A 72,089-nucleotide genomic window follows, 5' to 3' on the forward strand; every position below is an offset into this window, starting at 1 on the left:
AAACCAAATAAATAACGCCTACATGTGTCTACATATGATACCATAACAGATCCAACTGTAATTATTTGCCACATTTATGTACAGATCTATAATAAGGCAATGACAGCTCTTTTGCATTTTCCAAGAAGAAATTTCCTGATATAAGAGTCAAGACTCAGGGACAGATGTTGCAGGGAATGGATAAGGGAATGATTAAAAACAGCTGGCTGGTGCTTTGGTAAATACAGCTGAAGGAACTGTAAGGCCTTGAATTGTATCAAGACGAAGACAACTGAAATAGGAGTCACTAAATGACACAAGTCTAATCCTTGCTATTCAGTCTCATGGTACTGAGCCATTTTGATCCACAGCTCCAAACACATTAATCTCATCTCTATGGTAATACCCAAGGGCAATCAGTCAGAACAGTCAAATCAAAATAAAGAGTAAAAATAAATGTAAACAGTGAAACAGCAATGAAACAGAAAATAGCAACAAGAATCGGTTAAGAAGGAAATAACAGTAAAAATCAATTATTTGTTCAGCAGTGTCTAAGCCCAATTCTCACTAGACTGATAGGGACTTGATGCCTGAAATCACCTAGAGATAGTGCCAGGTGAGTTTATATGAGCCACTGAGTTATGGAGTTACTGCTGAGATGCCTAATTCTGTATCCTACATCTAAGGCCACTGAGTATCGCCCTGCCCCTTACATTTTGGAGGGTTTTGTCTTCATGTTTTTATATAATGTATTAAAATTCCATGCTGTTTGTTGGGACATTCTGAGATTGCCTGAAACAGTTTAATGTCTGTGAGTTCAACAATTCCTTGCTCAATGGTGCAAGGAATTTCTGATGTTTCAAAACAGTCACAATTGTTTAGGCTCTTGTAATCTATCTTCTCTTCCCTTTCCTCCTTCTTCATCCTGATTTAAATCATACATTGGTCTAGCCATTGTATGCATTGATGAAGTAAGGCACAGTTCACAAAAGTGAATCTCTTTTAATAAAACAAGTTCTACCAATTCTGAACTTTTTCCTACCATGTCCATAACACTGCTTTCCAAACTTGGCAATTTAAAATATGTGGACTTTAACTCCCAGAATTTTCCAGGCAGAATGTTTTGTTGCCACGTTTGCCAAGTACGAATAACATTGATCTATAGCATTTAACAATACAATCATATTACGTAGAATGGCCACTAGCACCTTTGGGTGAACTTGGAAAAAGCTGCTTTGAACTATAAATATTTTTCTTGGCTTCCTCTGTCTGCTGTTCTCTTGCAATTCTTCTGTATTATACCTTCAGCACACAATTTCCCTTCAAAATCTATTGAATCATATGATATGACTGTCATGTATGCTGCATAATGCAGGTATTGAGTAGAACTGCGCACATTTGTCTCCTTGTTTATGAATCCTCAATATCTCTTTTTCAAATGAAGAAAAAGAGGGGGAAGAAAAACGTTGTCATCATGCATGATATTAAGGCATCATTTCTCCAGTTGCGATTGTCATTTTCTAACTGAAGCATATCAGCAGAATGCACAACCCAGATGTCTAGAGAAATCTCTTGTCCCCAAAATGTCTACATTTGACAAAAATCTAAAAAGAAGAAAGGAAAATCGATGACAGTGAAGGTCATGTTGTCTGCTTTACCATCTTTTCCCCTATGATACACTGAAGATTAAACTTGGAATGCTAACAACTGCTTTCTTTCCTTAGCTAAATTATCTTGTCCTTGTCTCTTTAGTGTGACTTTGGAGAACTCTTAATTGCATGTCTAAGTTCAAGCATTCCTCTCTTGATTCAGTTGCCATACCTAATCAAAGCATTTCTAGTGTAGTCACAGCAAAACCTTAAACTTGTAAGCCTTCCAAAACAAAAACAAAAAAGCATACTCAATAATTGTTAATTTTCAGATTGAGGTAAAACAGTGATAAAAATGTGTTATTGTGCCAGTGATCACTGCCAATTCTTTTTCTGTTGCCCTCACTAATCCCAACACTAACCCCAGTTTAGTCTTTTGGCAACCATTTTGATTTACTTTCATATGCTTCATAAATAATTTCCTTTTCAGAGCACCTCCCTAACCCTCAGGTTGGTTCAGCTTTATTTATAGGTATCCATAACACATGGGAGAGTGCACCCTTTATGTGGCTGCTTGTAAAACAAAAACCCTTTCCAACATTTTTAAGCATGAATAACAAAATGTGTTATTGCTTCCAATGAAATTAGCATTAATTACTTTTATTAGAAGCCATCTCAGATGCTGGCATGGACCATGACACTTTACTGAAATCCATGATTTAAAAAAACTAATTATGAACTGTGCATTTTTTTTAAATGAAGCCCCTGTTGACAAATACCTTGCTTCATTTGCCTGAACATTGGCAAGCTTCATCCAAGCTACTGTCTCTGAAAGTAGAAAAAGCACCAATGATGTGATTGTCAATTGGCCAGAACCTGATCATCCATTGCTTCTTCAGAAGATTAGAGACATTTCAATGGATGTCAAAATCTGACCAATAGAAGCAGATTGAGACCACTGGTTGCTTGAACAGTGTTGGTGAAACAGAGCCGAGTTTGATGTGACTGGAACTTGATATTCAGGCATATAAAATGTATCATTCATTTGTCTCTTTCCAAACCAGCCTTCTGCCAACAAATTCCTGTAGTAACATTCTTCATCTTACCATCCATGCAGCAAACACATTTTGGCTCACTACAAATCTCACTCATTGTGAATTTCTTTCCTAATGACTTCCTATTTCATGCTGAAGCAGCCAGTTGTGAAGCCAATTTTCATAGCTTCAGTGCATCTTGTTGCCCTAAATTGCACTTGTAAAGCTGTGAAATATTTTTAATTGAATCAAGCTCATGAATTATAATATCTACAAAAGGGTGGGAATAAGAGGTTGTTTTCTTTTATAGAAAGAGCAAATTATCTTTCTTATGCGCTAGCCTTTTGAGACCTATTTGACAATGTTGTATGTTCTTTAGTGGGGCTTTTTAAAAATCCTTATAGAAAGTGTTCAATGTGTTATTGCTCAGAACATAAAAATATTGTAGACTTAAAAGCCTGCCTTTGTGAGTCCATTCCTTAGTGCTACAGATGCAAAAACAAGTCACTAGTCCTCACTACACTAAGTTCTCTGCATATGTTTAGATACCTATCCCCTCTTTTCTTTCTTGGTCTTTGTCTATGACTCTTTCTCTGTATAATTCCCTCTCCCTCTCTTTCTCACTCACTCACACATACATGCAGACATTAAAAAAACCAATTAAATCTAAAATCCAAAAGGCATTATCAAATTGGAAGTGGAAAAACAGCATAGATTTCAAAATAAAGAAACAATATTATTATGGTATTGGGAAATTTCCAAGGATTGAAGAATATACCACTTGTCTTTGTTCTCCATGCTCTTCCTTTGGAGCTTAAACAAATATAAGCATGCTTTATGTTTATGTACCTTATGGTTCTTGACTCTTCACGAATGTATCTTTTCTTTTATGTACACTGAGAGCATTTGCACCAAGATAAATTCCTTGTGTGTCCAATCATACTTGGCCAATAAAGAATTCTATCTATCTATCTATCTCTATCTATCTATCTATCTATCTATCTATCTATCTATCTATCTATCTATCTATCTATCTATCTTATCGAATGCTGAATTTTGAGTAAGAACAAACAGAAGATCAATGAAATGTAAAACTATGCAAGAAGATATAGTTTGAATCTGAATGGGGTATTCCTTACAGGGCCACTTTGTTACTAATCACATCTGTTTGTTAATTGGATTTATAAACTACCCTATTTCAGAGAACTCTGGGTGCCTTTACAAAATTAAAGCAACAATGAATATAGTTCCAGCAATAAAACAGCATCCAATGTTTCCTCTATTCTTCATTGTCCTCTTATTGCTGAAACTTTATACCTCAACCCATAATAATGGAATTGTATTATAGATGCATTTTCCACTATTGCCTTTGAATAAGAGTAGCTGTCATAAATCAGCTAGCTGGCTATCACTAGCTGATCTTGGATGATCTTGAAAAGCTAAGTAGAGTCAGACCAGATAAGTACTTGACTGGGAAACAACCAGGAAATGCCAGGGCTGTAGTCTAGACAAAGAAATTGAAATGGCCATCCGCTTTTATATTCTGACTAAGAAAAGTACATAGATGTGATCACGAATTCCCCAGGATTTAAACTTGTCTCAAAAGAGTCTTTACCATCCATCATAATCTCCAAAGTCTATCTTTAAAGATCAAGTGAGAAAGTAGTTTCTGAAAAGAGACTATTGATTTTTAGTTAACTATTCATCCCAATGATTGGAAAAAGATAACCTATTTGACCTTTCAGTTTATGAACTCTTTAAATAGAATTTTAGTTTAATCTAGCCAAGATCAGATTCTTAATCCTTCTTCTTTTTTATAAAATAAGTTTTATTGGTTTTAAAGACAAACAAAACATAAGACATCAAAGTATAAAACCTCCTTTCTCAAAAATTACTTATAAGTTTTAACAAGGCAAATAAAGCATTATTTTTTAAGGCATAGTTCCACATTATCACATTTCCATTTAAACACGTATATATCTTTTCCAAATTTCTCATTGTTTCTCCCTTCACTTTTATTCAATTATATTTCTTTCTATCAAGGTTTTGTTAATTCTCAATCAAGCATAAACACACAAAATACAAAACATAAAACAAGACATAAAAAGATAAAACCTCCTTAATTATCATTTATACATGTCTTTTCCAAATTTCTCTCCCTTTAGTTTTATTCTTCCAAGGTTTTATTAATTCACAATCAAAACATAGTTAACCAAAACACAAAACATAAAACTTCTTTTGAAAAGTGGCTTGGCCCCGGGTTACATCTTTTTTTACAGACCTAAATCAAGTTCATGCTCACTTTATATACCATTCATATCTTATTAACCATTCTATATTTTCTATATAATTTCTCCCTTCTTTTCACTCTCTTGATTATATTTTGTTTATTTCATCTTATTTCAAAATCATTATGTTTGTATCTTTTGTCCGTTCTTTTCCAATCATCTATTTATCTCTTCTCTTTAGCAAAGAATTTCCCCTGTAATCACTTTAAAGGTGTGATGCCTTTCCCTAAAGTTACACTTAAAATAATACATAATTTCTATCCTGATTCTGCTTAGTACATTCTACATATTGCATTTTGAAAAAAAAGAATAATAAACTTATAATATAGTTAAGTATATAATTTCCATTCTAATTCTAATTAATAGTATAACTAAGCATTAATCATTTTACACATTCTCTTTGATATTTTATTAAATATATGAAATCTATCATTATAAAACATTTTAATATTTTAATATTTTGTTAAATCTTATAATATTCCAATAGACTATTTCAAATGCAAATACTACAATACTATCTTATGTACTCTTGCAGAATCTTTCTTAAATTATACACTGTCCTTTATCCTTTATCTCTAAAAAAAGATATCTTGTTTCAGACCGTGGCTTTTTTCCCTTTTTCCCTCCCTTTCTTCTCCAGACTGATCTTTTTGCCACCCCCAACCTCCACTTTTTAGCTTCCCCTCTCTGTTGTAATTCTCTTTTCAATTGCTTTTTAACATTATACCTTTTTTTCACCTTATTTTTCTTTTTCTTGGTTGTTTTATTGAATCTTAAATTCTCATTTTTCCTTCCTCTCTTCCTATTTTCTTTCTTAATCGAACTTTTTTGTCCATTAAAAATGGCTTCCTTTTCTTCTTCTTCTTCTCCTTCTCCTTCTTCCTCAAGTATTTGCTGGTACATAGAAACTGCCATTTCTAAAAAGTGGAAGACAGCTCCCAATGAATTCTTGCAATTTTGTTCTCTTTCTTTTAATTTTTCATATTCCATTTTTAGTTGATCCACAGATGGTGCCATTGTAAATTTTTAAGAACAACCCAGATGTTTTTAATCTTAAAGTAATTTGCAAATGTCAAAGTTATCAAACAATCCAAACAGACAGAAATTATTTCCTCTTCTTCTCTTTGCAACTTTTCCTCCTGGGGCAAAATCCCAAATATATTTTAAAGCCGTATTACAATTAGTTGTTGGTCTTATAATCTTCAAAGCGTCTCCTCCAACAAGTTTTTAAAGATTTTTTTTTTAGTCCTCTCCTTCCCACTTATAACAAAGAGCTTGTTTTTACCTCAAAGCAGCAGGTTTTTCTGTGCTCATTTGCTTTCTCCGTAAGGAAGGGGAGTGAACTTTCCTTCAGCACTTTCGCCGCCCGTAACAAACTTCTTTTGGAAACAAATGTATCAATCTGAAAGTCAGGCTTCCAGGGTGTTTTAAAAGTAACTTAATGTCCCGGTTCAGCCAAGAAAACTTCTCCTTCTGTCTTCCTCCTGCACAGTCTTATCCGGTTGAAGATTCCTTTGTGGCTGCCATTTCTGACAGCCGCTCCACCGCCTCAGGAAAAAGGAGTCTAGCCAGCTGGGGAAAGGGGGTGCGATATCCCCAGACCCCTGCCCGGATCTCCTCTGTCTTCCGCTGCCTCTTCGGGGCAGCGACAACCCCCAAATCCAGTTGGATCGGGGGTACCTCAGCGGCGAGCGCAGCAGGGACCCGCAGAGAAGCGGATTCCTGCCGCCACCGAAGCCTTGCAACCGGAAGTTCCCTTAATCCTTCTTCTTTTGTTGCAGTGCATAACAATTTTGCACAAAGAAGCAGACATATATGAAACAAATTATAATATTTTAGCATACACTACATCATAGTGTAAAACGTGCCTTGCTTATAAATTCTCATATTGATTTTGTGTGATTGGGATCTTGGAAGGACCTTGCAGTTCATCTGGTTCAACTTTCAGAGTATATAATATAAATTTAAATACTGTTGTTTTTATATTTTCTTATTTTTTTAGTGTTCAACAAAATTTCATGAGGTATATTTTCTTCTGATCCTGATGAGGAACGATGCAGTTGGTTTCATGCAGGTATCAAACTGCCTATAGATTTTTCTATGAACTATTCAAGTAACATTTAAAATAAAAAACTTCATTGTTCTACAGCCATCACTTCTAAATTTCATGAGGTATATTTTCTTCTGATCCTGAAGAGGAACGATGCAGTTGGTTTCATGCAGGTATCAAACTGTCTATAGATTTTTCTATGAACTATTCAAGTAACATTTAAAATAAAAAACTTCATTGTTCTACAGCCATCACTTCTGAAATTTATCCAGAATTTGTAATTATTTTCCTTTATAAGAAATAAAATCATATGGCATTTAAACAGTGTAAAACATATTTTCAGAGAATAGAAAACATTTTTTGTTTGTCTTATATATATACACATAAAACTGACAAGCCATGGATATATCTGTATTGATTTCCCTATCAAAACTGCTTGATGTATACTAGGAATATGGTTCTTCCTCATACATTTGTGGCTGCTTTAATACTTATTGTCAAGTTCATATACACAAAGAAGTATTTGTGTAATTAATTTACAATTTGTCTTGGACAGCTCACAATTAAATGTCTATAGCATACTACATGATATGTTCTCGCAAAGGCTGTAAAAATCTTTTCTTCAAGTTTAAATATGAACATATCTAATGCCATTATACATATATACATGCACACAACATTACAAGACCAACAGCTAGCTCATCACCACTGTAAGATGTTGTATCAGTGAGCCAAGGGTCATGTTTCAAAAGAAATTAATGTGTGGGAATCTTAAAAGAATTAAAAAAGAATTTTTTAAAAAACAATCTCTTGGGGCCTGTGCCAGACATCGCATGTTTTAGTATTCTGCATATGAGACATAATTGACCTTTGCAGAAGGCTCAACAGATGCCTCTCTTAGCCCCCATGTGAATCAATCCAGAAGTCATTCAAACTGGAAGTTTTAGAATCCATTAGTTTCATCAGCTCAAAGTTGTGTTTACATTCAAGAACAAACCAGTTCAATCTGAACAATTCCGAGAATCAGTTACTGTATTACAAACGGTTTCATCTTTGGGCTGCATTGAAGAAGCATTAAAATTTTCTCCTCCTCAATAGAATCTGATGAAAATTCTCATGTATTTCATGAAAAGAATGATATATATTGGGGAGGGTGTTTGTGTACATCTTTAAAACATTAGTCCTTCATTACCTTTAAGACAAAGACAGGGGGACAAGAGAGGCTGCCAAACACAAAACATTTTTTTAGCCTAGAAAACCTACTTATATATAGATGAATGGCTTTCAGCTTGAAAACTTATAGAAAATGTAGAAGAATGGCTTTCAACTTGACAACCAGCAGGCGAGCTTATATAACCTAATCCATATAGGTGGGTTATCTTGCAAACTCCTTTTTTGTAACATAAGCCTGATGCTGATTTGTGTGCACCACAAACAAGTTGAATTTCATTGCCAATTTGTATCTTTTAAGTGTTTCTCAAGAAATGAACTGTAAACAAGTTATAGAACTGATGCATGAATTTAATAGCTTACGTTTAAAAAATGTGATTACTTGAGAAACAATTGCCACTTTGATAAATAAGCTGAAATAGTTCACAGTTTTTCCTGCTCTTGACTGACATTCATCTTGAATAGCCTTGACAATACAAAGCTACTCTTAATGATTAACACTGCACTCTATTTGTGTGTCCACTCTGAAGTAAGATTTTGAAGTCAGGTGGGAACTACTTCCATAGAATGATGCAGAAAAGCAGGAATATAAGTTTACCATGTTTCAGATTTGTCAGTAGGAGACTGCTTCATTACACACACACACACAGACACACACAGACAGACAGACAGACAGACACACACACACACTTTCTTCCTAGAGGAAGACCATTTTTCTGTTGACATCTCCCTCTGGATTTAAAAAAGTTAACTTTTGAAACTATTGAATATATGATATTGTTTTAAAATTGACTGCAGATGGTGTTCAAAACAGTTAAGATAACAGTCATGGCTCTACAATAAAAACCCATCTTCATTGGTAATGGATACAACATCAACACACATGTAAAAGGAGTATGATTTTGATAATGCTGATGCAGTGTCCATCTTGATTTTTTAAAAAAGATCATTCCTGCAGACACTGCTAGTTGCCTTGAAGGTATTTGGAAAAGAATAAAACAAATATTTTACCTAATTTTTTTTTACAAGGAGTGTTATCAATTCTCCCTATATCTATTTCACAATGCATCACAACTGATTACTTTGATGAAGGAGAGATACTGGACAAAACTTCCTTTTTGTCTATTGTTATTTTTACAGCTTGTCTATGAACTAACTACAGTAAAGAAAATGAGATCCATGGAGGTTAAGCAAAAGGCATGGAATTTTTCTCTTCTTGAACAACAAGAAGACGTTTAGGAAGGGGGGGCTCAGCACATGTTTTAAGGGTACTCTTTTAAAACATGGGTTTCATTTATGAGTCAACCTTGAATTAAAGGCTTGAATTGTAAACAACATGGATAGTAAGCTTACAAATATGTCTGTTTATGCATAAATTTGCAATATTTCCACATTGCTACTGTTTTTGCTTCTTAAACACTCAGAAATATTTTTAACTCACCAACAATTGCCCCATGTCCATTAGCTCATCTTGCTGACCAATAAGAACTTGTACCATGAGCCTTCCGCTAGTATTCCATCCTGTTCACAGCCATAATTTATTTCATGTCCGTTTGTTCAACACCTGAATGTCCCTTGTGATAGAGTGAGCCATTGCTCAATTAGAAAAAATTGACAATAGGATCTCATGATACTCAGGAGGCTTCCCATCTGCAGTCAAGAGGGAGAGCCCTGCATATCTTGGCTGATGTGAATATTCCTAGTGATATAAAATCTGCCCATTAGCACATTCCTTAGTGCTCCAGTATTCCTCATGTGCTATACATTAGCTGGAATAAATGACATAGCTGAACCATGAAGATGCTAATGTGGTATCATAACGCAGGGACATTTATCTAGAAATGGCATGAATATTACATGTGAGAGATGTTTACACTTGTTTAAATTAAATATATATCATAGAGCATCTGCAATTTTTCAAATTAAGACTGAGAATAAGGGAGGAAGGGCTTGAGAATAAGGGAGGATGTGATGACCCAGGGTGGGATACAAAATAAACACAGTCATAAAAACAGGTAAAGCCCATTTTATTCCTTCACTTTGCTTCCAATCTCCAAATATCCTTGACTGGAGACAAAAACCTCCCATACGAGCAGTTATAAGAAAGGAAATGCCGTTTAAACTAAAAATGCCTATAAATTATAAAGAGTAAAAAACAACACAAACCAGGCAAGATAAGGGCTTGAAGACATCCACAGATATCAGAATACACACTGAGAAGGACGCCAAACTGAGAGAGGAACAATAAACTAGAGATATTTCCAAGCTTTGTTTCCAGCACTGGCCCATACGCATGTCCGTCCTCTTATCCAGTTGTCACAGCTGCAGCCCATGAAGAGGATCAAGGCCCTCTCCTCCCCAGTAGACCATGTCTCTCCCTTATCCTCTCCTCCCTGCGTGCCCCAGGATGGAGAGAGAATGGGCCTGGGTCCTCCTCTGACTGCCCATCTGGCCTCTGCCCTTCTCTAGCCTCTTCCACAACCTTCAGAGCCACACTTCCACTCCCTGTTGGGTGTTCCTCCTCTCCCACAGAGACAGTCTCTACCAGGAGCATGACAGAGGAAGTGATTTTTTTTAAAGAAGAGGAACCTTATTGGACAGTTCCTAAAGCTATATATTTCAGAAATAAACATATTTACAGTGTGTCTGAAGAAGGTGGATAAATGTATGTATATATTTATAAATAACAAGAAAGTGGCATTTACCATATGCCTATTTTTCTTTCCTCTCTACTGTCCTGTTTTACTTCCATTATTCATCCCATTGCATGATAATGCAATAGCAATAGAACTGGTTGAAATATTATCCAGAGTTTTAACGTTTTGTTCAGCATGGACTTTGTTGGGCTGAACAGTATGCTCACCTCCATTCATCCTTCTGGTTGATCAATGGTAAGATCAGGCATCCTTCATGAATATCTCCCTGTCCTGTATGAAGTTAGTTGGACCTGTGGGTTTTCACTCCCCAAATGGTTCACCCCAATCCACTGAAATGGCCTCCAGAAGTAATTCTACTTTTGTATAGTTGCAAGTGAATTCAGAGGTTGCTTAACTTTCCAGGCTCTATCAAGACTCTTAGGATGATTCCTGGCAACAGTTATTCCCTGTTGGCATGGACCAGAAAGCTCTCTCTCTCTCTCTCTCTCTCTCTCTCTCCCCTCTCTCTCTCTCCTCTCCCCTCTGTGTGTGTGTGTGTGTGTGTGTGTGTGTGTGTGTGTGTGTGTGTAAATGCAAATTGTCCTATTATCCTAACAATAGGACATATATTTACATAGTAGCAAGTACAACATCCTTCTCCACCCAGAAATGATTATTCACATTTCAGTGGACAAAGATAAACAGAAAGCTTTAAACCTAGTTATGTGAATGCTAGAATAATTCTGAAGGGATGCATATTCAGTTGGGGAAATTGCAGGTGAAAATCTTAGGCATTTGCTTCTTCCTTTAAACCAGGAGCTTTAAGACTTATGGACTTCAACTCCCAGAATTCCTCCTCCAGTCATGTTAGCTCAGGAATTCTGGGAGTTGAAGTCCACAAGTCTTAAAGTTGCCAAGTTTGAAGACCATTGCTTTAAGGTTTAAAGTTTAAACCATGTTCTGGAAGACTGCTAAACAACATCTGAAGAATGAAATGTATATGCCATTTTATTTCCAAGAGTTAATCGAATCTTGGCAATGTATTATTTTTATGTATTCCAGTTGTTTTAATTCCAATTTTAGTTCTTTTAGCATCAATGATTTTGATCAGTCATTTAGTCTCTAAATCACCTTACAAACTGGACTATTGTAATGCACTCTACATGGGGCTAGCCTTGAAGAACATTTGGAAGTTACAAATAATGCAGAGTATAGCAGCGTGAATAATTTTAAGATCCCCAAGTATGGCCCCTGTGACACCATTGCACCAATGGTGGATTCAATTTTTTTCTACCGGTTCTGTGGGCATGGCTTGATGGGCATGGCAGGGGAAGGATACTTTAAAATCTCCAGTCAGAGGTGGTATTTGCTGGTTCTCCATACTACTCAAAATTTCCGCTACCGGTTCTCCAGAACTGGTCAGAACCTGTTGAATACCACCTCTGTACTGCATCACTGGTCACCAGCCTGATTCCAGGTGCAATTTCAGGGTGTGGGTGATCATCTTTAAAGCTCTTCATGGCATGGATCCAGGTAATTTGAGGCACCATGAATCTCTCCCCAATGGGATTGGACCCTACCACTTGTGCCAGCAGAAGAGGCATGCTGTGGGTCCCGTCAGCTTGAGTATTCCAGCTGGCAGAGTCCCAGAGGAGGGCCTTTTCTGCTGTTGCTTCTGCCCTCTGGAACAACTTGCACCCTGAATTGAGGTTGGGTCCAACCCTCCTATAGTTTCATAAGGGCCTAAAGGCATGGTTGTGCCTGTTGGTTTGAGGCTCCAGTGGGGGAACAGCCTAATGGAGGTGGTTGATTGAGTAATAACAGATCCTACCTGCCCTCCCCATATGTCTTTGATTGTAAGATTTGATTTTAATATTTTATGCTTAAATTAAGATGTAGCTGTAAGCCACCCAGAGTTACCCTATGTTAAGATGGGCGGCCAATAAATTGTATAAATAAACAAATCAGTTCTTCAGAAAAGTACACCTCTGCATGAACCTGTAAAAAGGACTTTCTGCTTTGAAGAACCAGTTAATTAAAATGGAAAGTCCTTGATGCAACTTTTAAAGCAACACATCTTTTAATGGGTCATGTAGAAATCAGAAAGAAAAATGTATGTTTTAATTAATGCAGAAAAATGTTGTGCTTGTGCAAGATTCGAACAGCTTCTAATCATTACTAAAGTGGGCCCAGCCCATAACACTGTTATGTAATTAGAAGTGGAAACAGAGAGAAACTTCTTTTCTCTCATCCTTTCCTGCCTGTAAAATAACAATACTTGAACGGAATCTTATGTGGTCTGTTGGCTGAGCTAATCACCAAGCAGCACTGGTGCAGATGGTGAGCTTCACCTCAGAGCTAAGAATCAGGCCTCTCTATTGTCAGAAATAATTACCTGAATATGTTTCAGGTTGCTCGGTGAAACAGGCAACCAGTCAGGCTTCTTCCTCTAAATTAATGTTGTTGCCCATCCTTGAACTGTGCATTTCACAAGTCAAGTGAAAAGGGATTTTTTTTTTAACTAAGTAAGGGGTGGGCCACCAATTCCTACTCCAAAAAGCAGACTTGAAGATTGATGATCATGTCATGAATATGCCCACAATTGCCAATGTGTGCCAATCACCAGCAAAGCTGCCTGTGGAGACAATCATAAAACAAGATATGATGTTCTCTCTGCCATCATCTATGATAGCTTCTGCTCTCTCCTGATGCTCTCTAACATCTAAGGTAATATTTCTCTTTTAAGCCAGTTTGTTTATCTTCAAACAATACTGAGATGTAGACATCTATTGGGTTTTCTTATAAACGATGAAAGCAGATGTTTCTTTCTTCTGTAGCTTGCAAACTCCTCTTTTAATACTTTTCTTTTATTATTTTAAAATATATACAATGAAACCAGGTGTGGCAAGGAAGCTAGCATTCACTGAATACACTATAATGATACTAACCCTTAGCCTAGTGTTCCCTCACCTCAACCATTTTAAGATTAAGATTTGTGGACTTCAACTCACAGAAGTCCTTAGGAAGCATGCTGGCAGGGGAATTCTGGGAGTTGAAGTCCACGCATACTAAAGTTGCTGAGATTGAGAACACTGCCTTGGGCTGTTCTTTCAGTTGTTTCAAACACAGAGCAACATTATAGTATTCATGCCATTATGTGTGACTAGATTCTTCTTTCCCACATTTTTTCCCCTTAAAACTTAGGCTGCATTCGCAGAGTATCCCCATCCTACTTTTATTTCCACAAAGGCAAATATTTGAAGCAAGATGAGCTAGAGAAAGTGACTGATTCAAGTCATCATTTCCACCCCCCCTTTTACCACCCTTAAATCCCTTTATTTGGGGTGGAGTCAGGGTGACTGAATGGAGGCCACTACGCCACTCTGATTCAAGTCATAAATAAATATTCGTAAAGTCAAGGTCCTAAACTTGGGTTTCCCCAGTCAGGATATCAGCCTTATTGTAAAAGTATGCAAATATTATTAGCTCACAAGTATCATTTGGGTCCAAAAGTGGTCCCAAAGGGCTACACTTATATACCCATCCCTCCTTATGTGTGTGTGTGTGTGTGTGTGTACCATCCACAGACTGAGAAAAGGAAAAATGTGAAAATTTCTTGTGTCTTCTCCCTTGAAGCCTCTATTTATTATTAGGAAATCAGAAAGAATTAATTACATTGCTTTTCAGTTTCTTAGAAACAGTAGAGACTATCTTAGCTCTTCTGAGGATGAAGATGGCTGGGCAAATATTGATGGAATACCATTTTGAATATAATAAACGGGCAATGTTGATATATTTGAACATTAATTCCTGGCAAATCTCTAGAGATTTATATTCAGTGAAAGATTACTAGGGTTTTATTTATTTATACTCCATTGCACCTGAAGAAATGCCTGCTTCTTTTATGTTAAGTTAAAGCAAGATAATACTGTAGTGCTTGAAGTTTTCAGTCAAAGCTACCAAGCTGTGAGTCAGATATTAAGCTTTGTGCTGCTACAGTGGAATTCCTAGCAGGACGATGCAAATTAGACTCAATGTCTGGGTGCCACTTGTCACGCATGACCTGCATTAGGACAACTACTGATCACAGAATGGTAAAACCATCCATTTTGGACCAGATGAGAACACTGCAAAAGAGCAATAAACTCAGATCAGTTTCAATCACAGCAAACAAAGGTCAGTCGCCAATGAGTCAGGAATCTTTTGAATAAGTTTATCACAGCCTTTTTTTTTTAAAACCAGAGAGCTGAGTGAACTGTTTTTTCTAATACTCAGGACTGGGTTTAAGGATGAAAGCACATCATTTGATACCCTTGGCTAGGAGACCTTTGGTCAAAATGTTTAGAAAAGCCACAATTCAGGTGAGTTAAAATAAAACAATGGATAACTTCACTTAAATGTGAGAAAAATCTGTATGTATATGTACTCATGTAATGTAATTTAGTTGAAACTTAAACTTGATTATGGCCCAAGACTAACATAGAACAATGTTAAAAAATAAAAAAATCCAAGATTTTTCTTGGAATAATTTAAGATTGCTTAAGATTGCCAAGAAAAATACAAGACAGGGTTTTTTTGTGTACTCGAGACAAATACCAATTTTTTTAGGCTCTCTGAGACATGAAGTTCTCTCCACCTCACCCATATACTTCAAAAATGAAATGCAATTTACTTGTACCAATTGAGGGTGGCAATGTAAACAGAGTTTAAATGGAGCCTATGAAAAGCTGTCAGGTGGATGTTGTAATTTATTTTTTTTCTGCTGAAAGTGCAATTCAAAATGTATGGCTGCTGTTGCTTTGGTATTGCAGTATTACAGATTAAACTCAGGGAAAAATAACAGTTTATTAACTGGGAATGTTTAAAGCTATCTAAGCTCAAAACATTATTAGCCTAAAACAGCTACTGTACTTGGAATGTCCAAGCTCAGAATATAATACATTGTATGCAAAAGATTTGTCCTGATCTTGGGCCAAAACAGCTTTTTATTCCATGTTGTTTAGAGTGTTCTCACAGCCAGCGATTTGTTTAAAAGGAAAAAAAAAAACACCCAATGCCTGCAACCATGGAGACTTGGAGAGTGCATTAGCCAACAAAATGTTTTCAATGGAGCAATTTGTTGTGACCTTCGATCATCGGGTTTTTTTCATCCTCCCCATCATTATCCTGTTCTGTATCAAAGATAAAAATGGAATTATGTCCAGTTTCAGCAAATAACATTGTTAGGCAGTTCTGTTGTTGATAATCTGACAGGATGCATTTGCTTAGCAGATCTTTTAGTGGTATTTAAAGAACATCATGTGTTAACTTCTGCAGTATCACAGCCTATATTTTAGAATATAGAATGTTACATTCTAGAACATTGCAGCCATTTACAGTGAAGGCCACACAACTCAAGAACACTACCGCTACCTTTGCCCCTATACCTGATCTCAGTAGATTGTTAAAGATCCAGTGCTTAACCTTCTTGACAATTCTGTGGCATTGTTTTGATTTCTGCATAGGCTGTAGGATGGAAGTTCTCCTTGCTGGCCCACCCTGTTAGAATACTATATAGGAACTTTTTTGTCTCTTTTATTTTTAAAACACATTTTCAAGTTTCAAGATAGAAATATTTATGGCAAGCTGAAGTATCAGTTCTTCCTTCATACAAAGTTTCCACAGGCTATAAAAAGAATGAAAGAACAACCAGTTCCCCTGTGTTTGATTATTGTAGCATTGGATGGTATTGTACGGAGAATAAAGGGGAAAAAAGGTCTATTTTAATATCAAAGGTAATAGTGTGGAAAGGCATCCATGTGTGCAAACCTCTGAAAAAGTAAAAGAAGAGCATGAGGATTATTGAGGAGGGAACCAACTTTAAAAAGAAAAGAAAGGCAGTAGCTGAGGTTCCTGGAGATAAATCCAATTAAGACTAAATTACACTGACATTTGCTATATCTCTATATAAAATTATTCTTGTTTCCACCATATCCATACATAGCTTCATACCTTGGTTTTTTATCTCTATTTTGGGGGATCTCAACACCGCATCCAAATCACAGGCACCTCATGCTTCTTCATAGCATTTTCATTGCATTTATTCACCAGAATGCATTCATTATCTCTATTCTCTGTCTGTCTGTCCATCTGTCTGTTGGTTGGTCTGTCTTTCTGTGTGTATGTGTGTGTGTGTCAACACATACATAAATTTTTATTATTATAAACTTTTTACTAAGTAAATTTAATCATAGATTTGTTCATAGATAAGACACGTGTTATGGGAAGAAGAGATATCTATTTGTGTCTTTCTAGGGGACTATAAACCTGTTTATTTATATATATATATATATATATATATATATATATATATATATATATATATATATATATATATATATATATGTGGATCTTTGGTTATTCGGGTTCTCTCCGCGTAGATTCAAAGTATCTGAGCAGCGTTGGCGAGGTCCCACTCGCCATCTTCAGGCTGGTGCTTTCGGCTTAGTGCCAGTGCAAGCAGTGTGTGACGGAGCTGCCATCTCTCTATATACAAGTGGTGGGGATGGTGTGCTGGGCTGGTTGGCTGTGCTGCAGCCTCTTGATTGGTTGATGGAGTTGATGTTGGTATAATGGGCTGTGTAATGGCCTTTTGTTGTAGAGATATCCTGGATCTTGTGCTGTCATCTCCTGGGTCGTTAGCCTCTTGTGTTTTAACGGCTTGGGTAATGGGTTGTGTGATGGGCTTGTGAGTTCTTTTGTTGTGGTATCCTGGGTCTTGCGTTGTAATCTCCTGGGTCGTTTGTGTTTTGATCTCTTTTCGATTAGCCTCCTGTGTAGTAACAGCTTGGGTAATGGGTTGTGTGATGACCTTGTGAGATTTATTGCTGTGGTATCCTTGGTCTTGTGCTGTGATATCCTGGGTCATTTGCTGTGTTGTGACTTCTTGAGTTCTTGAGGTGTAGTTTCTTGAGTTTTCTGATGTGATGTCCTGAGCGGGTGGCTGTGATGTAGCATTTTGGGTTTTTAATATGGCTTTGAGTTTGGGGTCTGGGTCTGTGTTCGTTTGGCTTGAGTTCGTGGTGCGTGCCACATCTTCATGGTGGGGTCAGTTCGCTTCATGTATGGTTCAGAGGAGTTTGAAGTGGGTAGTGATGCAGCTGCAGTGCGGCTTCTGGTCTGTGGTCGTGTCTCATCTGTGTGGGTGTGAGTCTGATTTTTACGTGGAAGTGTACATCCACAAGATGCCACCACCACACTTCCACGTAAAAATCAGACTCACACCCACACAGATGAGACACGACCACAGACCAGAAGCCGCACTGCAGCTGCATCACTACCCACTTCAAACTCCTCTGAACCATACATGAAGCGAACTGACCCCACCATGAAGATGTGGCACGACCACGAACTCGAAGCCAAAACGAACACAGACCCAGACCCCAAACTCAAAGCCATATTAAAAACCCAAAATGCTACATCACAGCCACCCGCTCAGGACATCACATCAGAAAACTCAAGAAACTACACCTCAAGAACTCAAGAAGTCACAACACAGCAAATGACCCAGGATATCACAGCACAAGACCAAGGATACCACAGCAATAAATCTCACAAGGTCATCACACAACCCATTACCCAAGCTGTTACTACACAGGAGGCTAATCGAAAAGAGATCAAAACACAAACGACCAGGAGATTACAACGCAAGACCCAGGATACCACAACAAAAGAACTCACAAGCCCATCACACAACCCATACCCAAGCCGTTAAAACACAAGAGGCTAACGACCCGGAGATGACAGCACAAGATCCAGGATATCTCTACAACAAAAGGCCATTACACAGCCCATTATACCAACATCAACTCCATCAACCAATCAAGAGGCTGCAGCACAGCCAACCAGCCCAGCACACCATCCCCACCACTTGTATATAGAGATGGCAGCTCCGGTCACACACTGCTTGCACTGGCACTAAGCGAAAGCACCAGCCTGAAGATGGCGAGTGGGACCTCGCCAAACGCGTTCCTATACTTTGAATCTTACGGGAGAGAACCCGAATAACCAAAGATCCACATACAAATCCCGAGAACCTCAGAAAACATATATATATATATATATATATATATATATATATATATATATATATATATATATATATATATATATATATATATATATATATATATATATATATATATATATATATATATTCTTTTTTTCACTCTTTTCCTTTTGTCTTTTCTTATTCTTTATTAATTTTTCTTTTTTACTTTCCTTTCTCTCTCTGGTTTTTGGTTTGTATTAGTTTGTATTAGTTAATTCAAATCTTCAATAAAATATAAATATTGAGACTTACAAGTGGCTCATGTGAATGAGGCAGAGCAATTCTCCCTTACCTGCTACCTAAGGTTGGTAAGTTAGAAAGGTGTTTAAACCTGTTAACCTTTTTCAAGTTTTGTTCATAGACCACCAGCAACAGAATAGAGGCTTGATCTCTTCAGCAACACTTTGAACTTAGCTATTTTGAACTAACCTTGCTTTTACTTGCCTATGATGAGTAACAGACACAGAGAGAAGTAGAGAATACACACCTACAATGCTCAATTCATTTTTCCCACTGTGGTTTTTAAAAAGCACAGTGGTTTTATTCTATAATGTGAATTATCTACATAGTTTAAAGGTCAGGTGAATAAAGAAGTTCTATTACCGCTTGTAGTCTTGGATGAATTATGTATTTAATTCTTTTATCATCTTTCTAAACAGGTAGAGATAACTCCTTACAAATATTCACAAAATCCCACAGATAAGCTCCTCCACCTGTTTTTTCATAAGCATATGCACACTTTTTGGCTGTACAATTTGGTCATCGGGCAGTCTTATCTAATTGTTTTGATCTAAAGTTTGTAGTATTGTACTATGGATTTTAAGTGCCATCAGATAAATACACATCAATATTTGCAGAGAAAGAGAATCAACATAGTTATAACATGACTACTTTTATAATTGTGGCGCATGAGATGCGGATATTTAAACCCAGCGTGTTTGGTGACTGCATCTATTTACAAGCAACATCTCTCCACATAATGCACTATATTTCCCGCAAAGAAAAAAAAGAAAAAAAAAGAGCTGGATGAATCTAATTTAGTGTTTTTCATCCTTGGCAGGATGAAGATGTGTGGACTTCAAACTCACAGAATTGTTATGAATCTTTTCAGGAGAAAAGGAAATATTTATGACCTTAAAAACATTTTCTGGGTTGATTCCCATCCCTCAAATTACCCAGGATTGGTTTTTTTTTTTTTTTTCCCCTTTAAGCAATTTCAGTTTTCTTCATTGGTCACTTAATGCATTGTTTTTCAATAAAACAGAATATTTATGGTGATCAAATTGCAGAACTTTATGAAGGCTTTTAATATTTTAAGAGGTTCAACTCATGCAGTCTGATCTATTAAATGAGCAGAGGTTTATTTACATCACTTCTGTAGGTCTTGTGTTTCCTTCTGATTGAAGTCACAGACTGGGCTTAATGATGATAAGTATTATGATTTGGAACCACCATAAATTCTAGTTTCTTACAATCTCTCTGGAAGGATGCAGAAAGCAGTTGATACTGAGGATCATCAATTTGATCTACAATATTGTGTTCATTTAGATACCTACATGAAGCAGTAGAAGGATGTTTGTGGATATTTGATTTAAAGAGACATTAGCATGTGGACCTTCCTTCCTTCTTTTCTTCCTCCCTCCCTCTCTTTCTTCCTTTTCCCTCCTTTCCTCCCTCCCTTCCTTCTTCCCTCCCTCCCTTCATTCCCCTGCTTTCTTCCTTCCTCCTCCCTCATTACCTCTCTCCCTCCCTCTCCTAACTTCTTTCTTCCCTTCCCTCCTTCCCTCCCCTTCATTTTTCTCTTCTCCCTCATTTCCTCCCTCCCTCTTCTAACTCCTTTCTTCCTTTCCTTTCCTTCCCTCTCTCCTTCCCTTCTTTCACTTTCTTGTTGCTTAGGATAAACAAACTAAAACTTAAGTAAGAGGAAAGAGCCATTAAATGAGAACCATGCCAATTTGGATTAAAAATCCCAGCCTTCTTGAGATAGCCTATACTTTTCTTGAAAGGTCAAATGCATGGGCTAGGTCTCGATGCTATTTACAAAAGCTCATGAGCCATCTGTGCCAGTTATTATTTTGCCAGCTTATACTCTATTGCCAGCTGTTAATCTATATGTAGAGAATATACAGACTTGTCTAGTCATACATACTTCAATTATATTTAGGATTTTTAATGCTAGGCTGCCTACAAAGCTAAATCAGAAATAATACCTGGTACAAAATATAGTCTTCTAGAAGCTTGTCGTGGCAGTTAGTCAGCCCATTTAACATATATACAGTACTAGATGCATTGGCTGCCTATTTGTTCCTGGCCCAAGTTAAAATCTGACTGTGATATTTAAAGCAGTCTATACAGGTAGTCTTTGACTTATACTTGTCATTCAGTTACTGCTCAAAGTTACAATGGCACTAAAAAAGAGTGACTTATGACTATTTTCCACACTTACAACCATTGCAACATCCCCATGGTCATATGATCAAAAGTTGGATGCTTGGCAACGGATTCATATTTATCACCGTTGCTGTGTCCCGGGGTCAAGTGATCACCTGTTGTGACTCATGACAAGCAAAGTCTATGGGGAAACCAGATTCACTGAATAACCATGTTACTAACTTAACTGCAATGATTCACCTAACAATGGTGGCAAGAAAGGTTGTAAAATGGAACAAAATTCACTTAACAAATTTTTCCTTAGCAACAGAAAGTTTGGGCTCAGTGGGGGTGGTAAGTCGAGGATGGGACAAAGTCATTTGATCACTGTCAGCATCCTTTAACATTTTGGACTTTAAACATGGCCATAAAAGTCCTTCTCTGATGTCCCTTTTGGTGGCTGCTCTATACTTGTTTCTATCATTTCCCTGAAGATATGCATCTTGTTCACTTTATGATACCTTTCTTGATATAGAAAGTAGTATATTAGAATGGAATCGGAGTACAGCTGGAAGGGACTTTGGAAATCTTCTAGTCCAGTCCCTGCTCAAGCAAGGGATCCTAAACCATTTCAGACAAGCAACTGTCCAGTCTCTTCTTCTTCTTCTTCTTCTTCTTTTTTTTTTTTGTAAATTTTATTTGAGTTTTCACAAAAAGAAAAAAAAATACAAATAAAACATCTTTTTTGAAAGTAGCATAAATCCTGGGTTACATTTCTTCGTACAGACACAAATTCAGGTTCATGCTCATTTTTATATTCTATTCCATATCTTATTACTATTTTACATTTTCTACATAGCTTCTCCCCTCTTTTAATTTTCTCAATTTTATTTTAATTATCTCATCTCAATTCAAATCATTGTATTTATATTTTTTGTCTGTCCTGTTTCAATTATCTATTATCTTTTCTCATTAAACAAAATTTCTCCTGTAGTTACTGATTGGAGTATGATGCCTTTATATCTTTTCCCTAAAGTTGTAACATTCAATATAATACATAACTTCCATTCGGATTCTGCTTGGTACATTCTTAAAATACACACTGTATTCTTAAAAAAAGAAAAAATATATAAATATATATAATTAAAACAACATTCCATTCCAATTCAATTCTATCATTAATATTAATATTCATTAAAGTCTTAACATCTTTAACATTACTTTTCAATTAAATATCATACTTCTATGGGAACAATTATAAGCTTTCCATAGTTAATTCCCCCCTCCTTCACTTATATTTTATAAAACATTAACTAATTAAAATGTTCCCATTTCTTCCTAATTCAATTTTCTCATTTATTTTATTTCACTTATTTTATTCACAAACATTTCACTAAATTACACTAACTATTTTATCCCTCATTTTAATCATACGTTGTTTCCAATTTTCTAAAGTTATTTCTATTACTAATATAACAATACAATCTTATGTACCTTTACAGAATCCCCTTTTCAGTTAGATTTTCACCCATTATCTCTAAATAGGTTCTGTTTCTCTATATCTTGCCCCAGTCCTTTGTAACTTCTTTTCCTTTCCTTCTTCCCTCTCTTCTTCTCTCTCCCCTTTTTACCCCCTTGTCTCTCTACCTCTATTTCTCTCTTCTGTATTCCCCTTTTCTGTTGCTTTCCAGTATTATACTTATTTTTCAAATTATTTTTCTTTTCCCCCCTTTCCTTTTTCTTCCCCACATAGAATTACTTGTTCATTAAAGATGGCTTCTTCTTTGTCCCAGTCTTCTTGTTTTGCAGTCTTTTCTTGTTGTTTCTCATAGTTCCAAATCTCCATTTCTAAGAATTGAAAAACAAAGCCAAAAGAACCCTTCCTTTCTTGTGCATCTTCTTTGTACTTTTTAAGTCCCATTTTCAATTCATCCAGAAGTGGTGCCATTGTATAAATTTTTAAACAACCACCCGATTGATTTTAGTCATTCAAATATAATAACCAAAAATCCAAAGATCACCAAATAGTCCAAATACACGCAAGCTATTTCTTTTTTGCTCTTTTTTTCCCACTTTCTCTTCCTGGGGTTACTATTTAGTTGCAAAGTTTCAGTTAAAATGTATCTTTTAGAAGTCTTGTTGAAGTTTTACTTTAAATTCTTTTTAATTCCAGGCAGTCTCCTCCCTCTTCCAGATCCTGCCCTTATTCCTTTTCTCTCCCTTACTGCTTATGAAAAAGAAAGTTTTTAATGTCCAGAAATCTTTATTATCCCTTTGGCATTTTGTTTTATTTTCAGCTTAATTGCCAATTGATGTCAAAGCAGATTTTTCTGATTTCTTATTTAAGTCTCTTAGTTGTAAGTATAGGGAAGGAGAGAGAAGGGAAAAAAAGCCAAACCTTTCCCTTTTCACTTTCCTTCACTGCTTCCGACTTTGGGAGCAATGTTATTTTTTGTAAGTTTAAATTCCAGGGTACCTTAGTTGTTGCTTTTACAATTTAACCTGGTCAGCCAAAACTTTCACTTCTTATCTTCCTCCTTCACATTCTTTTCTGGTCAAATTCTTCTTTGTGGTGGCCATTTCTGACCACCGCTGCAACCGCCTTCGGGAAAGGGAGTAATGGCCAGCTGAGGAGGAGAGATGTGGCTCTCCTCGACCCTGCTGGCGGTCTCCCCCCTCTTCACCACCTCTACGGGGTGGCTTAGCCCCGAAACCAGCCGGCTCGGGGTGCTCCAGTGGTAGCCCAGACAGAAACCGCGCATGATCACGGATTTCTGTCTGTCGCCAAAGCCCTTCAAACTGGAAGTTTTTCTGTCCAGTCTCTTCTTAAAAACCTCTAGTGATGAAGTGTCCACAATGTCCAAAGGCAAGATTGGTTAATTCTCCTCACTGTTAGGAAGTTTCTGCTTAATTCCAGGTTGCTTTCCTCCTTGATTAGTTTCCAACCATTGTTTCTTATCCTGCCTTCTAGTGCTTTGGAAAATAAATTGATCTCCTCCTCTTTGTGGCAGTCTCTCAAACACTAGAATACTGCTATCATATCCCACCTAGTCCTTCTTTTCTCTAGAGTAAAAGGTAGAGGTAAAGGTTCCCCTCACACATATGTGCTAGTTGTTTCTGGCTCTAGGGTCATCTTTGTGACAAAGCCAAAGAGCCAGTGCTGTCCAAAGACATCTCTGTGGTCATGTGACCAGCATGACTAAACGCTGAAGCTGCATGGAACGCTGTTACCTTCCCATCAAAGTGGTCCCTATTTTCCCAGTTGCATTTTTTCATGCTTTCAAACTGCTAGGTTGGCAGAAGCTGGGACAAGTAATAGGAGCTCATTCCATTATGTGGTGCTAGGGATTCGAACCGTCAAACTGCCGACCTTTCTGATTGACAAGTGCAGTGTCTTATCCACTGAGCCGCCATGTCCCTGTTTCTCGAGACTACCCAAACCCAAATCCTGTAACCATTCTTCATATGTTTTAGTCTCAAGGCCTTTAATCATCTTAATTGCTTTTCTTTGTACTTTTTTCAAAACCTCAACATCTTTTTTGTAATGAGGTGATCAAAACTGGATGCAGTATTCCAGGTCTGTGGTCTTACAAATGACTTTAAGTTCTTTTCCATTTCAGTCTGCTTTTACATATTTTCAGTCAGCCATATTTCCACTGTTTCAATCATTATTTTAATTGTAAATAACATATTGTCTATATCTTTTCTATTAGAAGGCATTTGTTTTAAGAAAACATTGTAAATACTGGAATGAATAAACAAATGAGGTATATTTGCTGTTCTCTTCATCCTTTAGATTTTCTGCAACCACATTGATTATGTAAAATCTGCTGGAGAGGGATTGTTGCACACACATGCTCTCTTGTATCCATGTTATATAATCTTTTTTATTTTTCACTAACCTAAAAGGCATCCTCTATTAGAAAATATTCTTGGGATCATCCACATGCATTCTAAGCATGTGCAAAATGGTGATAGGCCAAATTAGTACTGCTATGGTTTTCAAAGCTCCATAAACACTAATTAAGAGAAAGCATTGTTTTGCTTCCATATGTACCCAGGAGCAAAAAGATTTAAATAAATGACTTTTCCTGAGATATCTGTGAAACTGTAAAACAAATTATTATTAAGTTATATTCTCATCTGGCAGGAATACAAATCCCAGGATCAGATAAAAATGGAGTGAGAAGATTTTGCAAGTAGGCTCATACATTTCTTTTTCTCATTACGTCTTATTAAATTTTTATCTAATATTATCTTAGCATGTAAAAAGCAGGTTAAACATAAGTCAGCCTCAGAATAATTGAGTATTTATCCAAAAGAGGATAATCCTGAATTTAAGATCCTGTGCTGTGCTCAATCCTACTCCTCCCTCACAAGAAAGACTACACACAGAAAACCATTACTTTCTTTACCATAGTCTCAAAACACTAGTCTTCATTACAGGTAAATATGATAAATGATTTTCTAAAGTTCACATAATACTGATAATCTGTAAAGTATTTGCATTGTAATTATCTTCATTTGTTTCATTATTTTGCAATTTTCCTACTTACATATTTTATGGAAATTCCACTTGTAATAAACGGTGTTCATTATTCACTGTTATGAGTAATAGTCATTAAATAAACAATACTTTGAATTAGGTCTTTGACAATAGCTTTGTTTTCAGTTATCTTCTTTCCTTAATTGATTAGCTCCCCAATTTATCATTCATATAATTTCTTCCCAAATATTTCTAATTCATCTATGGAGGCAGGCCAAAAATTACATTTTGAACAGAAAACATTTCATAGACTCAGGGGTTGAAGATCTTTTAGTCTAACCTGCTGCCCCTGGCAAAAAAACCTTATATGATTCCAGACAAATGGTTGCACAAGCATTTATTGCTAACTTCCACAGTTGGAGAACCCACAATTCCAGAAAGCAAAGTGTTCCATTGGTTAATTGCTCTCACTGTCAGGAAAGTTTCTCCTCAGTTCCAGATTGAATCTCTCTTTAGCAAGTTTCTGTCCATTGCTTCTTATCCTCAGAAGCTTTGGAGAATAAATCAACCCTCACCTCTTTGTGGCAGTCCCTCATATAGCAGATGACAACTAACATATTACCTCTAATCCCTAGTTTCCATAACAGTTCCTTTTAAGATTTATTCTGCAGGTTCCTTATCACCTTACTTCATCTTCTCTGAACGCTTTCTATGATTGCAGCTTCTTTTTATATCATGGTGACAAAAATTGGATACAATATTCCAAGGGTGACCTCACTAATGCCCTATGAAGCAGAACTATCACTTCTTGTGATCTTATTGCTATCACTCTGTTAATGCAGCCTATGACTGCATTGACTTTTTTGGCAGCTGCAGCACACTGCTGGCTCATATTTAAGTGCAAATCATAAGGATTTCCTTTTTGTTATTGTTGTTCTGGATGGAGACATTTGTTGCATTACCTTTAGCTATGCTATCCAAGGATATGCATATTACATGCATAAGATTTGTGAAACAAAAAGGCAAGCAACCTTGCCTTTTTGTTTTCTCAAAAATAAGACCATGTCTTATATATATATATTTTGCCACCAAAAAAGGCATAGGTCTTATTTTCAGGGGGGATGTCATCCACTGACTCATCTCATTTGCGCGTGTCTGCAGAGGACTTCAGGAAAGCCTTGCCGGCCTTGTTGGCTGCAGAAGAAATGGGCCAGTAAGGCAGGTGTCGGGGTGTGTGAGGCCTGGCTGCAACTGTCCAAAGGTGAGTAGTAGGGCAGCTCCACTCCCCCATTCCCACCCTAGCTTAATTTTTACCCTTGTACCATGGAGTGGGCAGGGACGAAATTAGGACTTATTTGGTGGGGGTAGGTGCATGTGTAAAAATAAAGCTAGGACTTACTTTTGCGGTAGGTCAGTATCAATTGTTCATAAACATTTAATTTACAACATGATGCTATTATGCCAGTTATATAACACGTGTCATAGAAAGACACCATATTTTGCAATCATCTCATAGTACTGCTGAAAAAGTCCACTGTTTTTGAAAAGTGAACAAAAATAAAGCTAAATCAGAAAATATACTTCCTGGATAACAAAGCAACACTACTTAAATGGAAAATTATCAGATTTTGCATATTACCAGGCTCTTTTAAAGTGACTTATGACTCCTAGAACTTTCAAATGGCCACAGTATAAATTTGTATGATTAATGTAAAATCTAAACCCTCTGAGATTATTTTATTTTCAACTCTGTATGTCTAAGGTAGGATTGAGATCTCAAAGATACATTGCTAAAATATAAGATTGCATATCATTTATTCATACAACTGTTCAGATTTCATTACTGGAGATCTTTGGAGCTATAAATAAAGTGAATGTATTTTGCATAGATTAGCAACACTTATATTTGGAAAACTAAATAAATAAAATGATGAATATATGATACTAACTCATTGACAGGCAGTGGGAGATGGAAGGCAAACTCTATCCCCGAGATCTGACATGACAAGTTATTTTTTAGAAGTAGTGATATCAGAGCTGATGGCCAGTAGCAGGAAAACGATAAACGGAGGGAACATTTGTTGTTTATTTTTTCTTTCTTTTTTCCCTGGGTCTCCACAGCCTAACTTAGGAGCTCTAATATACATCTATGATGACATAAAATCAATAACTATAACAAAAACACTTAAAAGCCTTTTTCCACTTTAATACTGCAATGATGAAATACGACATCACATCTACCTTCCCGATCAAACAGACAAATCTCTTTGCCTTTCCTCTTTTGAAATCTCAACTGGAATCCCTGGGGAGAACTTTATTTTTTTTAAAAAAAAGTGTTCAACTTATTCTTTATTCCCATTCCATGTAAATTAGCACAATAATGTTACAGAATCAGGATCTTTCATGTGTGCTGTCCTGAGAAGTGGACCGGAAGGAGAAAGAGAAGGACAAGACATGTTGTTGTTGTTTTCTTTTGACTTAAAGCATGTAATTCCTAATTCATAGTTTTCAAAACAATTTTCACTGTAAGAAAATCATTTGCTTTTATTTTTCTGCAAACAATATTTTCTCCTCCTATCTTTTTCTTCTTCTGAACTCTGGGAAATCTCTGGAAGCTTTTATTCTTTCCTGGATAGCAAAGACTTTGTTTGTGTTCATGGCTCTTAAAGCCAAACTCCCTATTCTAAATGGCATGTCAAGGTTGGTGTCCTTGTGTCCATTTTCCTTCTCTCTTTTGATTGAAGTTTCTAGGTCAGATATTCCTACACAAGAATTCAGCATGAATTTATTCTGGCAAAACACATAGCTGTGATTCACCTGATTTCTTATTCTTTGACCATTTAGTCAGTGACAATGCCTGAGTGGAATTCTGATGATTGCAGATTTTGGATTCTTTAAAATCAGTCTTAGGTTAACTTGAAACATTGGTTGACATGCTATCAATTTAATTCTTTTTCATGTTTTATTAGTGTTAGGAATCTCCTGGAGACTACAGCATCTAAAGTTTTTTACATTCTTCTGCTCTCACCACTGCTTTGTCCAAAAAAAGAGGTTATTTTAATTACATATTAATCAGATATTGAATGTGACAATGTTGATTTTTTCCAAACAAAGTCAATGCTGCTGTAACTGAACAAAGAGCTCCAAATCAACAATTTCTTGTAAGAACAACCAGGGAATCTACCAAACATTACAGTAGGAGACTTTGTAGAATGTCATATTCTATGACATTAAAACCTTTTCCCAACTGTTTTCAAGTATGAGAAACAGGAAAGAGTATTCTTATGACAAGATCTAGAGGCAATTAATTCAATTAATTATTGAAATGAAATATAAGCCTTTTTGTTTATGACTTCCTTGATTATTTTAGAAGTTAGTTACAATTAGATGTTCAGCCCTGATTCTAAGATTTCAGAAGAAGCATTCACAAAACAGTTTTGCATTTAAAGAGAAATAGAAATTTAATCAAATTGATTGATTTATCAAATTGATTGATTGATTGATTGATGATTCGGAGCAGGGAAACAAATGTTATATGTAAGTAAAGGGCTGGAGTGGGGAGAAGTGGACTGATCATTAGTAAAGTTATCTTAATACAGCTGAAACAGACAATTTATAAGAGCTAGAACTGAAGTTATAAAATGTTTGCAAAATGAAAGCATGCAGGTAACATGCAGCTTTCATACAGGACAGTCTAAAATAGAATGATTTAAAACAAATTTAACTAGACCTACCCATTTTGGGACAGTTAAGATGCTGGGCTTATTAGCTGGAAAGTTGACAGGCCAGGTTTGAGACATCAATACCTTACAATGGGATAATTTCCTATTCTTACTGCAGTTCCTGCCAACCTAGCATGCAAAAAGCATGCAAGTGAAAGCAGATGATTAGATATCATTTCAATGGGAAGTGCTTCATGACATCATGCTGGCCACATGACCATGGAAACATCTTTGGACATTGCTAGCTCAATAGCATTGAACAAAACACGAGCACTGACCACTAAAATTGGCTATGACTAGCAGAGTATTAAATTCACAGGGACTCCTTTACTTTTTACTCATTTCTCTTTATCTTATTTGCTGTTACAAATTGACCATTGAAATAGTTGCACCTATGCATATACAGCTAATTATGTTGTGGTCAGTGGACATTTATGTAATTTTTTCCTCAATGTCCTAACCCAACTGTGACTTAAAAAAAACCCTCATATTCACATTGTCAGTATGGAGGACTGAAAACATTTCCATAGATATGTTTAGTTGCTGATATAGTTTGGCAATCTCTTTAATTAGAATTCCTGATCACCTGCTGTAGATCCCTTTTAAATCTGTGTAGATGAATGGGTAATAATACAGTCCCCTTGATACTTCATTTGATTCTGCAAGAGTGTGAATGTCATATGGCCTAGCTGTTGTGATATCATAAATTTCAATAAACTTCAACCTGCCTACACATATTTATCCTTTTGAGCACAAGTGAAGCACCAGGTTATCATGCCTCACCCTTGTGCTAAAGTCAGGAAAATGAAATGAAGACAAGACTGTGAAGAAGCCAAATATTACCCCTTGGAAGGAGTTCAAATGAATGTAGTTGTACAACCATTATCTAAAAATATTTTGGGAGAAAAAGTGAAGATGGGTTATATCTAATAAATGCATAATAAAAAGAAAAGAAAAGAAAGTGAAAGAATGTTTTAATAATAATAAGAAATTAAAAAAAGATATACTGAAGAAGAGAAAAGGTTAGCATAAAACTTTAGCCTTTGTGTCTCAGATGGACATGTATTGTGTTGATTCTTCATATCCTTACACGAGTACACTTTTCCTTTTCAGTCTAGAAGAAAATCTTGCTTGGTTGCACCCTTGTAGAAGGCAAAGCATGCATAAAATGATTCTGTGAAACTTCATTGCACAGCAGTGGGAAATTCCAAAAAACAATTTAAACATCTCTGTTAAAATTAGTTTCTGCCCTTCTCTCTACATATACTACATTTAATTCACAAGAGTGTAATAAATGGTTACAGTTTTTTAACTGCACATATTTGCCAGCATTCACAAAACGCATTGTCTCCTTGAATGCAGAAATACCAAAATGCAGGTAAATAGAAAAGAACAGATGGTGGTGGAAGAAAAAAAATCACTTTCCCTAGATCTTGAGCCAGTATTCCTGGATGTTTTATATCACCACCGAGTGTAGTAACTGCAGACCTTCATGCTGTACAGATGGAAGTGTGAGTTTTTGAGAGAGGTTGAGCATGTGGATTTTCCCTTTTTCCAAATTACAGGAACATCTGTGCTAAATAACTTCAAGTGGATCCATTATAGAAATTGCCAATATTCAATAACCCCTCAATATCTTTTGCTTGCAAAAATGAACTGATTTCATGACCATAAACTGGGATATTTCATAAAGCTATGCAGGGGTGTTTAATTCAGACCATGTATATATATATATACACACACACACACATATACATATACATATACATATACATATACATACATACATACATACATACATACATACACACACACACACACACACACACACACACACACACACACACACACACACACATACAATATATATATATATATATATATATATATATATATATATATATATATATATATATATATATATATATATATATATATGGTATTTAGCTTTGTTCGGGTATTTTCCCACGTCATTATAGTTGTGCTTTTAAAGTTGTAGCAATGTTTCGGCAGAATCTCATCTGCCATCATCAGGCTTCTGTATTGTGCTCGTCTGTGAGTCAGACTTTCACAGCCGTTTCAGTTTTAAATTTGGGGCTAGCCTACTGCTGTGCCAGAATGGTTTTTTCTTCATCCTGATTGGTTGGGAGTCTTGGTCTGTGTTTATTGGTCTTGGAGTTTGCTGTGTTCTGCTTGATTGGTGTTTCTAATATCTTCTGTCTGTTTTGTGCCTTTTTTTTTTTTTTTTGTCTTGTTTGGCTGGCAACATTGTGTTCCTGTATTGGAAGCTTTTATTGCAGCTTGGCTCCGAGTAAATGGACGACTATCATTTATTAGGAAGCTAGGTTTCATCTGGGTGCCTGGTTGGGGTGTGTTTGAGCTGGAGGTATCAGGGAGGATCTGTTTGTGCCCAGGTGTTTGCTTGGCTTGTGGTGTGGAGATTTTTTTGTTTGTGAGTGCAGGCTTCCTGACAGTCTGGTGGAATCATCTCTTCTATTCATCTCTTCTATTCTAATCATCTCTTATACATACATACATACATACATACATACATACATACATACATACATACACATTAGATATTTATATACAGAAAAAATGACAAAAATCTCCATTTCATTTGCATATTTCTTTTATATTTAACACATTGAACGCTGCAAACCTGAGTGTTTTTCTCTACAGCTGTGCACAGATATATGCATTTTTACATTCTAAAATTTGTCTAGGGAGACCATGAATTTTATGCCCATTTATAATGTTGTTGATTCCATTTCTGCTGTGGATAATTGACTTTAAAATACATTTATATTGCATTTTTAAAAATAATCACTGTCTACATTTGAGGGCTCTTTCATTTGTCTATGCTGTACATATTCAAGGACATTCAGCTCCACCAGAATAAATAAAATTGGCTGGCCTGCTTTTCAATTCATTTTCTTTTTTCCTAATTAAGCTATGAACTAAATTACTACTACACTGTGATTCATACATTGTGACTGAATATTTGTTTCAGGTCTATACAATTGGAGAAAGTCCTGATAGATTTCCAATTGATTGTTATAAAAACAAGGCTTGGCAATCCCAGCAACCTGGTTTGATCCTCTTCCCAGCATTCTGGTTATCACAGTGCTGAGGTTCAATGACAAAATTGCAGAATTTCTGCACTGCATTTTCAGGCAGTTATAAGGGGTGTGCAGGGTTGAAAGGAGGAGAATTGTAGTGGCTTGCCTCCCCTCCGTTCCAGCTAATCAGCATGTGGATCTTCCTAAAAGATTCTTAGAATGATTGAAAGATGGCTGAGCCGGCCTCTCCAACAGATTCCCAGTGATGGTTGGGGTGCACCAAGACTCTGCATTGTCACCACTTCTGTTTATATTGGTCATGGATACCATCATGCATGACCTGCAGCAGAACGTACCCTGGACTATGCTCTATGCAGATGATGTTATGCTTGTTTCCACCATCAGAGGCGAACTACAGCAGCAAGTTCAAACATGGAATGATCGCCTCAATCATTTCGGACTCCACCTCAACATCAAGAAAACTGAGTACTGAGAGACTGTTACCACCCCTGGAATGCTTCAAATCAATGAAGAAAAGAAGGTGGACATTTTTCAGTATCTGGGATCCCATCTCCAAGGCAATGGCGACCTCAGTGGTGAGGTGTGAGCAAAGGTGAATGAAGCCTGGATGCATTGGTGAGAACTCACTAGTGTGTTATGTGACAGACAATTGCCAACCTGTCTTAAATTTAAGATTTAGAAGACACCATCCACACTGTTGCACTGTATGGCGCTGAACGCTGGGCAGCAACAACAGGAACTGAAAGCTATCTCCATGCCATGGAAATGTGAATGCTATGTTGGATGTTGGACGTCTCCTTTCTTGACCACATCATAAATGACAACATTTGACAATATTTTTGTGGGGCACCAATTATAGAGAAGATGTGAGAAGGCCAACTCCATTGGTATGGACATGTCCAGAAAGCAAACTTTCCACCATGCCCAAGAATGCCTTCCAACTAGAAGTCAATGGCTGGCAACCTCACAGGCATCTAAAACAGAGATGGCAAGACACCATCAACAAAGATGTGCAAGCTGTGGGCCTGCGCCCTGGAGATGCAGCTGACTGTGCAAAGTGGTGTTCAATGATCTGAAAAGTGGACCCTGCACCTGTGGGAATATGCTAGGAAGAAAAAGAAGATTGAAAGATGGGTGAGAAAAATTTGGCTCCAGCCATTGTACTATCACTGCAGCATTGAACATCATTTGTAGCCTTCTAGAAACTCCTGGTATAAAATGTTTATTATTTTCTTTACTCTTATTTTATTGTAGGCATATTCTGAAAGTTTTTCAAACAGAGCTTTACCCTTAATTCCAGTGAGATTTATATTTTCAAGTCTGGCAAATATTCTGTGTACTTCAACTATAAGACTAATCCCTCAGTGCATATTGGTAATTTTAACAGTAATCTTGGCCTGTAGATTGCAGATTGTATTTCAAACCATGGGTTGTACAGTTTAAGCTAGAATTGCAAGACTCATTTAATTTTTTTTTATTTTAGATTTGTAGTGGATGGAATAGCTTTTATGTAAAACAAATATCCCAGAAAAACAATTTCTTTGGCTGCTGAGAAAATCTTTGATATAATTCTCAGTAGGGGCAACTTCCCACTGGAAATCAGATTGGCTCCCTACATCAATGGCTTTCTGTAAGCTTTTAAAACTCAGTTGCTTTGAAGAATCTTTGGAGTATAAAATAAAATGTAACCATGTTTGTCACTGCTGTTTTATCTTAGTTTAATTTTATATTCTGGATAACTTGCTGTATTTTTATTGTATTATAGCTAGTGTTTGTGAACATCATCACATAAAAATTTAATCACTGAATAAGATCTCTTGAAGATTTCTGAAATGGATTGGCATCATTATGTCTTTTCTTAAAGTTTTAAATTTTTGTATATATGTTCTGTTTAACCCATAGATCCAGGGTAAATGACAAATCAAGTGTTTTCTCCTTAAATTTATATCACATAATATGTCGAGCATGCTGTCTTCTTTTCTTTTTAATTGTGAGTTAAAACTTTTTGTTTGTACCATTAGAAATTCTGAAAATGTTAAAGGTATCTCAGTATGTGAATCACAGCTCTATGCAGAGGATGATAAATATTTAAATAATCCAGAATCTTTCATTTCATTTTGCTAATGCAAGATTTGGAACTGTCTCTGGTTATTCTCCACAATAGGGTAAATGGGACTGAGAGCTAAAAATAATTCTGATCCTTCTAAGGATTTGAGTTTAGATTGTTTCTTATTATTTTGTTTCTCTTGTCATTAAAATTTATGGACAACTTTCTAAACTTAGCAAATTTTAATTTATCTCCTACTTTAATGCACTTTAAAGAAAAAGTAGGCAAATGGACTAGAATAATTTCTTTGAGCATTTGGGATAAAATTACTGTTTTAAGAATTTTACTCCGAGGCTGATTTCTATTTTAAGTAATCTTTGTATTCCTTCATATTATTTCAAGCTCATTTATAGACTATTAAATAACTGTCTTTGTCAGGGACATCCTTTGAGATTTCCATTGTTTAATATATAATTGCCTGTAGAGAACAGCAAGTTTTTTCAGACTTTGAAGCTTATCATTGGGCATTTACTGTATATTAGGTGTGCTATTTTTTCTATTTAATAATTAAAACTCCTCTCCCAAAAACATCTTCCTACATCTATATGCAAATATTTGATCTAATTCCATCACCTCCTTTTTCCAATGGATTAGCGTGATTCCTCCCCGCCCCCCATTTATGTCATCTCACAATTCATTATCCTATAAGACGTTGGTCAATGCGACAGTGTTAATTCTCTCACAATGATTCTGGGCAGTGCCAGGTCAAAAACAAATGCATTAAAAGATAACAATAGAGGGCAATATCCAGCACATTAGCACAAATCCAGTCACGAGCATATATCCCACATAATCTGTGGCTGGGAAAAAGAAGTCATCTTCAGGACACATTTAAATGACAGCAGCTTTGAGGCAACTTGAACCTAGGGGTAGGATGGGAATATCATTGCAAAGGGCAAGCAAGGACTGTAACAGAGAAGATTCACCTTCTGAGTCCCATCAGATAATATTTCTTTCAGATAGGACTTGAAATGTGTCAAGACTTACTAGACAGGCAGAGACAACAAGAGACAGGTGATCCCTTAGAAATGTAGACTTTGTGCTATGAAAGGCCTAAAGGTGATATTGCAAAAACTTACCAGTAACCAGTGCCGCTGATGCAGGAAACATCTATAGCAGCATACTAATGTGCTTTCATAACTGTTCAGTCTGCATTCTGGACCAATTGTAGCTTTCAAGTGGTCTTCAAGAACTGCCCCATGTACAGTATAGTGTATTACAATCGTGCAAATAAGAGATAATCAAGTCATAAGTGACTGAGAAATGCACTCTTGATCCATGGAAAATTCATTTGGCAAACCAGATGATCCCAGCTTTCTTGAGTCCAGAAAGATCACCAAATTGCACACTAGTTCTGCTAGGGAAGTAAGTAGGGAGACCCTGTTCTGAACTAAAGGTACAAAAACCCCTAGTGCTGGAAGAACCAGGAATACAAAGGCACTCATTCTTGTCAAAGTTGAGTTTAAACTTCTTCCTGCTCATCTAGATCTCAACAAGGCTAGATCTCAACAGCATCATTTGGTTGGATATCAGGAGTGTACTCATGAGCCATATTCCATTTTGATAGATGGCCTAATCTAGCAATACTGAGAACAGCAAACCTTTTACTTCTAAAACCACATGTAGCCCTGCTATCAATCCTAAAATAATGTTGCCAGACACCAAGAGTTTGCTGTTGTTTGTACTTCCAAACAGCAAAGCATTATCATGCTGTAAAATGGGAAGTTCAAGTACAAAGCCCAGGATAAGGTATAAATGCCCCCCACTCTCAAGTCCAGTGGCTAGCTGCAACAGAACTACACACATGTGGTTCTGTTCATCTATAAATGGACCAATGAGCCTCTGGCCTCCAGTTTGTCTCCAGTTCCTTTCTCCTGGATTGGAACTGAACCAGATGGATATTTCTTCCAACACTGTACTATATAACACCTGCTCTTATTGCCATCTTGAAAAAACAATCTTGCCTCAATCTAATCCCAGTTCTCTACTAAAGCATGATTCAATTTCAAAGCTTTCTTTGGTATACCAACTACTATTCAATAGTCTACTGACACACCATCAGGGATGGGATGCTACCAGTTCTGCACGGCTCTATAGAACTGGTAGCTCTGAAGAGCAGCAGACACAGAACCGGTTCTGTGTTTGCTGCTGTTTGGCCCACTCGCCTGCCCTTTATTTCCTTACCTGTCCTTTATTTCCTGCTTTTTCAACCACAGCTGCTTTCACGGCACAGCTGAGGTTGAAAAAGTGCTGCGTGCAGCGCTTTTCAGATGTCTGGGAAGCACAGCTTAAGGATTTTTACACTCATGCACAGCAAAACGTAGTCACCGAAATGGTTGAATTCCACCGGTTGAATTCCTACCCTGCACACCATCCCCTAGTGTATTCACTCTCAGCAAATAATTCCTCCAGTCGTCAACTTGGAGGAGAGAAACATTTTTGAATAGAGATTGCTAAACTGGTACAGCTAATCTTTATTTTAAAGACAAATCTTAACTTTAAACAGTTCCAATTATGCATTTTTACCTTTTCCACGAGGAAGCTTATAAATTGGAACTACATTTTAAAAATTAATCTCATTGTTCTTATACCTATGCATGCCATCATATACATAAGTCACATATTATTTATTTAGCTTTTTAAGCTATAAAGATTGGATTCTGAATGCAAAATAAGAACAATTGAAGTGTTTATGATATCTAAGGAAGTGGCCGTTGCCAAAAATTGAGAAGAAAATATGAGATTGTAATGTAACAAAGGAGGGAAAATCCTTTTCTTCTCCCACTGTTCATGAACATTCCTTTCCAGGCACATAACACTCCTTGTTCCTGAACCTAACTGCAAGTCTAACAGTATCAAATGAGACTATCCATTTTTCCCCATAGCAACAAACGCCTTGGCTCAAATGAGACACACTCTCATATTTCAACTGAAAAATATCCCACATTATTCTGAAAAACACATGATGCTTTTCTCGGTGCAATCATTGTTATTTTTAAGAAATGGTTCATGTTCTGAAGGCAAGCTATTTATATCAGGTGCAAGAGATGGTATGATGACAGCTGATTGTTAGAAATTCTCTGCAAAATTCCACAAATCTGTGCTCTCATTTGCTTTTATGTTCTACTTGAAACAGCTGTGAATGTTAATGCCATACTTAAATTAAAAGAACATTGATAAGTAACACATAGGAACTTGATAACTGAAAAGAGAAAATATGTAACATGCTATGTGACACATTTTGGATATCTTTGATATTCAATTGGAAGTGATAAATAAGTGCTAGAAAACAAGAGAAAATAGTTTGAGTAACCTTGTGAGGAAACATATTTGATACCATGTACTTTTTCAGGAAAGATTTCTTTTTTTGGTATGTGAATTCATATTTCTCATTTAGATTTAAAGAAATAAATTAAATTAGAATCTACAGAACAAATGATACAAACAAAGCATGTAATTTATGCCTGAGTCTAAAAATATTAATTCTGTTCATTTTTTGCCCACTCTGATTTTGATAAAAGATTTAGAAACAGCAGATATTTTATGAGACAGGAAAGAATGGGTAAGATCAAATGGAAAGTTCTTGCTGTGGTGATCTCTATATTAGGAAGGGTACCCTGCAATTTGTTCAGAGATGGGAGTGAAAAATGTCATTATTTTGGTGACAAAATCAAATAATTTCAGGTGATTAAAATAAAAAATATAAGCAAAAGCTCCAAAAATATGCCTCCAAGTGGGGAACAGACATTAATATGTCAAATGAAATTCAGTATGAGCAATTGTGCAATAATGTACTACAGTGGAGGAAGTTATTCTAACTTCATATGAACAACAGGGTTGCTGACCTGATATGAAGGATGGATAAAAATGTCATGTGGCTATGAACTATGCACCTCAATATGCTTTCTCAACTCTGAGAAAAATGAAATATGTGCAAGTGGTTGCTAAAATAATAGATCATCTGTTGATACCATAAAACTATTGATGCCTTCATGTTTTTAATGGAATTCATAGTATAGCCAATATTAGAATCCTGTATATCTTTGTCTTATGTGGATTCTAGCCAGAACTTTGTGGGCCATATCCAAATGTTTTGCAATACACATGGTGTGTTGGTTGAAAGTTTTCCATCCTTAGCTTGTGAAAATGGTGAATTCAAGTGATTATTTACTTAACAATCTCAAATGCCTATTTATGGCCCAAGGAGGATACATATATGTGCAGGACATGAAAGAAAGAAAGAAAGAAAGAAAGAAAGAAAGAAAGAAAGAAAGAAAGAAAGAAAGAAAGAAAGAAAGAAAGAAAGAAAGAAAGAAAGAAAGAAAGAAAGAAAGAAAGAAAGAAAGAAAGATTGTGCATCTGTTAATAAAATCTGGTTAAGACTGAATGCAGGACTTAGTAAATTGACTTTAGAAGTGGCAGCCAGGTCTAAACTCACAGCAATAGTAAAATTACTATTACCATATAGTACCTTATCTTAAGCCATTTTTAAGGAAATAAAAGCATAATAAACTATATACCAACTACCTATTAAGTTAAAACCTTCATAAAAATTAGGTACACGCATTTACTCAGCCTAACAATATCACTTTTGTAACTTGTACAGGTAGACCTCAGCGTTCGACCACAATTGAGCCCAAAATTTTTGTTGCTAAGTGAAACATTTGTCACGGGAATTTTGCCTCATTTTATGATATTTCTTTGCCACAGTTGTTAAGTGAATCACAGCAGTTGTTAAGTTAGTAATACTGTTGTTAAAGTGAAACTGGCTTCCTCATTGACTTCGCTTGTCAGATGTCAGTAAAAGGACCCTGGACATGACCCTGGGCCTGGGACACTGCAACTGTCACAAATATGAGTCAGTTGCCAAGCCTCTGAATTCTGATCACATGACCATCGGATGCTGCAATGATCATAAGTGTGAAAAATGGTCATGTCACTTTTTCCAGTGCCATTGTAACTTTGAACAGTCACTAAGCAAACTATTGTTGGTTGAGGACTACCTGTATATCATTTGTTTATTCAAGTTTTACTTTGCACTTTTCAGAGGGTTTCATGCATTTATTCACACACAATTGTTTACATTTCAAACCCATTCAGTGTCTATGGAGATTCTCAGTCATCCAAGTCATGGTTGTCCCAAGGATGCTTTTTTTCAAGAGGCAACTGGACTTTCTGGTTTTTCTTTGACATAAATGGCTTCTTTAACCCTTCTTTCAAACCTCCCTCCACACACATAGGCCACTCTTTTGAAGAGAACAAAGTCCATATTTTGGACAGAGAGGATCGCTGGTTTGAAAGAGGAATCAAAGAGGCCATCTATGTCAAAACTGAACAGCCCTCTCTCAATAGAGGGGAAAGAATACGACATCATCTAATTTCCATTCTACAACACAGTCCTTTTAATAGTTCCAAGAAGGCTCCACACCCATTTGCATCACTCAGGTGATCCTGATGACACAGATAAACCTCAGGGTGACTTTAACACCCCACTAAAAGAATTTATTATTTATTTATTTATTTATTTATTTGATTTGTCAATTGTTTACAAGATAATAAGTACAAGTGTATACATAGTTGTGAATATATGAAATGGGTACATATAAGAAAAATAAAAGAATAAGAGAAACAATAGGACAGGGACGGTAGGCACGTTGGTGCGCTTTATGCACGCCCCTACAGACCTCTTAGGAAAGGGGTGAGGTCAATAGTAGACAGTCTAAGGTTAAAGTTTTTGGGGTTTGGGGAAGAGACTACAGAGTCGGGTAGAGTATTCCAGACATTGACCACTCTATTGCTGAAGTCGTATTTCCTGCAATCAAGTTTGGTGCGGTTTACTTTGAGTTTGTATCTGTTGTGTGCTCTTGTGTTGTTATGGTTAAAGCTGAAGTATTCATTGACAGGTAGGACATTGCAATGTATGATTTTATATACCATGCTTAAGTCGGACCGAAGACGGCGTAATTCGAGGTTTTCTAGTTTTAGAATTTCGAGTCTGGTGGCATAAGGTATTCTACAACGGGTAGAAGAGTGGAGAACTCTTCTTGTGAAATACTTCTGGACTTTCTCAATTGTGTTAATATCACATACGTAATAAGGATTCCAGACTGATGAACTGTATTCGGTATTGGTCTAGCAAATGTTTTGTATGCTCTGGTTAGTAGTGAGATATTACCAGAGAAAAAGCAACGTGGGATTAGGTTAACAACTCTTAATGCCTTTTTGGCTATGTAGTTGCAGTGGGCTCTAGCACTTAGATCATTGGAGGTGAGTATTCCCAGGTCCTTTACAGAGCTTGGGTCATCAACAAGATCTTGACTATTCAGCTTGTATTTTATTTTCTGATTTTTTTTACCAATATGTAAGACAGAGCATTTATTTGTTGAGATTTGAAGTTGCCATATGTTAGACCATTCAGATACATAGTCTAGGTCTTTTTGTAGGGTAGTAGTATTGTCTGTGGTATTGAACAGCTTTACATCATCAGCGAAGAGAACGCAATTGCTCTTGATATGATCACAAAGGTCGTTTATGTAGATTATGAAGAGAGTTGGTCCTAGAACACTGCCTTGGGGAACACCACTATTGACAGGTACTGGATTTGATAGGGCGTTCCCGATTTTGACCATTTGTTGTCTGTTTGACAGGAATGCTTCTATCCAGTTATTCAGTTGTCCAGAGATACCATAAGATTTTATTTTAGGAGTAGTTTGTCGTGTACCACTGAATCAAAGGCTTTGCAGAAGTCTATGTAGATTGCGTCTATTGCTTTGCCCTGGTCGAGTTGTGTAGTCCATATGTTTTTGCAGTGTAAGAGTTGCAGATTACAGGATAGTTTTTTCTGAAACCAAATTGTTTATTGGAGAGTAGGTTGTTTGTCTCTAAATGGAGGATGATGGATTGGTTAATAATTGATTCCATGACTTTACAGGTGACGCAGCATAAGGAGATTGGTCTGTAATTTTCAACTAGGCTTGGGTCTCCCTTTTTGAAGATAGGGATGACTGTGGCTTGTAACCATAGGTTAGGCAAGGAGCTGGTCCTGAAAGATTTTTCAAAGATTATGCTTAGAGGTTTGGCTATGGCAGTGGATAGCTTTCTTAAGAAGTAGGCACATATTCCATCCGGTCCAATAGATAGAGATGGTTTTAGGTTGCGTAGTGCTTTTTCAACGTTGTCTACTGTAAAATCGATATGTATTAGATCATTGTTGTTATCTGTGGTACGGCTAGGAAACATTGGACATGATCCATTACTGTTTACAAACACTGAGCCGAAGAATGTGTTAAAGATGTTGGCTTTAATGGTGTCGTCGCTGCAGTCTTTACCATCGGGTCCTATCAAGGGAGGGATGGACCTTGAGTCTTTTAGTTTGTTGTTTACAAAATTGTAAAAAGCACGGTGGAATTGGTGCTTAGAAGGTTTTCCTCTTGTTTAATGTGATAATTGGTGCATTCGGTCTTTATCTGGTGGCATAAATTTTTGTATCGGTTTTTGAAATTAGCAACGTGACCAGATTTGTTTTTCCGCCAGAGTGATCTCTTTTTGGATTGAAGTTTCCTTATTGATATGGGTAATCTGCTTTTTTGTTTTGTTTTTGGAGTTGTTGTTGGAACATATAGTTTGATGACTCTTTTGACTTCAAGTAAAAAAATGTTGTAATGGTCTTCAACAGTATTGCATCCAGTGAATAGAGATTGCCAATCGAGGGATGAGAGATCGTTATCTATAAGATCATAGTTGCCTTTTTTGAAGTTATAATTAGGGATGACATCATTGTGGTGATTTTTGTGTGGACGTATGTTGAGGCAAAAGTCAATCATATTGTGGTCGCTACTGGAAAAGGGTTCTTTGGTTTGTATTCCGTAAATTAAATTCAAACTATTGCAGAAGATGAGATCGAGGCTGTCTGCAAGGAGTATAAATCCTTCCATTCCCAACCATCCAGTCAGAGCTGAAGAAACTTCTTGGATGAGAGGCAAAAGAAAAACCAGAAAGTCCAGTTGCTTCTTGGAAAAAATAAAAGCACTTTTGGGAAATCCATTCAGTGTCAATTACTAAACCAAATGCAAACTTTAGAGGTCCCTTTGCAGATTATATTAAAGCAATTCCAAATTTAACATTTTGTTTTTACTTCTATTTGTTTCACCTAAGAAAGGAGACATATTGAATAACAGATGGATTTTATATTTTTAAAGCATTGGGGATCAATTGTAGCCACAAAAAGCCTAATTAATTTATTTATGGCTTTTTCCAACATCTAATTCCTGACCTTAAGCATTTTGACTATATCTACTTATTAGATTTTTATCCCACCTTTACTTATTTTACTCTTTTATAATATATATTTTGTTTTATATGTAACTTAAGCAGCGAACATAGCTAATACTTTTTCCTCCTTCTATTTTCGCTAAAACAACGACAGGTGAGTTGATCTGAGTGACTGGCCCAAAATCAGCTAGCTTGCTTTCATGCCTAAAAGGGGACTAGAACTCACCATCTCCTGGTTCACCACCTTCTCCAAACTAGCTCTATTAGCTCTATTTAATTTTATTAGGGTCTCCATATCTTTATTCTATTTCTTCCTTTCTTCCTCAACTGTTTCCCTCAAAACGACGCTATAGAGCAGCACACCAGAACAACTAGACACAAGAACAGTTTTTTCCGAAAGCCATCACTCTGCTAAACAAATAATTCCCTCAACACTGTTCAACTATTTACAAAGTGTACACTATTACTGTTAATCTTCTCATCACTCCTTATCGCCCATCCCCTCTCACTTGTGATTGTATGACTGTAACTTTGTCGCTTGTATCCTTAGGATTTATATTGACTGTTTCCTAGTATAATTTGATTGCTTATTGTACCCTATGACTATCATTAAGTGTTGTACCTTAGGATTCTTGACGAATGTATCTTTTCTTTTATGTATACTGAGAGTATTTGCACCAAGACAAATTCCTTGTGTGTCCAACCACACTTGGCCAATAAATAATTCTATTCTATTATTTTATAATGTCGTCAGATTTAAAGATATGGAAAACTTGAAACCTTGCACTCATTTTGACATTTGAGATCACACTCTGAAAGTAATGCTCTAATTGGATTTTGTTTTATGTATGTTTTCTCCAAAATGTGCACTTTGAAATGTATTTTCTCTTAAAATTAATTTTTAAAATGCCTTTAAAATGTGTCTATCAGAGAAGTATAAAGCTAATGATTAACAATATTATGGTATAAGTAGATATAAATATTATAATATGGTTAATTGATTTGGTTTGTTGAGCATCACTTTATACATTATACCTTGCATACATAGTGCTTGACATTATGCCCATGTCACGCATATAGAGAAGATATGTATGTAAATGATTATCAGAAGAGGCATAAGATACTATAGACAATATGCAATATTATTTCAATATATATATTGAGGCTTTCCTATATTGAGGTTTGAGATCTTTTGGAAGACTTTGCTTGCTTTTCTGTTTCCATCTTCAATGACTTTTCAAATGTTGTTGTAGTATACTCTTGGAAGAAATATCCATCTGGGTTCAGTTCCAAGTGGGGAGAAAGACAGTGAAACATGGATGCTCTTTGGAAAGATGGTTTAATGGTGGACAGGATCACATGCCTTGGAGATCCTGAGCGAAGAAAAGGGAAGAAATGCTGAGAGTCCCTGGGTTTTATACCCTTTCTTGCTTTGAACTTCCTGAGGCATAGGAAGAGAATTCTGATTGGTTGATGTCCGAGGTCATAGGTAGTTTTGTAAGTTGTCTGTGTGATAAGTTTGGTTGAATCTTGATGGGTGATGCAATGAAAGGCAATTGAATGGCTTTGCCTGAAGGAGGAAGATCTTTGTTATGTAGAATAGACTGACCCAGGCCTTAATGGCCCATTAACAAATGTGGGAGGGCTGAGTTTCTGCCTCTCTGAGTTTCTACTTCTCTTTTAGGGGAAATATTCTGCCTTTTTAAGTATATCCTAAAATATTTCATTTTTCTAGGAGAGGGGTGAGTTTTAACTTCCAACACTACTATATGTATTTTCTAACCATTCACTAACAGTTTTTTATTCAATTCCTTCATGAAATCTGCCTTTGGCTCCCCTTTGGCTTCTCTGCTCAGTAGTTGCATTTGTTCTGATATCCAATTTTCTTTGTTCTGTATCTTGGTCTTTGACAGACTCTTTTTACATTGTTTCAACAACTTCTTCGATTTCATTCCACTATTTCTCTGCTTTATTATCAATAAGGACTTCAATTCTTAAATTTATTAAAAATTTAATGGTTGGGTGCTCTCAAGATCATATGGTGATAATTTGACTGGTTGTGTGCTTCCAATTTAGCTTGATTTGGAATTTACATATGAACAGTTTGTGATTTGTTCCATAATAAAACTGCTGCTGCCTGATAGTGATGCCTGCTTATTTTGGGTGCACAACATACTGCAGGTGACTCTTCTGGAAGTATATATATTTTGGTATATGTTCCTGGTATTTCTTAGTCATGTATATTCTTTTATAAAAACTCCACTGCCTCCTGACACTATGAGATAGCAGAGAAGGACATGACACGAAATGGAGAAAAACTAGAAAAGATCTATAGACAACACCAGAAAGTTGGAGACCAAGAACATTAATGCCAGTGCCATTGTTTATGTCCACCTTACTTTTTTTGTATGAAAGTGTTTTATACATAATTCAAGTGTAATGTTTTAAGGTGACTTTAGATGTAATTTAACTTGGAATTCCATTTCAGGAAAAAGATATCCTGATTCATATTGGCATGGCATAGCTTGGAATAGGCATGCTGTTTTCTAAGAAAAATGCAAAATCCATTCAGCATAAAAGCCAACTTCCAGAAACAGTTGTGAGACTCAGGATGTTAATCTGGGTCTCTTGGATACATTCCAAATCAAGTAATTACATTCTATTTACCCAGTGTTCTCCAACAGTTTCTGCTGGAAATGGAATTCATCTAACAGTTGTGCAGCATTGGTGTACATTTCAAAACAGCTGTTGTACTGCACTCTACTCCAGAGAGGCTTTCATTTCAATGGTGAGTGACATGATGACTATATATTCCTCATTTGTGAGGCTTAGGGGTCTTTTGAAGCTTAATTAGCAAATGTTCTTAAAGTACTGTAATTAAAAGTGATGTAAATGTGCAAACGATCTTGATCTGAATAACATAAGGGATGTGAAACATAAATGGAACACTTTTCAAATAGCAGCAGTGTTTTATTTTTTAAGAAGATTTCAAACAAGATCTTCAAAATGTTACATTTGCAAACTATCTCCATCTTGGAGGTAAGCTATAGCCAGCTTGGTTTTGATGAGCAAGTGACACACACACAGAAACACAAATCTCAAGAAACCCCATGTTTCCAAATTTCTAAATGTTGGATTTTTATATATCTATGTTTGAATTTATTGAATTAATAAAAAGATTTTCTGTGTGGAAAAAACAGATTTAAAAGTAGATACTGGATAGCTAATAGCAGCCATTTCCTTAAAAGAAATTGAGATAAAACAGTTATATTTTTGTTGACACATAAATTGGGAAACTGCCCTTGCTGCTTATAATCAGCAGTAGCATAAGTACTGTATTTATCTTTTAGCCCCAGGTCTCTATCTCACTACTCTTGACAGGTACCAAGGACATTATTCTGATTTTATTGATCTCAATGGTAAACTTTCCAGATTTTTTGTAAGGGTTTTCAATATGTCCATCTATTAGCATGATTAAACTGACCCCTGCTGTTACCTGACAGAACATATGAACGTTCATTTTTTATGGGCATATCAAGGCATATTTTCCCCCATTAGAATAATTGGGATTGATATTTTACCCCCATAGTATGATTAGAAAAGTAATTTCAATAGCAAAAATGAACAGCATATGGATTAAAGAGATCAATTGTAATATTTTAACCACTTAGCCATACTGATTTTTTTTTAAAAAAAAAGCTATGTAATGAATTTTACTTGTTACTAACCTTTAGTGTTACACTAAAGGAAATATGGCAGTAGATACTGGGTTGAAAATATTTGAGCAACATAAATCACTTAATTAAGGAAAACAATGACTCACAGTAAAATAAAAGATTCTATGCATTAACTGTGTCCTATATAAAATTAAAGAATCCCATTGAGTTTCAACCTTGATGCCTAAATAGTCATGTTTGCATAGTTTATTTCCAATAATAAAAACAACAACAACAACAATAAAGTCTACATTGCTTCTTTAATGGATGCTTTCTCCTAGTTTAGCCATCAGGTCTGGGGCCAAAGGTGCTTTTTCTTTTTTATTAAAAGTAAACTTTATTAAAGATTTTTATACATACATATGCATATACATATACATATACATATACATATACACACACACACACACACACACACACACACACACACACACACACACACACATATATATATATATATATATATATATATATATATATATATATATATATATATATATATATATGTGTTCGGCTTAGTTGGGTATTTTCCCACGTCATTGTAGTTCTTTTAAAGTTGTAGCAACGTTTCAGCAGAATCTCATCTGCCATCATCAGGCTTCTGTTTGTGTCCGTCTGTGGGTCAGACTTTTACAGTGGTTTCAGATTTAAATTTGGGGCAGCCTATTGCTGTGCCAGAATGGTTTTTCTTCATCCTGATTGGTTGGGAGTCTTGGTCTGTGTTTATTGGTCTCGAGTTTGCTGTGTTCTGCTTGATGGGTGTTTCTGATATCTTCTGTCTGTTTTTGGCTCTTTTTGTATCTTGATTGGCTGGCAACATTGTGTTACTTCCTAACTAATGATAGCCGTCCATTTACCCGAAGCCAAGCTGCACTAAAGACCTCCATTAAAGTAACACAATGCTGCCAGCCAATCAAGATACAAAAAGAGCCAAAAACAGACAGAAGATATCAGAAACACCCATCAAGCAGAACACAGCAAACTCCGAGACCAATAAACACAGACCAAGACTCCCAACCAATCAGGATGAAGAAAAACCATTCTGGCACAGCAATAGGCTGCCCCAAATTCAAATCTGAAACCACTGTAAAAGTCTGACTCACAGACGGACACAATACAGAAGCCTGATGATGGCAGATGAGATTCTGCTGAAACGTTGCTACAACTTTAAAAGAACAACTACAATGACGTGGGAAAATACCCGAACCAAGCCGAACACCATATATATATATATATATATATATATATATATATATATATATATATATATATATATAGATAGATAGATAGATAGATAGATAGATAGATAGATAGATAGATAGATCTTTGGTTATTTGGGTTTTCTCCTGCGTAAAATTGGAAGTATCCAGGTGACGTTTCGATGAAGTCTCATTCATCATCTTCAGGCTTGTGTCTTCGGCTCTGTGCTCCTCAGAGTAATGTAAGCTTGCAGCTGCTTCTTCCTCTTAACTGCTAGTGGGGGTGTGACTTGATTGGGTGGGGGCTTGGCTGTGTTCTGATTGGGTGGGGGTGTGTTCTGATTGGTTGGGGGGTTGGCTGTGTTCTGATTGGCTGGGGGTGTGTTCTGTTCAGGTGGGGGCTTGGTTGTGCTCAGGTTAGTCTTAGTTGCTGGGGGATTTGAGCTGGTGAGCTGTGATTCTGCTGTTTGGCTTCGCGACAAAATCGAGTTAGAAAACCACGGAGTATATGAAATTCCTTGCACCGCCTGCCCCACCACATACATCGGACAAACTAACAGAAGAATAAGTGCATGCATTGAAGAACACAAGAACTCAATCATAAAAGAACTGACCTCTTCCCTGGTCCAACACCTCAAAGCCACAGGACATGAGATTGACTTCAAAAGAACTATCGCCAAAACCGAACACTTCAACAACAGAATAATCAGAGAAGCCATAGAGATAGAAAAACGCCCACACAGCATGAATAAACGAGATGACACCTCCCGCCTACCAGCCATTTGGAAACCCGCCCTCATGAACAGACGAGTACCTAACATGAAGAATGATACCAGACCCACACCCACGAGGGCCACACAAGATGCTACCACCACACTTCCACGTAGAAAGCAGACTCACACAGAAGACGAGACATGACCACGGACCAGAAGCCTCACCACAGCCGCATCACTACCCGCTTCAAACCCCTCCGACCCATACATGAAGCGAACTGATGACCACCATGAAGATGGGGCACGACCACGAATGCGAAGCCAAACAGCAGGATCACAGCTCACCAGCTCAAATCCCCCAGCAACTAAGACTAACCTGAGCACAACCAAGTCCCCACCTGAACAGAACACACCCCCAGCCAATCAGAACACAGCCAACCCCCCAACCAATCAGAACACAGCCAAACCCCCAACCAATGAGAACACCCCCCCACCCAATCAGAACACAGCCAAGCCCCCATCCAATCAAGTCACACCCCCACTAGCAGTTAAAAGGAAGAAGCAGCTGCAAGCTCACATTACTCTGAGAAGCACAGAGCCGAAGACACAAGCCTGAAGATGATGAATGAGACTTCATCGAAACATTTCCTAGATACTTCCAATTTTACGCAGGAGAAAACCCGAATAACCAAAGATCCACATACAAATACCCGCAAGAACCTCAGAATATATATGTATATGTATATCCACACACACACACACACGCAAACGCACAGGCACACACACACACACACACACACACACACACACACACACATACATACATATACAGCAGAGGTGGTATTCAGCCAGTTCGCACCGGTTCTGGCAATCCAGTAGCAAGAATTTGGCATGGATTGCGGAACCGGTAGCAACTTCTGGCTGGCCATGCCCCCGAACTGGTTCCTGGTTGCCCAAGCGGTCACCACTTGCTTGTTTGCTCTGCCCGCCATCTCACTGCTCGCTTGCCCCACCCGTCCTCTCGCCTCTTGCTTGCCCTGCCCGCACAACGCTCAGCCCGCCCATCCCAAGCCCACCCTATAAAAACCCCAACGGACCTCCTACAGGACCTGCCTACAGGACCAGGTAAGCACTGAGACCCCGGTGCCCAGCCCCGGCCCTGGGCTGAACCCCCGGGGTTCCTTCCTGCTGCCTGGCCTTGTCTCCAGCTTCCAGCAGCCTCTGCCAGCCACGGCCTCCAGCCCAGGGCCTCGTGTAGCTGGCCAAGGCATCATGATGGCTTGCGCCGCATTGCCAAAGTCACCTGGAGATCCTTCCCTCACCCGAGCCTTGTCCCGAGCTTCCCAGCCGCCACGATTGCCCTCCCCCCTCATGGGCTTCTAAAAGCGCTCGGAAGTCCTTGCTGGCCAGGCTGATGCCCATAGGCTCCAGCCTAGCCAGCCTTGTTAAACTAATCCACCTCCCTCCCCCTCCAGCATCCAACAAGCAGCTCCTCCTTCAGAAGCCTCCTTCAGATGCCTTCTGCCTTGCTTGTGCTGCATCCGGCTCATCGTTGATGCCTGCCTGCTTTTTTCAATTGGGTAAGTAAATGGCTTTTTTTTTCTTATTTAAATCAGGGCAGGGGTCTTCAAACTCAGGAAGTTTTAAGACTTCTGGACTTGAATTCCTAGAATTCCTGAGCTAACATGACTGGAGGAGGAATTCTGGGAGCTGAAGTCCAAGTCTTAAAGCTATCAAGTTTGAAGTCCCCTGATTTAAAAGAAGGGTCTTCAAACTTGGAGGAGGAATTCTGGGAGTTGAAGTCCACAAGTTTTAAAGCTGTCAAGTTTGCAGTCCCCCGATTTTAAAAAAACAGTAAGTGTGTTAATTTTTTTCCTAAAAAAATAGTCATATAACATTTGGGAAATTTTAGGTGCTTTTCTATTTTTAGAAAGCAGCTGCTTTGTGAGGTTGTCATTGTGTGTGTATGGAAGTTCTTTTAAATTGTGTGAAATGTTATGTGCCTATAAATTAAAGCTATATTTTTAGATTTTTCCAGCTGTATCTGTTTTGTGAGTGTGTGTGTATGGTTTTCAGTTGTGTAGGGAGTGCGCTTTCAGTTGTGTAGTTTTGTGGGTCTGCTGCCAATCCAGATGACTGGCTTGGCAGCAGACCCACAAAACTACATAACTGAAAGCATACTCCCTACACAACTGAAAACTACACACACACACACACACACACACAAAGCAGATGCAGCTGGAAAAAAAATCTAAAAATATAGCTTTAATTTATAGGCACATAACAACATGTCCTAGCATTTTTTGATGTTGATGCTTGCAGCGTGCAGGCCAGGTGACATTTTATGTGAAATCCAGCTGCTTTTATGGTTTCTCAGAAAATTAGTAACTTGTTTTGGAGTATAACACTTCATCATTATTAAAGCTGGTTTTAACATGTTGAGTTTTCTGGAGCTGAGCCTGCTTGATGGGTTTGGAGTGTTCATGATTGTCCTGCTTTTGTTCTTGCCTGGGTCTTTTGTCTTTCCTATCATGGTGGTTAATTCTGCCAGTTATCAGGAAAAGGGGACCTCCAGGTGATTTACTTTAATAATGGCTGTACTTTAGTGGTGCTTTTTGTTGTCTTGCTTGTTTGCCTGGGGGTTTCTTAAAGGCAGAAGAGCTGAGATTTCTGGTGTGAGGTTTTGGGTCCTTGGGGAAACAATCCAGGATTTTTGTTGCAATGGCTTTGTCTGAGGATTAAATAAAAAACTAGTTTTTATCTGCAGTATTTTTTTTGGGGGGGGGATATGCTTTCAAAGTTATCTACTCATTAACAATGATCAAATACTAATATTTGCTTATCCTTTTTGCTGAGCTTTCCTTGTATAATTGGTGTTTTCTTTTATACTTGTACATTTCTAACTTCTGTTTCTGTTAGTTAGCCATTGATAAAAGAAATCCCATGTTAAAAAGTATTTTAAGCCTTCTCCTTGATTGTAAATTTGTAATTGTTAATTTATTCATTTCTGCATATTCTAATATTGTAATTCATTTTCATATCTTTTTTTTCCATTGTTGTGCAAACACAATTCTAGCAGCTGTTGTATGTGTAAAATTAAATGAATCCAACAAAATATTTCTGGTTTAAAATCCAGAATGCCCTCTTTTGGGATTTGAATTTGAGCTTGTATTCTGATTGGTTGTCAGACTCTCATGGGGCCATGCAGGGGCAACTCTGTAGGCTGTCCTGAGTCCCAGGCTTGGTTGAGCCTTGCTGGATGATGATGTAATGAAAGGGCTTCGGGCAATTCCTAATATAGCTCTACCTGGAGTAGATCTTTGTTATGTAAAATAGATTGGCCTAGGCCAGAGTAATGGCCCATTAGCAAAGGTTGGGGGGGCCACCAAGCCACGCCCAGCCAGTCACATTACCGCAAAGTCATGCCCAGCCAGTCAAATTACCGCAAAGCCACGTCCACAAAATAAGCCACACCCACACAGTCACATGACCCCTAGGCCACACCCACAAAATAGGCCATGCCCACAGAACCGGTAGTAAAAAAATTTGAATACCACCACTGATATACAGTGTATATAAGACGTTTTGTTGCAAATGAAATCAATGTGAAAAACAAAACTAATACACATAAAACATATATGTTTCTAATCAATTAGACAGTGTCTAGTTGATTTTTCTAATATTCATCTCCTGTTACTGGTAAATACTCTTAGTCTAACCACTTTATTTTTTCCATTCCTTATCTTTTCATTCTCTGATTTTTATCCTTCATCTACATTCTGCCAAATAGATGTCATCACTTTTTATACTGTGTCTTGTTACAGTAATGCTGTATTGTTTTTCAAATGATCTGTAGTCTCCATATGTTTAGGATGATAGTAATGGAACTATGGAACATGATATGACAGCATGTTGTTTTACAACATTGTATCAGCAATATTTTTCATAGCTTTAGAGTGATGCAAACTTTCTGAAGGTTAACAATAGCACTTAGACTTATATACTGCTTCACAGTGCTTTACAGCTCTAAGCAGTTTACAGAGTCAGCATAATGTCCCCAACAATCTGGATCTTCATTTTACCCACCTTGGAAGGATGGAAGGCTGTCAACCCTGAGCCTGGTAAGACTTGAACTGCCAAATTGCAGGCAGCCAGCAGTCAGAAGAAGTAGCCTGCAGTGCCGCTGTCTGACCACTGCGTCACAGCAGCTCATTGATTACACCAAAAGTGTCTTCTTGTTTATTTACAGTAACATGTAATAAAGTTGAAAATGTGGTGGCATTTTTAAGTATCTTACAATAGTCAACCGCCTGGTCCAAGGAGTATAGAATAGAATAGAATAGAATTATTTATTGGCCAAGTGTGGTTGGACACACAAGGAATTTGTCTTGGTGTAAATACTCTCAGTATAAAGAAAAGGTACATTCGTTAAGAATCAAGAATCATAACGTACAACACTTAATGATAGTCATAGAGTACAATCAACAATCAAATCATCCTAGGAAACAGTCAATATAAATCATAAGGATACAAGCAACAAAGTTACAGTCCTACAATCACAAGTTGGAGGTGATGGGTGATAAGGAGTGATGAGATTAATAGTAATATTAGTGTACACTTTGTAAATAGTTGAACAGTGTTGAGGGAATTATTTGTTTAGCAGAGTGATAGCTTTCGGGGAAAAACTGTTCTTGTGTCTAGTTGTTCTGGTGTGCAGTGCTCTATAGAGTCGTTTTGAGGGAAGGAGTTGAAACAGTTTATGTTCGGGATGTGAGGGGTCTGTAAATATTTTCACAGCCCTTTTTTTGACTCATGCAGTATACAGGTCCTCAATTGAAGGCAGGTGGGTAGTAATTGTTTTTTCTGCAGTCCTAATTATCCTCTGAAGTCTGTATCTTTCCTGTTGGGTTGCAGAACCAAACCAGACAGTTATAGAGGTGCAGATGATAGATTCAATAATTCCTCTGTCGAACTGTATCAGCAGTTCCTTGGGCAGTTTGAGCTTTCTGAGTTGGGGCAGAAAGAACATTCTTTGTTGTGCTTTTTTGATGATGTTTTTGATGTTAGGTATCCATTTTAGGTCATGTGACATAGTAGAACCTAGAAATTTGAAGGTCTCTACTGTTGATACTGTGTTGTCTAGTATTGTAAAAGGTGGTAGTATGGGAGGGTTTCTTCTAAAGTCTACCACCATTTCTACAGTTTTGAGTGTGTTCAGTTCCAGATTGTTCTGGTTACACCACAAGGCAAGTTGTATAACCTCCTGTCTATTTGCAGATTCATCATTGTCTCAAATAAGACCTATCACTGTTGTGTCATCAGCAAACTTCAGTATTTTAACAGATGGATCATTTGAGATGCAGTCATTGGTATATAGGGAGTAGAGAAGTGGAGATAGCACACAGCCTTGGGGGGGTGTGTGTGTGCTGATTGTACAGGTATCAGATGTGATTCTGCCTAGCTTCACCTGCTGCTTGCTGTCTGTTAGGAAGCTTATGATCCACTTATAAGTGTGTTCAGGTACCGCTAGTTGGTTTAATTTACTCAGAAGACTGTCTGGAATGATGGTATTGAATGCTGAACTGAAGTCTACAAAGAGGACCCTTGCGTAGGTATTTGGAGATTCAAGGTGTTGTAGGATGTAATGCAGAGCCATGTTAACAGCATCACCTGTCGATCTATTTGCTCAGTATGCAAACTGCATGGGATTTAACAGCAGATCCATGATGGTTTTCAGGTGGGACTGCACAGGCCTTTCAAAGATTTTCATAACTACAGATGTTAGAGCAACTGTAGTCATTCAGTTCCTTGATGGAGGGCTTCTTTGGCACTGGGATGATGGTAGAATGTTTGAAGCAAGAAGTAACATAGCACATCTCTAGTGATCTATTGAAGATTTGGGTGAAGATGGGGGCCAATTGGTCAGCACAGATTTTTAAGCAAGAAGGAGTTATATTGTCTGGCCCTGGTGCTTGTCCTGGCTTCTGTCTGTGTAATAGATCTTGCACTTCTTTTTCTGTGATCACCAGAGGTTGTGAGCCCAATGGATTGGGGCCAGTTGTAGGAGGCTTGGCTGTTGTTGGTGTGTTTGAGATGTGGGTTGTGGAGATAGGTGGCTGTAGTATCTTTTGAAACCTGCAGTAAAACACATTCAGGTCATCTGCTAGTTGTTGATTTCCTTCTGCCTGGGAAGGAGGTTTGCTGAAGCCAGTGATGTTTTAGAGAGTTTTCCACATGTTTGCTGGTGCAATTGTTGAGAATTGATTCTTTAACTTTTCAGAGTAGCTTCTTTTTGCTGCTCTGATCTCTCTTGTTAATATGTTTCTGGCCTGGTTGTATAGCATTCTGTCACCTTTTCTGTAGGCTTCCTCTTTGGAACGACGTAGCTGCTTAAGTTTAGCTGTGAACCAAGGTTTATTGTTATTATATATTTGCAGGTTCCTTGTTGGTACACATAAGTCTTCGCAGAAGCTAACATATGATGTTACAGTATCTGTGAGCTCATCTAAGTCTGCAGAGGCCTCTTCAAAAACATTCCAATCAGTGCAAACAAGGCAGGATTGGACCAAGTCTTTACTGATTTAATTGTTGGTTTAATGGTTTTAAGTCTTTGTCTGTAGGCAGGTACAAGGTGAATCATGCAGTGGTCAGAGTGTTCCACAGCTGCTTGTGGTAAAGACCTATAAGCACCTTTTACTGTTGTGTAGGAGTGGTCTAAAGTATTTTTGCCTCTGGTGGGACAATTTACATGCTGGAAATATTTTGGGAGCTCTTTCCTTAAATTTGCTTGATTGAAATCTCCTAAAATGATGGGAAGGGAACATGGGTGTTTGGCTTCAGCCTCCTTAATTTGATCAGCAAGAGTTTGTAATGCCTTGTTTACACAGATTTGTGGAGCAACATACCCCCCCAAAAAAAAAAAAAAACCACCCCCCCAAAAAAAAACACAAACACAAAAACCCCCCCCCCCCAAAAAAAAAAAAAACCCCAAAACCCCCCCCCAAAAAAAACCCACCCCAAAAACCCCCCCCCAAAAACCCCCCCCCCACCCCCCCCCCCACACCCCCCCACACAAACCCCCCCAAAACCAAACCATAGCTATTAGGAGAAATGAGGAGAACTCACGTGGAGAGTTAAATGGCTTGCAGTTGATGTGTAAAGACTTAAGTTTTCATCACAAAACTTATATATTATAGTTATATCCTGAGACCAGCTGTTGTTGATATATACACATAATCCTCCACCCTTTGTTTTACCCGATGTCTCTTCAATTCTGTCTGATCTAAATGTCTGAAATCCTGGGATGTATATGGTGTTGTCCCCATGAATTTGTGGATTAAGCCAGGTTTCAGTAAAACAAAGAAGAGCTGAATTATGAAAATCAGAATTCCATCTATTTAAGAGATGAATTTCATCCATCTTGTTAGCCAGTGAGCGTAAATTAGTCAGAAAGATTGAAGAGAGAGGAGTCCCCCCCCCCATTCCTTAGTGTGTTTAAAATTCCCACTCGTTTACCTCATCTCCTCTTCTGGCGTGGTCGCTTCTTTGCTTTCTTTGTTGTAATCCATAGCACTGGGGAATTGGTTAGAATCTCCTCCGCGTTTGCAAAGACAGGTGGGGGTGGGGAATCAGAAAGCTGCTCCTTAAGGAAATATTGTCTAATTCTTAGCAGATGGTCTCGTGAGTACGAAATCCGTAGTGAATTGCAGATAATAACAAGGAATAAAACCATTAGAGAGCATTTCACCGAGGCAGCCGTCATTGACGCCATCTTGGCTTTATGTTATACAACTTCCCCTCTAATTCCAGTTTGTATGTGTTGACTAGGGGTATTCCATGGGCAATAAAAGCTATTATGCACACACTGGAAGATGTAACTTTAATTTCTCGAGTCACTATAGCAATAACAAAGAAACCTCCACAGGTTATTTTTTTCCCTTTGCTGATAATGACTGCAATACTTCTTTATGTTGGTCCTCAGCCAGGGTAGCAGCCTACAAGCTTTTGTCACAGAAAGAGAGTGGGGATTAATGGCTTTTAATTAACCTAATGTGGTCTATTAAGTGTTTCACTCCAAAGATGGGTTCACCTGGCAGTTCTAATAGTGTCTGCCACAGTCTCTGGATTAGAAGATCAGAATAATGCAAAGTGTCTTGTAAAGAAAACTGTGTTACCTTTATGCTATAAAGTGCCCCATTGATGCATGGTATGGTTAACTCAAGAGGCCTTCTATCTTTGCATAGCTTCCTTTAAGACTGACTTTGAACTACAACTCCCATAGGTAAAACATTTAATGTTTCGATTTTCCAGCTTCCCTCCCGGTGCCTCTGATTTTTGCAATGTCTGATGAAGAGTTCTGAAGAACTTGAAAGCATACACATTCTTTTTTATCATTCTGAATGATTCAAATAAAGATATTGCTCAACTATGAATAATATAAATATTTAAACAATAACAGATTTATCAAGGGGACTCTTGTGACAATAAACTTAACATGCATGGAAATAAAACCGCCGACTTTTAAGGGTAACAGTGGATCTGAATAAAAATACCTTTTACTGAGATGATGAACAAAAAATACAATAATAGAAAAGAAAAAAAATGAAAAAGTGACTTGTTTTATAATAGTTTCAAACTTAAAAAAATATTTTAAGTATAGATATTATTCAGCCTACTCATAAGTAAAGCTTTATAAATTCTCATGCTTGGGACTTCTGTAAATAGATGGTCCAGAAGTTTATCTATCTCAAGACCTTTCTTTGGAATTTTTATTTGACATTTCATGTTCTGCTTACTTTTTTTCTAGGTACCACAAAGAGCTATAACATACATTTACGCCAGAAATGAGTTCATATGAAAGAATTGTTGCCCTTTTCCTACAAGCTTTCATTGACTATATCAACACAGATAAAACAGGGAGTGGGAAAGAAGAAAGGAAGAAAGAAAAATAATTTTTAAGAAATAAAGAAAATTAACTACTCATTGCATCAATTAGTCTGTAAAAATATGTGTATGAACCTTAACCCTAGACTTAGGTAGAAACTTCAAAGAAATCTATCCCACAACTTGCCACAGCTGAGACCATAGAAGGTTTTACTCAGGATGATAGCTGGCCATTGAACACCTTTTGCTATGCTGATTGTTTGCTAATGGTCAGGGATGATTGGCTGATGTATCCGCTCTGGGTAGTTCAGATTTAACAAAGTACCTTTAGCAGTTCTTAGATGGTCATGGGAGATCTCATCAATAGGCAATCTATCCGTAGGAGATGCTGTGCACCTTTGTGAAAGAAAAATATAACTGGAAAAAAAGCTCGGTTACTTTAATGGCACTCAGTTAAACTGGAGTATATCCTTAGGAAATTTCTGCAATGCTTTTTGAAACAATTAGCTCCGTTTGTGTTTGTAAGGAAAATAGAGAAACAGCTCAAATATCTTCCATGTCTTCCTATAAAGGAACTGAAGATGTGTGGCATTATTTTCTAGAACTTTGCTTTGCTTGGGAAAGAGAGAAAGGTAGAATACTGGGGAATATTTGACAGAAGAAAGCAAAAGAGCAGATATTACAGCTAGTTGCTGTCCTGTGGATCAGCAAGAACTTTGATGGATTCCCTTTTTGTGTGCTGTGGAATCTATATGCATTATTAACTTTTATGTGAAACTGTCAACACAAAGAGCAAACTGCAAAGTTTCATATGGGGAAAATTGGCTCTGTGCCCAAAGAGCTGATTTCAGGAAAGGCAAGAGAAGGGTGGCAGAATAGGATAGGCATAAATGCTCCCAACTGCACTGGCATTATCCAGAATTAAAAATTCTTTTCAAGTGGAGTTTTGTATACATGTCTGAAAAAGTCAATTGAATATAGGTTTGGGTTTTGCATGAGGTGTTTACGGAATTTATTCAATAATATTTTCAGAAAGGATCCAATGATTTAATGGATGTTGTGACTCCTTTTAAATTAATGTAGGAAAAATGTGCAAGTAACATGGAAGATAAACAGATGAATTTGCCAACCTCTACTTGCTCTATAGGTGAGGTTCTGCTGCTTCCTGTATAGTTTAGAAGATGAGCAGGGGTATACAGTGCTTTTGAAACAGTAGTAATACTTTTTAACATAATGGGGGAATGAGCATCTGATCAGGAAAAATGCCTATAGAGATTTTCAGTCATTGAGGTCATGGTTGTTCAAAGGTGTTTTTTCAGGAGGCAATTGGACTTGTTTTTCTTTGAAGACATTGCACTTCTCATCCAAGAAGCTTCTTGAGTTCTGACTGAATGGTGGGAAATGGAAGGATTTATATCCTGATTTGCCTTCTTTTAGAGAGTCATTGAAGCCATTTGGAGGTTTATCAATGCAGACTACAGGGACCATTTGCACTTCAGTTTGAGATGTAGACAACACAGACTAATCTACAACAGCCTGTGCCTATATTCAACAACAAAGGGACACAGGGCAGAAAATATCCTGCAATCAAGAAAGCTCCACACACATTTGCACCACTCAGGCAACACAGACAAGAAAGTCCAGTTGCCTCCTGAAAAAGCATATTTGGGACGATCAGGAAAATATTCTAGGTTAGTATATTTTTTAATTGGAAGGTTTGACTAAAAGCAAAAAGCAATAGCTATAAGCAATCTGAAGGCTATCCTAGGTAGACCCATTAAAATGACTAAAATGATGCCACTTCCAATGGCATCTGCATGTGGACCAATGTTCTAGAACAAGGGTCTTCAAACTTGGCAAGTTTAAGACTTGTGGACTTCAACTCCCAGAATTCCTGAGCTAACATGACTGGAGGAGGAATTCTGGGAGTTGAAGTCCACAATTCTTAAAGCTGTCAAGTTTGAAGACCCATGTCTAGAGGGCTATAGTACATACCAAAAATAAGTTGAAAGGATAGAGTCTAGGGAAACCATGAGGCATCTGGTACCATTTGTTGAAGTTCCAGGGAAGCAAAGCCATCTGAACAAACAGAAGCAGATGGTCAGAGGTAAGAAAGACTGGTCTTAGCAAATATTCCTGCAAGCAACATTTTGTGTTGTATGTATTACTGTAGTGGAGTGGATTTTACAATTGGGCATCTGTTTAAATAGCCCCAGCCTTTAAAATAACATTTTTACAAAACCGCATTCTTACTTTTGCTCCCTGGCCATTCGTATTTTCAATGTTTCCACTTGAATTGGATCAGCACAATGATCTTATGAAAATATTTGGATCCTGTGGTTTATCAGTGAAGCATTTAATAATGTGTTGATCTTTTAAAATACATTCATTTACTGATAACTTTTATGGAAAATGGAAGGCAAAGAGAGAGATAATATTGGTTCCATGGGATACTGTATAAAAAAAAGATTTGTGAAAGTAAACATGTGAAACTCTTATAGATGTAATTGCTAGTTTGCTTTTTCAAAATATATTTTTGTTGCGGGGTATAAAATAAAGTGGGGGCACAATAAGGCATTAAGCTAAACAAGGTACAAGGGTACTCCTATCAGTTTGTATTTACTTGTTCCTGTTTGTAACCCCATTCAGATATTAAATTTGTAGTTAAGTAACATATGTCCTCACGAATTGAGAATTGCCCAGCCTTTGGGATTCCTAATTATAATGAAAATGCTTAAAATCTTAATAGATGAAAAGTAATTCTTTTAAAGCAAATTACTCAAAATGAGTTTATCTTGAAACTGACAGCCTGGACATATGGCTCTCTTTCTTTTGTTGATGAACTTTTATATAAAGTGAGCTTGATATAGTGATTCTTGATGGCACCTGTGCTTTCAGCATAAAACACTGCAGAGAGGGACCAATAGAAGAGAACATAGTCCAGAGTTAAACTGTCAGGTTCTTAATGCTCTTTGACCTTCATTGTTTGTTTGCAGATATTTTGTTACCTAGCTAGGTAGCATCTTAAGTGCTGGAAGGAGTGGGGTTTGCTGTCTATGTACAGTAGCTTTCTCTGTCAGAGGTTACAACTACTCTTGTTTGTTTGAAAACAATGTCCCCATCAACTCTGACATGGCAAGCTATTCTATATAAACAAAACAACCAATCTCAAGGAGCACCAAGGACTTCACAGAGAAGGATCTTTTGTATGGGTATAGTATAGTATAGCAAATGGAAAATGTGTGGTGGACCCCGAAGCATGGTCTGTCAAATATCAGAGGTACATCACTGAGGTTGAAACTAACTTCCACCTCACACCTTTTTTTATTTATGGTTGTATATCTCATTGTTCTACCAAAAAAGATGGAACTGGGGGGAAAAAGATCAAAACAGAATAAAATAGTAAATAGAAACATAGTTTTGAAATCTATGAAACATAAATAAAAACAATTATATTTTAAATGTGTGTGACTTTGGGTAACGAGGAGAATTCATAAAATTCATTTGCTCAGTGATTTCAAAGACTCAGTTGAAAGTTTCAGTGTTAAGTACACCTATATGTCCTTTGGCTTCTGAAACCAAACGGTAAAGGTGTAAAAATGTTTAGTCATATTTATGGATTATATACTGGTAAATGCAACAGAGAGATCTGCTTTTTTATTATGTTCCTGGAAACATGCAAGTTTGGAGACAGAATATCCAAGCACAGAAAACTACAGGATTAATATTTTTTTCAAAGTCTGTTGTTATGAATTTGATTCCCCCTGCTCCAGAAACTACCACCTACTGCAAATTTAATTCCTTTTCCTTAGAAAAGCTTCTTTCTTTTGTATCCATCTTCCTGTCCCCTGATATGTATGGATGAAACTTTACACAGTTCAGGAAAATCTTTGCTTGATTACGTGCTTACAATATGAATCTTTCCAGAAGGTTCACTTTTCATATGGTCTCTACAGACTAAACAATCCTATTTGATATATATTTCTAAGACATATAGTATAGCTGTGAGTTTGATTTAACTGATAAAACTGGTTTGGCTTCTCCAACCTCAAAGACTTGACTCATTTCCCATATCTACTTAGAATCTATATGTCCCTGAGTTAATCTAGCAAGTACAGCAAGAGATACATACAATATTACATCAAAGGCAAACAATCCCAATTAAGGATCTGACTAGTGGGAATATATGAGTGTATATATTGTAAACATACAATCATATATTCCCACTAGTCAGATCCTTATGTAAACAAATGTGAGTGCAATTTACTCAAACACAGTAACTGTAAAAAAGCATTTTAAAAACAAGACAAATCCCTGCAACTTAAAACCAGGAGAAACAATACACTTATTAACTAAAATTGAATAAAAATATTGTAAGTTTATGAGCACAGTTTGCCTGACACAAAGTTCTTGGAAACATGAGGCTTTGAAATTAGATTGTAAAGCTTTACTTGGCCCAAACTGCACTACTCCTAAGGTTTTTGGATAGTTCTAATGCTGCCTGAGAAATCATGATAGTTTTTTTAGGTGAATCTGACACATTTCTTTCCAATAACATAGTAGAATATTCAACAAAAAGGTATGGTTTGTTATGGGTGGGAGTTTATACTCCCATACTATTTTGCAGAGCTCTAATGCATTTTTCTACAGAATAAGGACAGATTGGGAAAACAATTTGTTCTATTGCTGAGTACATCCCTCAAGCTTATCAGTTTCAATAGTTCCTGAACATTCTTCCAGTAAATGCTGTTTGCCCAGCTATCTGTCACATCCTAATGTGGCCACTGTTCTAAAATAGCACCAAAATCACAAGCATTTCTGCCTGCTGCTGATATTTCAATACGGAAAGCATTTGTTCCGCTGTGTAGATTTGATTGGTTTCTGTTTCCTTTTGATAATGAGGGTGATCAGTTGGTGTTCTAGTTTCCACCATTTAGGGATGTTTATTTGATTATCTTTTATGTTCTATTTTATCCTTGTTACTTTAACCAACCTGTGGTGTTTTTTTTTAAGCAGGTGATTTTCTTCTTTTTTCAGCTTTTGTTTCTTATTGTGATGTGTATAATTTATCAGTATTTGTTGCTATAGGTATTTTAGTCTTTCGGGACATAAGAAATCCTCAAATATTCACAATCACTTTTCAAAAAATGTCTACTTCCTTGACAATGTATTTCGCTGTGGCACTGCTCATGTGTATGTGCAGATACATATTATTTTGATACTTGCTTATTTTGAATTTTCTGATAGCCGTAACCTATTCCAAAATTATGATAAGAAAAGGTAAAATAGAAAACTATATTTATTTATAGAGGAATCCTGCATTCTTTATTCAGACAGTTCAAAATTGTTCATTATAATCAGGAGATAAATGTTGCAGATTATATCTTCGCATTTGACATTTTAATTTATCATATACAACAATGCTTTAGCAATATTTATATTTACACTGTGATTTTTGACAATACATTCTACATCTTTAAAGGGCAGATGGAGAATGTTAGGAATAACATGGTTACCTAACTTAGTTTGGGTAAAATAATATATATAAACTATGTTAGTGAGTTTAAGTGTGTGTATCACTTTAACTGTAAAACATGTATTTTGGGTGCGGTTGTAAAATCACCATAAGAGGGAGCAAGAGAGCTCACTGTTTGCTGGCTTTTACTGGATTGCTAACAATGATGGATTGATGGTGATAACTGCGTGTTTTCCCTGCTATTGCTGAACGAAGAAAAGAGGCTTGATTTTCTTCATATCTCTACTGCAAAAAGAGATATATTACTGGACTGATTATTTGTAAGTTTACTGACCTCTTTTTCGACACTGGACTTTGCTAATGGATAATCCCCAGATGGACTGAACTTAGTGTATGATATATGGACTGTTTGACTATGCTATAACTCTTACTGGAATAAACTATTTAACTAGCACATTGTATCTGTTTTACTGAGTGTAAGCTACAACAATGTTTATCTCACATATCTGCCTGCCTGCCTGACTACCGTTGCACGTTTATTTTATTTTTATTTTATTTATTTATTTGATTTGCCAATTGTTTACAAGATAATAAGTATAAGTGTATACATAGTTGTGAATACATGAAATGGGTACATATAAGAAAAATAAAAGAGGAATAAGAGAAACAATAGGACAGGGACGGTAGGCACGTTGGTGCGCTTATGCACGCCCCCTACAGACCTCTTAGGAAAGGGGTGAGGTCAATAGTAGACAGTCTAAGGTTAAAGTTTTTTGGGGTTTGGGGAAGAAACTACAGAGTCGGGTAGAGTATTCCAGACATTGACCACTCTATTGCTGAAGTCGTATTTCCTGCAATCAAGTTTGGTGCGGTTTACTTTGAGTTTGTATCTATTGTGTGCTCTTGTGTTGTTATGGTTGAAGCTGAAGTATTCATTGACAGGTAGGACATTGCAATGTATGATTTTATATACCATGCTTAAATCAGACCGAAGATGGCGTAATTCAAGGTTTTCTAGTTCTAGAATTTCAAGTCTGGTGGCATAAGGTATTCTACAATGAGTAGAGGAGTGGAGAACTCTTCTTGTGAAATATTTCTGGACTTTCTCAATTGTGCTAATATCAGATACGTAATGTGGGTTCCAGACTGATGAACTGTATTCGAGTATTGGTCTAGCAAATGTTTTGTATGCTCTGGTTAGTAGTGTGATATTACCAGAGAAAAAGCTACGTAGGATTAGGTTAACAACTCTTAATGCCTTTTTGGCTATGTAGTTGCAGTGGGCTCTAGCACTTAGATCATTAGAGGTGAGTATTCCAAGGTCCTTTACAGAGCTTGGGTCATCAACAAGATCTTGACTATTCAGCTTGTATTTTATTTTCTGATTTTTTTTGCCAATATGTAAGACAGAGCATTTATTTGTTGAGATTTGAAGTTGCCATTTGTTTGACCACTCTGATACATAGTCAAGATCTTTTTGTAGGGTAGCAGTATTGTCTGTGGTATTGAACAGCTTTACATCATCAGCGAAAAGAACGCAATTGCTCTTAATATGATCACAGAGGTCATTTATGTAGAGTATGAAGAGAGTTGGTCCTAGAACACTGCCTTGGGGGACACCACTATTGACAGGTACAGAATTTGATAGGACACTCCCAATTTTGACCATTTGTTGTCTGTTTGACAGGAATGCTTCTATCCAGTTATTCAGTTGTCCAGAGATACCATAGGATTTTATTTTTAGGAGTAGTTTGTCGTGTACCACTGAATCAAAGGCTTTACAGAAGTCTATGTAGATTGCGTCTATTGCTTTGCCCTGATCGAGTTGTGTCGTCCATATGTTTTTGCAGTGTAAGAGTTGCAGATTACAGGATAGTTTTTTTCTGAAACCAAATTGTTTATTGGAGAGTAGGTTGTTTGTCTCTAAGTGGAGGATGATGGATTGGTTAATAATTGATTCCATGACTTTACAGGTGACGCAGCATAAGGAGATTGGTCTGTAATTTTCAACTAGGCTTGGGTCTCCCTTTTTGAAGATGGGGATGACTGTGGCTTGTGACCATAGGTTAGGCAAGGAGCTGGTCCTGAAAGATTTTTCAAAGATTATGCTTAGAGGTTTGGCTATGGCAGTGGATAGCTTTTTTAAGAAGTAGGCACATATTCCATCAGGTCCAATAGATAGAGATGGTTTTAGATTGCGTAGTGCTTTTTCAACATTGTCTTCTGTAAAATCGATATGTATTAGATCATTGTTGTTATCTGTGGTACGGCTAGGAAATACAGGGCATGATCCATTGCTGTTTACAAATACTGAGCTGAAGAATGTGTTAAAGATGTTGGCTTTAGTGGTGTCGTCGTTGCAGTCTTTACCATCAGGTCCTATCAAGGGTGGGATAGACCTTGAGTCTTTTAGTTTGTTGTTTACAAAATTGTAAAAAGCACGGGTGGAATTGGTGCTTAGAAGGTTTTCCTCTTGTTTAATGTGATAATTGATGCATTCGGTCTTTATCTGGTGGCATAAATTTTTGTATCGGCTTTTGAAATTGGCAACGTGACCAGATTTGTTTTTCCGCCAGAGTGATCTCTTTTTGGATTGAAGTTTCCTTATTGTTATGGGTAATTGCTTTTTTGTTTTGTTTTGGGAGTTGTTGTTGGTACATATAGTTTGGTGACTCTTTTGACTTCAAGTAAAAATATGTTGTAATGGTCTTCAACAGTATTGCATCCAGTGAATAGAGATTGCCAATCAAGGGATGAGAGATCGTTGTCTATAAGATCATAGTTGCCTTTTTTGAAGTTACAATTGGGGATTACATCATTGTGGTGATTTTTGTGTGGGCGTATGTTGAGACAAAAGTCAATCATATTGTGGTCACTGCTGGAAAAGGGTTCTTTAGTTTGTATTCCGTAAATTAAATTCAAACTATTGCAGAAGATGAGATCGAGGCAGTTGTTTAGTCTAGTGTTGTTGGTTACTAGTTGTTCCAGTCCCAGATTTGTAATAGCATTGTAGAAGGTTGTGTGTATGATTTCAGTTGTACATTCATTTAGGGTCCAGTCAATATGAGGTAGATTGAAATCACCAATCTACCTCATATTGACTGGACCCTAAATGAATGTACAACTGAAATTCTGCTAACGTTCTGCTAGGGTATATATCCCTAACAGAGAATGACTGAATGAAGGGGAAAATGTATTGAGTTGTTAACAAAGTTGTTAAACAAAAGTGCTTTATCAGCATGCAGGACATTGTGTATTGTTTTACACTGTTTTAAATAAGATTAACAGAATCTTTATTAAGTCTAAATCATGGGTAGATAAAGAGAATCCTGAATTATGGTACCAAATTTTAGTCATTACTAGGAACATTTGGAAATAAGCAAAGGGTCTTTCCATTGGACCATCCCCTATAGAATGAATGACACATTCTTGAGTATAATTGCCTTTTGCAAAAAGTTAACATAAGATTGTTCAGTGCTTTGATTCAAAGGCAACTTGATTGAATTACACCTACGAACAGAATTCTCAGATCACATTGGAACATCAATGTTAGACAACAAATTAAATTGACTGCTTCAAATCAATTGGGTGATTTAACAGACTTGTCTGCATTTTCAGCCATGCTGTTTGTAGAATTGAATTGACTGTCTGAATCAACTTCACTCTTCGAAATCAGCGATTTAGATAAAATTGAACTGTTTGAATAATTTTTTGGAGGATTTGCATGCCTTGATAAACACTATTGCCTCATCTGCCAATATGCTACTTCCAATGAACTGTTTCCTTTCATCCAAAAGTCTCTAGGTTTTAGTCCTTGCTATCTGGTATTCTTCACATAGAAGCTCTTGTATCATAACTTCCCACTACTGTTATTGTTTAATTGTTTTGTTCCATGGCCAGTCATATATCAGGATTTAACTTTCAATACTCATGATATGGAAACAAGGCAAATTCCTTTGTAAAAACTAGGAAACTATCTCATTTTTAATAAACTTTTGTTGTTGTAGCCTCTTAGTTATTTAAAAATATAAGACTGTTTAAAAATTACTTGAGAGAAACATCAAGCCATTGAAGGAGTAGAGAACAAGAATTGTTAGTCCTAACTGCACTATCAAATCCTGGTTTCACCTAAAAGCATTACAAAGCCTTATTTATTTTGCATCTTCACCCCCACCTCTACAAAAATAATCCCACTAAAATGTAGCCCCTCTTTAAAGAATAAAAATAATATTTTGTGTTCTGTTTTTTTAATGTATTCATTAAAAATGCAGCATTTTTTCATGGTTAATGTTATATTTCAACCATTAACAATCTCTTTTCATTTCATTTTTGCTTGGGAATTTTTTTGCATCTATCTTACTCACTCACTTACTTACTTACTTATTTATTGGCCACCTATCTTACCATGAGGTAATTCTGGACATAAATATATATGAATGTGCATTAAAACCTAAATACATTAATACCAAAGATTAAAATATAGAACACATGGGGAAGGTGGGATAGAGTAGGGGTATCAGGTAGGGGTGGGATCCGACAGGGTTAACTACTGGTTCAGTGATTTATGAGGTTCTGTGATTTACGATGTGTTTCTCTGCACGCTGCGCTCATGCGCCTGTAAATCATCATCAGCACACTGCGTGCAGAGAAGCAGCCTTTCATAAAGCCCTTTTTTCCTGCTTTTTAAACTGCAGCTGTGCCTCGCACGGCAGCTGAAGTTGAAAAATCAGGAAATAAAGATCAGGTAAGATCCCAGGCGGGCAGGTGGGCAAAAACATCAGCAGACATAGAACTGGTTCTATGTCGCTGCTCTTCAGAGCTACCGGTTCTACAGAGGTGGACAGAACCGGTAGAAACCCACCCCTGGTATCAGGCGAACTGGCAAAACCAGATCTTTAGGCCTTTATGAAAGGATAGGAGGGTTGGGACCATATATACCTTTGTTACCCATTTTTCCCCTGGATTCAATGTTTGCTTCTGAAAGAGATTGCTTAGGAATGGGATAAAAGCACTGAAGGAAGAAATATGGGAATATATTTACATATGTATAAGCATAAGAAAATTTCTGAATAGTGGCATATTTTGAAGCTTTGAAATGTGTATGTTTGATAGACTAAGATTTTTAAGAGAAATGCTAGCATGATACACAACATATCAATGATATTTGCCCCTTCCCCCATTTAAGTGGTTGTAGCCAGACTGCTTATCATTTCACTGCATTCAGTACAACATAGCCTGACTACAGGGATCATAGTATTTGAAACCTTTTATTCATTTAGATATCATGCTGAGAAAACATTTAAGTGAGCTGCATATGCTATTATACCTGCATTCTATCTTCTAGAATTGAGGAAGGCTATTTTTCCACTTTTCATTGAAGATCTGTTCTCATACATCATGCTTTGGCTGAAGGTTAACAACATAAATCTTTCAGCAAAAGAACAAAAGTCTACCAAGCTTCACTTCGTTCTCTACGAGAACACAGCTATTTTCAAAACAGTAATTATCTAGCACTATAAAAAAAAATCCTCTGCTTTGGCTTATATCAGAGATAGGAAAATCCTTTTTCATTGGGAAAAAAGAAGGCAAACCTTTCCCCCCTTTTGATATATTTAACAAGCTGGGTTTCATTTACATTGTCCGGGCATTATTTGTGTCACAGCTTTTTGATCAATAGCATTTCATTTTGTATTCATTCTTCCTGTAAAGATTATGGGGAATTGAAGACTACAGATTTGACATTTTCTGCAAAGGAAAGCTGATGCCATTTTTCATGAAGGCTTAATTGCTCTATGTTTGGATAACCTTATAAAGATCAAAGGGAGTATGAGAATAATAATACATGGTAATTATACACCATTTTTAACCTGTGCAGTGCTTTGCAAACATGAGCACTCAACAGTTGACTAAAATTATTAGGAAAGATAAGGTAAGATGCAAAGAAAATGGTGGCTGTCAGTCATCATCTGGAATTAAATGTTCTTAGTTCTTTATCTATATTCCTGACAGAGTGATAAAGAAATGGCTTGTAGTTTATAAGGTGTATGTTTTTGTTTTGTAACTCTTGAGAGAATCATACAGGGGTAGCATGACAAATCACTCTGTAAGAACATACATGATTTGTTGTTGTTGTTGGTTTGTGGTTTTCTTTTCTTTTTTTACAAAATAACATTATTGTCTTAACTTATATATTCTCCCCAAATAATTTAGTATTCCCGAACTTCTATTAGTCCTGATGCTTCCAGTCTTCAGGAAGCATCAAAGGCATGATTCAGAGTTTGGAGATCCAGCCAATGATCAGAATCTTTTATATCAATTTTATTGAGCTTGATGCAAGAGTGGACTTCGGCTGCTATCCATTATTTTGTTTTAAAATTGATTTTAATGGTTTTATATCACTGTATATTATTTTTAACTTTTTAAATAGGATTGTTTTTAACTATTTTAAACTGCTTAGAATGACTTAAATGAGGTAGGGGGCATAAAATCAAACAAACAGATAGTGAAGATTAGTGCTACACCACAACTAATGACATGTGCTTTCCAACTCATGGCAAGGAGTTAAAATAAAGTATAAGAGCTTCTCTGTTGCTGATATCCATTAAATAATTTTAATTGCATGGTTTTCAAATATTTTGAATAGGCTATCAGTGAAACCTGAAGTCAAGAAGGATAGCAAAGAAAGTCAAAGACTAACATCAAAGAGGTTTCAGTAGAACAAACAGCTCAAAATCTATTCTTAGCTCTAGTATCTTTTATGTAATCAGTAGAAATGATACAATGGAATGGAAGAACAAAATTCTATAAATCTACAGATAAAGTTCATCAAAGCACATGGTAAATATCTTCATTGTTCTGTGAGGATTGGACAAAGCATACTTTATTGCAGTACACCTTTCCCAACAACAGGATATTGGTCAACTCCATCCTTTTAGAACTTTACAAGGTGATGTTGCAACATAAATATGTCTTTAATACTCAATATTATAATGCTTATTTTTTTCCACTATTAAGTTCAAACAAAAGTTCTCAATGTCTTTAATGTAGCATACAAATTTTATTTAAAAAAAATACAGCCATTGGGATGAGGTAATTCTTCAGCATAGTTCTTTCTTTTTCCAGTTGCTACTGGGATCTCATTAAAGTTCCAAGCAAAACTCCTATTAGGATATGCTACTCACCATAGCTTGTGGACCTGTATTTTTTTCCCTTTCTTTTTTTAAGCATATAGCATATATAGCTAGGAGAGTCTATGCTGCTTTTTACCACAGAGTAGTTCTGGCTACCTAAGATTGCTAATTCATTTTGTTCACACTATCCAGTGTACATCACAGGAAGCAGACTAGTTTTGCACCAGCTGGCTAGCAGATTTCGGGAAATGTTGGGTCATTGGGGCTTTCTTCTCCTGACCTTGCCTTGCATTTGAATCGATCCAGCATTAGCTCCTGCTTCCGCATGGAACACTACTAGCTTTTCTCATTGGAGAGGTACCTATTTATCTACTTGGACCTGGTAATTGAATGAAAATCCTCTTGTCTACCTATAATAAGTGCCAATGTCCAGATGTTGTTTCTGCTTCCTCTTCTGTAGGCCATTTGCTTTCACCTTTCCTGCTACACACAACCCTCATTCTACTCTGTCTTAGTATTTGCTTTTATAAATTCAAAACACTGGGTGAGGGGAGCTCTCTCTGGATATCAGCACATCCTTGAAAATACTAGAATGTCTCTTATTATCACTAGCAGATGCAACACTGGTTTGGAAGCCTGTGAGTAAGTGTATGTGTGAATATCTGAATGCATGAGGGAAGGGGGAAAAGCATTCCTGCCTGGCTGCAAAAATACTTTCCATAGTACAGATCAGAGGTGATATTCAGCAGGTTCTGACCAGTTCTGGAGAATTGGTAGCAAAAATTGTGAGTAGTTCAGAAAACCGGCAAATACCACCTCTGACTGGAGATTTTACAGTATCCTTCCCCTGCCATACCCACCAAGCCACACCCACACAACAACAACAAAAAGCAAAAAAAATTGAATCCCACCACTGGTACAGATAGCAACCTCAATTTTACTCCACCAAGTCAAAGCATGAAAGATACAAATATGGATTTTTGTTGAACTCAGTGCAATGCCTGATAATCTGAATTGTTTAGAGTTGCTATGCTGAAATGTAGGAAAAAATATTGCAAATATTGACCGTGCACCTGGCAGTAAAGATGAGGACTTTCAAGATACTTAAATATCCTCTATAGAGTACAAGTCTTAACTCAGAACTACTTATAGAAAGCTTAAAGAACAGCAGATTTCCATTGGCAGTTCAGGTTCAACCTTTTCTAATGGAATAAATTCCTATTTATATGATCACATAAAGTATTGAACTGTAAGCAGTGACATTTATATCCATAGCAAATCTGTCACTGATCCTAGGGTTTGAAATTAACCTGCCTGGGAAACAAGCCAGAGATTCCAGATGCACAAAACTGCTGAGATGGCCATATGCTTAAACATGATTGACTAACTGCCTCTTGCTGATTGTGAGAAACCTTGTCTGGGAACAGTATGAAGCTCAGGTGTGTAAAATTTGTCACAATGGATGTGATTGGGACACCTGGCCAGTGAAAGATATAAATGAAAAGTTGAACTTACTAAATGACCCAATCAATTTCCCAGTCAAATTAATAGAAAGAACTAAAACCAGGAAATTGTGAGTTCTAATCCTGTTTTAGGCGTGAAATCCAGCTGGGTGATTTGAAAGCCAGTCTCTCTCTCTCTCTCTCCCTCCCTCCCTCTCTCCCTCTCTCCTTCTCTCCCTCAGCCCAATCCCCTACCTCTCATGCTTTTTGTGGAGAAAATAGGAAGAGGGAGGCATGCTTACTGCCTTGAGTTACTTAATAAATTAAAAATTAAAAAAATGAATAAATGTACAGATAGCCCTCGACATACAACCACAATTGAGTCCAAAATTTATGTTATGTTATTAAGTGAGACATTTGTTAAGTGAGGTTTGGTCCAGTTTATGACCTTTCTTGCCATAATTGTTAAGTGAATCACTGGAATTGTTAAGTTAGTAACAGTAAGGCTGTTAAGTGGAATCTGGTTTCTTTGCTTTTCAGAAAGTAGCAAAAGGGACACTGTCATAAATACGAACCAGTTGTCAAGCATCCAAATTTTGATCACATGACCATGGAGATGCTGCAATGGTTGTAAGTGTGAAAAACGGTCATAAGTC

This window comes from Notechis scutatus, chromosome 3 (genome assembly GCF_049901735.1).
Source record: "Notechis scutatus isolate UNSWTSFEM ecotype Mainland chromosome 3, rNotScu1.2, whole genome shotgun sequence".
Classification (NCBI taxonomy): domain Eukaryota; kingdom Metazoa; phylum Chordata; class Lepidosauria; order Squamata; family Elapidae; genus Notechis; species Notechis scutatus.